Here is a 72,089-nt window from a genome sequence, read left to right as displayed (position 1 = left end):
TTTTCTGGGAATATCCAGCAATCAGAGAATACAATAGAATGAAAGTAATGGTTATTTAGGGTACATAGACTTACACAGCTAAGCTGAGGTAGTTGCAATAGATACAAAAAAGATTAGATGATTACATGCTTTCACAAATATGTAAAATTCTTCCCCTTAGGAGAATCATTTACAACAATTTCTCCTCACTCCTCTATTCCACAGCTCAAAGTACTATCAGTAATATAGTTAACCCTTCTCAGACACCTCTATGTCCCCTTCTTTTCAAAGGACCTCAAGCATCGCAATATTACTTCTCAGTTTACATCATCATTTCTTTCTCACTACACACAGCTTGTTACATATCTTATCTCATGTCCAGAATCATGAAACTGTATATTCCAGAATCTCTTTTTCCCATCTCCCATCCAGGCAATAGTCAGGAACTTCCCCGGTGTCCAGGATCTGCCCCTTCTGAAGTTCTTCTCCCACTATGGCCTTTTTAGCAGAAATCCTCTCTACCTCTGGACTCAGGTTGTGTCCCCTTGGTTGTTCTTCCTTGAGGAGATACACCACTCTTTGGCTGCTTCCCCGTAAGGTGAATTGCCTAATGCCATGGGCCTGCAGGGTCCTCGTACATGAGAAGCAGCCTTGGGATGAACTCACTTCCAGGATGGGTTCCAGCTAATTACTCTCCTCCAAAATCCTAAGCCATCTATTATTCCCCAACCTTCTTAAAAGGAAATCCCTCATGTAGGACAGAAACCTTTTCCTAATTACATTTACGCAGTCAACTGCATTGTGTAAATTTACCAGATTGCATGACACCTAGTGGTTATTCACCATACCAAACACATTTTGGTTAGTATGAAATGCATAAGAACATAAGAACATAAGAAATTGCCATGTTGGGTCAGACCAAGAGTCCATCAAGCCCAGCATCCTGTTTCTAACAGAGGCCAAACCAGGCCACAAGAACCTGGCAATTACCCAAACATTAAGAAGATCCCATGCTACTGATGCAATTAATAGCAGTGGCTATTCCCTAAGTAAACTTGATTAATAGCCATTAATGGACTTCTCCTCCAAGAACTTATCCAAACCTTTTTTGAACCTAGCTACACTAACTGCACTAACCACATCCTCTGGCAACAAATTCCAGAGCTTTATTGTGCGTTGAGTGAAAAAGAATTTTCTCCGATTAGTCTTAAATGTGCTTCTTGCTAACTTCATGGAATGCCCCCTAGTCCTTCTATTATTCGAAAGTGTAAATAACTGAGTCACATCTACTCGTTCAAGACCTCTCATGATCTTAAAGACCTCTATCATATCCCCCTCAGCCATCTCTTCTCCAAGTTGAACAGCCCTAACCTCTTCAGCTTTTCCTCATAGGGGAGCTGTTCCATCCCCTTTACCATTTTGATTGCCCTTCTCTGTACCTTCCCCATCACAATAATATATTTTTTTAAGATGTGGCGACCAGAATTGTACACAGTATTCAAGGTGCAGTCTCACCATGGAGCGATATAGAGGCATTATGACATTTTCCGTTTTATTAACCATTCCCTTCCTAATTATTCCTAACATTCTGTTTGCTTTTTTGACTGCTGCAGCACACTGAGCTGACAATTTTAAAGTATTATCCACTATGATGCCTAGATCTTTTTCTTGGGTGGTAGCTCCTAATATGGAACCTAACATCGTGAAACTACAGCAAGGGTTATTTTTCCCTATATGCAACACCTTACACTTGTCCACATTAAATTTCATCTGCCATTTGGATGACCAATCTTCCAGTCTTGCAAGGTCCTCCTGTAATGTATCACAGTTCGCTTGTGATTTAACTAATCTGAATAATTTTGTATCATCCGCAAATTTGATCATCCATCGTATTCCTTTCCAGATCATTTATATATATATTGAAAAGCACCGGTCCAAGTACAGATCCATGATGCACTCCACTGTTTACCCTTTTCCACTGAGAACATTGACCATTTAATCCTCCACTCTGTTTCCTATCATTTAACCAGTTTCTAATCCACGAAAGGACATCGCCTCCTATCCCATGACTTTTTAGTTTTCGTAGAAGTCTCTCATTAGGGACTTTGTCAAATGCCTTCTGAAAATTCAAATACACCACATCTACCAGTTCACCTTTATCCACATGTTTATTAACCCCTTCAAAAAATGAAGCAGATTTGTTAGGCAAGACTTCCCTTGGGTAAATCCATGATGACTGTGTTCCATTAAACCATGTCTTTCTATATGCTCTATGATTTTGATCTTGAGAATAGTTTCCACTATTTTTCCCAGCACTGAAGTCAGGCTCACTAGTCTAAAGTTACCTGGATTGTCCCTGGAGCCCTTTTTAAATATTGCGGTTACATTGTCCACCTTCCAGTCTTCAAGAACAATGGATGATTTTAATGATAGGTTACACATTTTAACTAATAGATCAGAAATTTCATTTTTGAGTTCCTTCAGTACCCTAGGATGCATACCATCTGGTCCATGTGATTTGCTACTCTTTAGTTTGTCAGTCTGGCCTACTACATCTTCCAGGTTCACAGTGATTTCGTTCAGTTCGTCTGACTCATCACCTCTGAAAAACATCTCCGGAACTGTATCTCCCCAACATCCTCATTAGTAAACGCGGAAGCAAAGAATTCATTTAGTAGGGATGTGCAGAGTGACGCCATACGTTGCATTCGGGATACGTATTCGTCGGGTGGCAGATACGTTGTATATGTCCGTATGGCGTCCCGATACGGTTATACATCTAATCCTATTCGTTACCCGGCTAAAATTAAATTTACTACAACCCCCCATCCTCCTGACCATCCCAAGACTTACCAAAACTCCCTGGTGGTCCAGCAGGGGTCTGGGAGCACTCTCACACCCTCTGTACCAGTTCAAAATGGTGCCGATAGCCCTACCATGTCACAGGGGCTACCGGTGCCATTGGTCAGCCCCTGTCACATGGCCATCGGCACCATCTTGTGCTCCTGCCATGTGACAGGGGCTGACCAATGGCATCGGTAGCCCCTGTAACATAGTAAGGGCAAGGCTATCGGCGCCATTTTGGTTCCTGGCACCCGATGGCACGAGTGCAGGAGATCGCTCCCGGACCCCCGCTGGACCCCCAGGGACTTTTGGCCAGCTTGGGGGGGCCTCCTGACCCCCACAAGACTTGCCAAATGTCCAGCAGGGGTCTGGGAGCGACCTCCTGCACTTGGGCCGTATTGCCAGTATTCAAAATGGTGCCGGCGCTACCTTTGCCCTCACTATGTCACAGGGGCCGACCCTCGGCCGAGGGTCGGCCCCTGTGACATAGTGAGGGCAAAGGTAGCGCCGGCACCATTTTGAATACTGGCAATACGGCCCAAGTGCAGGAGGTCGCTCCCGGACCCCTGCTGGACTTTTGGCAAGTCTTGGGGGGGCCTCCTGACCCCCACAAGACTTGCCAAAAGTCCCTGGGGGTCCAGCGGGGGTCTGGGAGCGATCTCCTGCACTCGTGCCATCGGGTGCCAGGAACCAAAATGGCACCGATAGCCTTGCCCTTACTATGTCACAGGGGCTACCGACGCCATTGGTCAGCCTCTGTCACATGGCAGGAGCACAAGATGGCACTGATGGCCATGTGACAGGGGCTGACCAATGGCACTGGTAGCCCCTGTGACATAGCAGGTCAAAGGCTATCGGCGCCATTTTGAACTGGTACCGAGGGTGTGAGAGTGCAGGGGATGGTTCCCGGACCCCCCGCTGGACCACCTGGGAGTTTTGGTAAGTCTTGGGGGGGATCAGGAGGGTGGGGGGGGGGGTGTTTAAATTGGCGGCCAAATAATTTGGCGAAAATTTGTTGTATCCGTGGGGAATCGTGATACGTTTCGCTTCCCCACGAATACAACAAATATTGGTGCATCCGTTGCGGATTGCCAATACGTAGGGACCGAATGCACACCCCTATCATTTAGTCTTTCTGCAATGGTCTTATCTTCCCTAAGAGCCCCTTTAACCCCTCGGTCATCTAATGGTTCAACCGACTCCCTCACAGTTTTCTGGCTTTGGATATATTTAAAAAGGTTTTTATTATGAGTTTTTGCCTCTATGGCCAACTTCATTTCAAATTCTCTCTTTGCCTGTCTTTTCAATGTTTTACACTTAACTTGACAATGCTTATGTTTTATCCTATTTTCTTCAGATGGATCCTTCTTCCAATTTTTGAAGGATTTTTTTTGGCTAAAATAGCCTCTTTCACTTCACCTTTTAACCATGACAGTAATCGTTTTGCCTTCTTTCTACCTTTCTTAATGTGTGGAATACATATGGACTGCGCCTCTAGGATTGTATTTTTAAAAAATGTTCAAGCCTGTTGAACACTTTTAACCTTTGCAGCTGCACCTTTCAGTTTTTTTCTAACTATTTTTCCTCATTTTATCAAAGTTTCCCTTTTGAAAGTTTAGTGTTAGAGCTGCAGATTTACTTATTGTCCCCCTTCCAGTTATTAGTTTAAATTTGATCATGTTATGATCACTGTTGCCAAGTGGCCCCACCACCGTTACATCTCTCACCAAATCCTGGTCTCCACTAAGAATTAAATCTAAAATAGCTCCCTCTCTTGTTGGTTCCTGAACCAATTGCTCCATGAAGCAGTCATTTATTACATCCAGGAACTTTATATCTCTAGCAATGTTTGCTTTTCCTGCAGTTTTGTTAGACTCTGTAGAAGCGTCCTGAGTTATCTTCCCCACCCAATACAGTTTCAGGGTTTCTTTAGTGATGGAGAAGGCTGTCTGATGGAAGACCTATCACAAACAGGAAATTAGATTCATTTCGGATCATTTTTATGGTTCTTTTTAATATAAAGTTTGGTTCAGTTCATTTGCAAAACTACAATAAACATAAAAAACTCAAAAACATAAAACAAACCAAAGCAGAACCTCACTGGGCATTCACCGCCACTTCCCAAAGCTTCCTGGAGCTTTTCTGGGGCCTCCCCAAGGCCCTATGACAACTCCCACCCCTGTCAAGATGGTGGGACTTGAGCTGGAATGAGCCAATCCCAGCCAGGGCCTTCCCAGACTCCTCTGCTCCCCTTCTCCTCTCCAGAATCAGCCAGAACCAGGTACCTTCCTGGTTCCCCCTTACCCCTTCTATTAGGTTGTTGCCTGAAGAACGTGGCAGGAGTGATCCCCACTCATTCCTGCCCCGCTGCATCTATTTAAAAATGGTATCTTGCCTGAGACTGGTACCAAAGTAACGACAAAATGGTACTGGTCTCAGGATCAGCCAGCACACTTTCCTTGTATGGCCGTTCAAAATAATAGAAATGCTACGAAAGGAAAGCATACTGCAGAACTTTGATGCTGGTGGATTAAAGGATTCTAGGTAATATGGTTTCACAGGGGAAGGATCTTGTCAAACAAACCTGAGTTTTTTGAAGAGGTGATCGGAGTAGTAGATCAGGGATGGTGCTGTAGATGCGACCTATCTGGATTTCAAGTAAGAACTTTAATATGGTTTCACATAGAAAACATGTAAGCAAGTTGGCCAGTCTGGCAATAGGAGCAAATATTATAAACTGACTCAGAAATTGGTAACTGGGATCCATCCCTGCAAAAGGAAAGTGACCACAGGGATCAGTGCTAGGTTCAGTACTATTTAATGTCTTCATAAGTGATATTGTAGAAGGGCAAAGAGAGGAAAGTGTGCCTATTGACATATTATGAACATCTGCAAAAAAGTAGACATGCTAGGATGAAAGATAAAATGAAAGATGACTTTAAAAAATTTGGAAGAATATTGGAATAAAGTGCACTGCACTTTAATTAATAAAAAAATAGAAAGAACATTTGGATTCCAGAAATACAAAGGCCAGGTAAAGAACTAGCAGTCACCAAACAAGTAAGACCCCTGGGGTCATCAAGGTAGTTAATCAGTGTGAAAAAGTAGTTGCACAAAGGGGCCATTGCAATATTGGGCACTCAGGCTAGCTGACAGGTTAACCCACTGTTGGAAGTGCATTTTGGACACTTGTCCATAACTCCTGATGCAATAAGGAGATCAGCGCGATCCCAAACATATGTCCAAACTAGCGCCTAGCTAATAGTGCTCATCACATGTAAATGTCATGTTGATGAGGCTATTAGCTAGTATCCCGATGTAAAAAATAACCATATGCCCGACATCCACATTTTAGCCTTCAAAAATTAATGCCAGCCCCAGAGCTTGAGGCATCCCAAAAATTGAACATGGAAAAAAATTAAAAAGTCTTAAGAGTGGTCAGGTTCAGAAAAGGGATGCTCAATTTACAAGTGTCCGTTTTCCTAACCTGACCACAACCACTTCTCCTGGGTGCCCGTTGCTGAGTAGGTGCTAGGGACACACAATTTCCCCTAGTGCCTCCTTTTTAAAGCAGCAGCTCATTAGCATACTGCATCACGTGCCCTCGGAGAGATGGATGGGTGTGCAATAGGAAAGCGGGCGCTGAATCATGAGTGCCCGTTTGTGCACCCATATTGCAATAGCCTGTAAGGGAGGTGTCGTCAGTAGGAAGAGTGAAGTAATATTACCTCTATACCGATCTCTGGAAACACACATCTAAAAAAAGATAAGACGCCAGTGATTCTGATTTGAGCATTAGTTAAAGTTCAGATTTAATCTTTTGTTTGTTTAAAGTCATCTCTTCTAGTTGCTGCTTCAGTGAGGTTAAATCACTCTGTCATCAGGCACTAAACAGTTGGTTAGTGCCTCATGATGTGATTTCCACTGATGCAAGGTTTGGAAGCAGTCACATGAGCTGTCCGACGATTCAGTCGCTTTATAAAATCATGAAGCACAATCATGTTGGTATGTGCACAGCTATATTTAGACAATTAGTTGGTATCGGGTAAATACTGACCTAGCCCCTGTTGAATCGGGTACAGAAAGAGCCTTAGGCTTTGTTGTTTCACTGTCCTGTGCAGTGTAGAGAGTGTGAAATGAGGAGGGTGGTATGCACAGGTATGAGCTGGAGGTCAGAGCAGCCATGCAAGGCCAGTTCAAGGGCACATCATAATTCAGTGCTGTGTCTTACCAGAGGGATGCCTGGACTCTGTATAAAACACAGAACTGTTGTCCCGGTCTTTTATCAGTGGTTTGGTAGAAACTGGGAGTAAGAGCCATCTAGGCTTACTCTCTTTTTTTTTTTTTTTTTTTTAAATGAAATGATGCATCTTATTTTAATTCTTACAAATCACTGCAGTTAAATGTTGACTCTGCTCTTTTTTTTGCCCTGCACAGTTGCGCCTCTATCTACGGTCTGAGGCACAAAGGAAGGAGTAGATGTGATGATTAATTAATGTAGGTTAAGGGCAATTATTAAAATACCAATAGAATCCAGAAACTGAATTGTAGCAGACACTGGATGTAAGAGGGTGGAGATGAGGCCCATTCTCTGCTTTTGTAGTGTCTTATTCCAGTACAGACTCCACATCCCAGAATGCGTTGAAGCAGGAGGAAATATCTATGTGCTGTAAATCTGGCATTAGGTTATGCTACCACATCCATACTAAACTGCCCCTGTGGGCCACAGTATAAACACATATGCACACCGGTGCTCTGTCCTTGTCTCTCTGTCCTGCCTTTTTTTTTTATAGCAGGATTGGGTTTCCTGCTATATCTTTTCCTGTGTGCATGCTGAGTTATCTGAAGGTGGAGGCAATTTGAAAGAGAGCCACCAAAACTGGTGCATACCCTGTACTATCAGCCTTACATGAAGAAACTTAAGAAGCTAAGCATGTATTCTAGAAGAAAGAAAGGAAACTGGGAGGGGGAATATGATACAAACATTCAAGGCTCCAATAAGATTCCAGAAGATAGCGTGATCCATAGAATGAAAAGATCAAGCAGAAGGGACCAGCAATAGAAGCTGAAAGAAATGAGGCTGAAAAGGAATAGGACTATGCACTTTATTTTACTGAGAGGGTTGTGAACACATAGAACAGACTTCCAGTGACGGCAGTAGAAACAATGCATCAAAAAATACTCAGGAGAAAATGTATTAAGAGCATACTGATATTTATAGGTGAACCGTAAAAATGGTTATATCTATATGCATTGAACTTGCATTGATTAACATGTAGGAAGAGACTTCAGATGCCAATTCTCAAGCATACAGCCTTATGAATTGGTTAACGGGCAAAATCATTAGTCACAAAAAGCCTCCGTATTTAATAGCAGCATAAACTTTAAAGCAAATCATTGATTTTTATGATTTACTTTTTCTTTTTTTTCTTTGACTGCTTGGCTGCTGCAAACATAGGTTAATGTAAATTTAAATGTTCATAATGAATTTGAATGTTCATGAAAATGGGCAAAAATTAAAATTTCTCTGAGCAATTGCTTCAGCTCCACAACAGTTCTTAAACAGGTACATTTAGCTTAATGAGTAAGTGCTGCAGTCTCAAAAAGATTGGTACTCTGACGCTGAGCGTTTCACCCAAACCGACTGCCTCCAAGAGTAATCTCATCACTAGTGTACATGACTGAAATAAATGAAATAGAGTTTAATATGAGCATAATTAAATTTCCCCTTAGCAAAGCTATAATGCAACTCACCCAACACATGCAAGTTCAAAATATCATATAATGTTTTGTGATGAGGCTGTCTTTCTAGCTTCAATACAAAACGGCTGAAAGAAGCTGCGAGGAGCCCTTTGCTCATTCTTAAATACATGAATGGTTCGATCATAGTCCAACATGTGTAGAAACTTCATTGATCTATTAGAGAGCACAATAAAATGCTATTTGATCTTGATAGTGAACCATCAGTTATGTTTACTAGTCTCAGTGTTTTGGACCCAAAAAGAATCATGAAAAATTGTGAAAATTATGAATTTTTTTTTTCAAGGATTCAGAGAGAAATTACAAAAAATGTCCTACTCTGTAACTGTGATCAAACCTTTCAGTTCTAAGCACTCTAATTTATTACTCCATCATTGCCCTGTTTGTACTAGAATCGCCACTCTGTGGATGTTTTCCAACCAAATCTATAACAGAGAATTTTATTTGTTGGAATGTATGATTCTCTGATAAACAATGTCCCACGAGTGGCACGTCAACCCTTTTATGTTTAAAGCCACTAAGGTTTTCTGAGATTCTCAATCTGAAACATCTTGAATTTTTGCCGACATAGATCTTATCACAAGGGCATAGGACCACATAGATGACATGTGTGGCTGAGCAATCAGTGCAGTGATGGAATGGATAGATTTTGCAAGTTACAAGATGTAGGAATTATTTTATGGATAAAGTAATTCCACATGCATGACATGTCCCACACTGAAATGTCCCTTTTTCTTCTTGATGCCACCTGTATCACATTCCAGATATGCCAGGTTGATCTTCTTTTTAAAATTCTGTTCCCTTGTAAAAGCAAAACAAAGCCCCTTTTGTTTAAATATGGGATTTATTTGTAAAATGTGACAATTCTTCCTGATGAATTTGCACAGTTGAAAAGATGAGTTTGTGTGACGAAAAACACAGGTAAAGTTCTCATCACAATCCCTGATATGTTGACAACCTGCCAAAAGTTCTTCTTGAGGATAATACAATGCTTTCCTATAGGCTTTACAGATAGCTGTGAATGGATAGCCTCTCTCAAAAAATCTTTTGCCATGATCTTAGATTGTTATTTAAAGGATACTGCAGTAGAGCATATTATTTCAATCCTCAAAAATTGTGAAAATGACAAATTATCATTAGGCTTCCTGGATGTGAACTGCTATAATGTAAGTACTTGTTTCACTCCATTGCCTTCTTATAAGCAGTAGTGATGAAATGTCTTGATTCATCCAGCACAACTGTCACATCTAAAATAGAAATCATTCTGTGATCATATTTTATTGAGCATTGGATATGATATTCACATAAATTCAACCATCCATGAAACAGTGAAAGCTCATGAACGGTTCCCTTTCATAACAGGACTACGTCATCTGTATATCTTTTCCAGATGATGAAGTTCTCTTGGAGTGGTGAATTTTCTACCCATTGTTTCTCAATTTCCCACATGAATACATTTGCCAACAATGGCATGAACCTGGCATCCATAGCCATCCCGCTAACTTGCATGTATAATTGCTGTTGGAAGATGAAATAATTTTCTTTAAGAGCTATTGATGCAAATTCTATAATAAAGGAGGACAGTACATTGTATGGTCGAACTCATTTTTCTAAATAGATCAACATAACTTCCAATGACTGATTCTGAGAGATTACTGCGTAAAGAGATTGAACGTTGAGTATGATCATAATAATATTCCCTTCATCAGATAATTCCAATCCCTCAAGGATGTTCAAGAAATGGGCAGTATCTTGTATATAGTTGGACATCTTTGACACAAACGGTTTAAAAAATAAATCAGTGTAGGTGGACAAAGGTTCCAGAAGCGAATAATTCACGAAAAACATCAGTCTCCTGAATGGATTTATGGATCTTGGGCAAAATGTGTATACTCTTGTGCTCATAAGTTTACACCAGGCAGAATTTGTAAGATGTGTAGCATTTTAAGAAAACATGAGTTATCAGACAAAACAAATGTCTGTTATTTTTAATATGTTTCAAATTAAACTATTATGCAACCAGAATAGCATGATCATTAAACAAACCATAGCAATAAAGGAAATAATAAAATTGTTTTGCGTTCCGGCCGCACTGGCGCTACGGCCGCCCCTGCTCACCTCAGGCTCCCCTCCGCAAGGCCTGGTCCATCCTCCTTTGCAGCCGCTGCCAGTCCCTGGCGTCCGCAGCATCCTGGGCCTTCAGGATCTTCAACCTCACGTTGGGGATTGGCGTCCTTGCTGGCGTCGGGTCCGCCCCCTAGGCGTGCGTGGAACACCCGGCCCTTTAAAGGGCCAAGTGCAGGAAACTCCTCTGCGGCGCACCATGATGACGTCACCTGAGCCCTGTATATAAGACAGGACTCAGGCTCCATTTCGTTGCCTTGGCAAATGGGTCATCTTATCCTTGAGAAGCTAGTTGCCGTCCTGTGTTCCTGCGATCCTGTGTTCCTTGTTTCTTCCAGTGTTCCTGCATTCCTGTTCCAGTACTTGTTCCTATGTCCTGCGTTCCTGTGTCTTCCAGTGCTCCTGCGTTCCTGTGTTCCCATGATCCTCCTTGTGCTCCAGCATCTGTTCCTGTTCCGCTACCCTGGTTGTACCTTCTCAGACTGACTTCACGGTACTGACCTCGGCTAGTCTCTGACTACGCTTGGACTGATTCAAGGTACTGGCCCTTTCTTGTTACTGACCATGTCTGAACCGCTGCCTGGAACTGACCTCTGCTTGCCACTGACCACGTTTGGACTGCAGCCTGGAACTGATCTCTGCCTGCTACTGACCACACTCTGACAGATATCTGGAACTGACCTCTGCTTGTTACTGACCATGCTTGAACTGATACCTGGAACTGATCCTTGCTTTGGCTGACCACCCTCGGATGGATACCCTGGCTTTGACCCTTGCGCTACACATGGACATTCTATTTGCTCCTCCTGCGACCACCAAGTCTGCTTACTCTGATGTTGCCCACGGCCTTCTACGAGCTAGACCACTAGGCACTGCCTACTCTGACCGGAGGTCCTTCAGCTCCTGTCTCGTTCCAGTGGACTCCAGTACTCTCTGTTCCGGTCTAGCCCATCCATTCTCCAATTTCAGCGCACTCTTGCTCTTCGTGGGCACACCTCTCCACTACCTCTCTGGGAGACCCTCAGAGGCCCACCTAAGCCCAGGTGGTCTGGGAATCCAAGGGCTCAACCCGCGGAGCCCCCGGAAAGTTATTGGGGAAGCTCCAGATAGCCTCTATCTCCTCATGTGCTCCGCCTCCTGGTGGCAGGTGCCCTCTGGGAACTCCCAGAGGGCTGAACCAATCCTGCGCCAGGCGAAAAGGTCCACCTCCAGTGCAAACAGATTGCCAAGGTCATGGACTCGGCGGATTCTCCCGCCTGTGGCATTCCAGGCCTGGTTACTCGTGTCCGGGAGCAACAGCAATTCCTCGAGGCACTGCCACCTCGGTAGAGAGTCTATGGTCACAACTTGAGGAGTCCACTCTGCCCAACCCAGGGGCTCTTGCCATCAATGCTCCCTCTGCCTTGACGCCCTCACGGGCACTGCTGGCCCTCCCAGCTCCTCCCCGTTTCAATGGAGATCCTCATCTCTGTTGGGGTTTCATCAACCAGTGTTACATGCAGTTTGCACTCCAGCCTTCTTTGTTCCCAGATGAAGTGACGAATATCACTTTTATCTTGTCTCGCTTGGAAGGGAAGGCCCTGGCATGGGTCTCCCGACTTTGGGAGCTTTCTGACTCTGTACTCCAGCAGCTCCCTCAATTCATCTCCACGTTCTGATGCACCTTCGATGAACCAGGCCGCCAGGCGGTCGCCACCCACCATCTTCTCCACCTTTGTCAGGGATCCTATTCCCTTTCAGAATACACCGTGGAGTTCCATACCCTGGCTATGGAATTGGGATGGCAGGAAGACTGCCTGCGGGTACTCTATCTCAAGGGCTTGTCATCCGCCCTGAAGGATGAATTGGCAGCCCAAGAGATCCCCACATTGTTGGAGGACCTCATTGCTTTAGTTGGGCGGATTGCCCACCACCTCCGGGAATGCCAATGGGAAGTAAAACCCAGCCGACGACCAACCCTGGAACCACTTCGGTCCGCTAGCCCCAGATCAAGGGCACCATCAGCGGCTTCCTCGCCAAAGGAAGAACCAATGCAAATCAACCGCAGTCATCTTACTCCCGAGGAATGCTTCCGAAGACGGAAGTCTGGTCTCTGTCTCTACTGTGGAGATCCTGGTCACCTTATCCAGACATGTCCGGTGCATCCAGGAAACTCCAAAGCCTAAGCCCAGCTGGGGTCCCGAGCTTGGGCACTACAGTCACTGGCCCTCAACTCCTACTACCTGTCTCCTTCCTCAGGGAGGCCTACTCCTTTGCCACCACCGCTCTCGTGGATACTGGGGCTGGTGCGAATTTCATTCTTGAAGAATTAGTGACACTACTTCAATTTCCGACTCTGCCCCTTGAAAGGACCTCTTTACACATTGCCTCCATCCATGGAGAACCATTACCTGATCGCATCACTCATTGTACTATTCCCATACAACAGACAGTAGGGACTCTCCACGAAGAAGAGATAACCCTCCTGATCCTCAAGCTGTCAGTCAACCCTATTGTCCTTGGCATACCGTGGCTACGATTGCATTCCCCACATTTCGACTGGGAGTCGCTTCAACTTACTCAGTGGGGGCCCCAGTGCCAAACCCACTGCCTAAGGCGAGTGTCCCCGTCCGTACCGGTACTAATTTCCACGCCCCTTCTGGGGTTACCTATACCCTACGCTGACTACCAAGACGTATTCTCCAAACAACAAGCCGACATCTTACCTCCTCTCCGGAAGTTCAACTGCCCAATCGAACTACTACCTGGCAGTACACCTCCTAAGGGCAGAATTAACCCACTCTCGCTTTCAGAGACCCAAGCTATGTTTGCATATATTAAGGAAAACCTTGCCAAAGGGTTTATCAGACCCTCGACATCCCAGGCGGGTGCTGGGTTCTTTTTTGTGAAGAAAAAGGACAGTACTTTAAGGCCATGTATTGACTACCGAGGCCTGAACGCTGTTACCTGCAAGGACCGGTACCCCCTCCCACTCATCAGCAAGCTGTTTGATTGGCTCCAGGGGCTCGAATCTTTACTAAGTTGGACCTACGTGGGGCCTATAACTTGGTCCGTATACAACCCGAAGATATTTGTAAAACCGCGTTTAATATGCGGGATGAGAGAGACTAAGATGGACGCTGCACAGAACACATGTTAGCATCTCGTCTCCTCGGAGGTCTTGGATTTAAGCCTGTTCTCTTAAATTTCCTCTTTTCTGCTTCTTGATTTAACATGCCACACACAAAGAGAAAGGCAAGAATAAGAAATAATATTACCTCAACTCCTATTTCTGATCTGCGACAACCAAGGATAGACTCAATGCTAATCGGACCTGTCTACACCCAGCTGGAGGGAGGAGCCACAGGAAGTTTCAGCATAGAGCAGGCACAGAACCTCATGGCAGAGGAGACATCCCTTAGCCACGGCGCACCAACGGTCCCTAAGCACCCGGGTGAGCCCTCGAGAAGATCGGAGGATAGAGCAAATGCCTCAGAGGACCTAGATACCCCGAGAAGAAGCGGAGAGGACCTGCAGTCTTCGGTGAGCTCAGTGTTCCAGAACTCCACGGGATCTAAGGTAGAGGAGCAGTTCAGTAACGGTGGAAGGAAGGGCCTGACAGAGTCAGGAGGAAAAAAGCCAGACATAAAGGTAATTTGTTATCAATCTTTAACCAGACCGCCTAAGATTACCTATGGATTGCTTTAACATCAATGGATAAATCTATTAATGCCCATGACTGAATATGTAAAAGAATGTATGGGGAAGATGCAGCCTCTGGACAATAAATAACTGTAGTGGAAACATCAGTAAAAGAATGGAATTAAAACTTGAAAAACCTAAAGGAAGTTCAAATAATCTATAAAATCAGAAAATATATGCAATAAAAAACTTGAGAATTTGGAAAATGAAATGAGGAGAAATAATTTAAGAATACTAAACTTTCCAAAATCAAAATGGCTACACTTCGGGACTTATTTAAAAGTTACTTGATAAATGTCCTTAAATTTCCTGAACAAGCTATTCCCGCTATATCAAGAATATTCTACATACCATCGAACAAGGAGGGAAAACTTGATTTGCAAAAGCAAACAAATGAGCCATTGATAAACTTAACAGCGATCCTAGAGATGTCACAGGAAATAATTATTGATTCCAGAGCCACACTATTGGTAACATTTACTTTCATTTCCCTGTGACACAGTAGGTCAAAGGCTATCGGCGCCATTTTGAAACCGGCAGCCAAGGGTGTGAGTGCAGGGGATGGCTCCCGGAGCCCCCGCTGGACCACCAGGGAGTTTTGGTAAGTCTTGGGGGGGGTCAGGAGGGTGGGGGGTTGTAGTTAATTTAATTTTAGCAGGGAAACGAATAGGAATTAACGTATATACGATCGAGGGGCCCCCTTGCCGAATACAACGTATCTGCCCCCCGACGAATACGAATCCCTCTGCACATCCCTACCCCCTCAGCCTTCGCCCCTCCTCCACTTTCCCCCCTCCACACAGAATTCCTTACCTATAGCCTTTGCCCCCTTCCCTTCTCCTTTCTGCTCCCCCAATCCCCTTTTTCACCTCCCCTCACAACCTGTAATTGTAAATATATTTCAATATTGCCTTTCGCCTAGGTATATATTTTTTGCACCTATAATTTAATCTACATTTCTGTATCCCATAGATAGCTCCCCCTCGATTTGTTGATTACTCCCACATGTATTATTATTCAATGTTCCATGTTTACTGTAAAGCCTGTTGCTGCATTACTTTTTCTGTAAACTGATAAGATGTTCAAAACGATTGTCGGTATATAAAAATGTTAAATAAATAAAATAAATAGTAGGGGTAAGGCTCCAGGGCAAATTAGCCAAAATGAACACCCCTGAGGAATGAAGAGCCTGGGACAGGAGTCTGTATCTCCTGCTATCTGGTGTGGGCCTCCTGGCATCTTTGCCGTGCAGGTCATTTTAGTTCCTGACCTGCCAGTGCTCTCCAGGAACAGGAAGTCATGTAGCTGGCATGACAGGGAGTGGCACCCTGGAATTTAATATGCATGAGATAGATTTACATGTACCGCCTCCATTGGCACCATCATATTTCTCTATTTCCAGAAGCAAATGGCTCTAGCAATAACCAGTTTCACTTGCAGAATTTTTCTTGACTTTTGGTATAAGTTCCTTATCTGAAGAAATATATTTTATCATCAACTCAAACAAGAAAATATGCAAATGTAGGTTTTGAAAATGTTTTAATTCATATAGCAACATTTCTCCATAATATTTGATGATACAGAAAATATTTTACAGTATATACAATTGCTAATTACATAGTTTATACTTTTATGTTTGAAAAACGAATCCCTATAATACAAAAAAAGATATACTTAAATCAATTTATAGGTTTGTTTTAGAACAAATATTGCAGCTTGATAGCCATGTGAGTTTTCTGTGAAATGCTTCTGTAATTTACCGTATGCAACCTTTAAAATGACTTTTGCCTCAGTTCTGTGAAATTCCGAGCCGTGCAAAATGTTATCTCAGTAGGAGAGAGAATTGAATATCCCTTGAGCTAATCTGCATGTCTATTTTTCACCACATGAAGAACGTGCCATGGGCTGAATATCTTCAGATATCCATGTATTTATATGGCTCAGAAATTTTGCAGAATTAAAGCCTGGAGTAAAGGAAAACAATTTCTGGGGCAACTTTTAAGTATCAGTAAATCCTGTTTTGGACATGGGGAATCTCCTTGCAAATTTTTCCTTTTGAGTCATTTAAACTGTGGCCCTCAATGCACAACCAACAAATTTATACTACAACCTTGTTTGATTAACATTACCCTAAACACTTAGTTGAACTTTTCAAAGATTGAGAGCTTAATGGTGTCTTTTTGTTTAAAACAGTAGGCTGAGAACAAGGGAAGTCAGAGTTCAAATCCCACTGACCTTAGGCAAATCACTTCACCTTCCATTGCCCCATTTTGGGTCTATAGGAGAAATGCTTAGTTAATAGGGTGCTTAGGCCTAGATTCATCAACTATAGTGGAAAGGGGGCATGGTTAGGCTTATTTCACTGTTCCTACATCAGTAATTTCCATAATGCATTGAGAGAGAGAGAGAGAGACAGAGAGAGAAAAGACCAATATGTAAGTTTACTATTTATACCACCGTAAGAGGGGGCACTTTTAACTCGGGGTGAGGTTTAGGGGAGTGGGGTAGGTTTGTGGAGGCAGTTTTACATACACAGTCAGAGGTACGAACAGCAAAGTTGATATCACTGAAGATTTTCTGTCATTTGGAGCAACGAAAGGTAAAAGAGGTGTTGATTTGCACAATGTACTCTCTACTTAGCTACACATACACTATCTACCTAGCTTCAATCTCTCTCTCTTTTTCTCTCTCCTGCCTGAACGTGCATGTGTGATAAAAATCTTTTTGGTTGCTAACACAGGCACAACGCACAGGAAAAAGGTGTAGTTATTTCCAGAGTTAAAACCCACTTTGCCCTGCGTTGCTCTATCGCATTTGATGTTAGGAGCCACTCATTATCATTAACTCTGCCCAAACTCCATCCACTTGCATAACTAATGAGACATTTGTATATCAGCACACATTGCTCTATTTAACACTAGTGTTAAGGCGCTAACGCGAATTGAAAAATGACCCAATTAGATTGTAAGCCCTCTGGAGACAGGGAAAATTTGCTGCACCTTGAGCTACCAATGAATAGGCATAAGCTAAATAAAAATACAAACTACTCATTTTTTAAAATAAACAAAAAGAGGTCAGATGGAGAAGGTACAGAGAAGGGAAACCAAAATGATAAAGGGGATGGAACAGCTCCCCTATGAGGAAAGGCTGAAGAGGTTAGGGCTGTTCAGCTTGGAGAAGAGACGGCTGAGGGGGGATATGATAGAGGTGTTTAAGATCATGAGAGGTCTTGAACGAGTAGATGTGACTCGGTTATTTACACTTTCGAATAATAGAAGGACTAGGGGGCATTCCATGAAGTTAGCAAGTAGCACATTAAGACTAATCGGAGAAAATTCTTTTTCACTCAACGCACAATAAAGCTCTGGAATTTGTTGCCAGAGGATGTGGTTAGTACAGTTAGTGTAGCTGGGTTCAAAAAAGGTTTGGATAAGTTCTTGGAGGAGAAGTCCATTAATGGCTATTAATCAAGTTTACTTAGGGAATAGCCACTGCTATTAATTGCATCAGTAGCATGGGATCTTCTTAGTGTTTGGGTAATTGCCAGGTTCTTGTGGCCTGGTTTTGGCCTCTGTTGGAAACAGGATGCTGGGCTTGATGGACTCTTGGTCTGACCCTGCATGGCAATTTCTTATGTTCTTATGTTCTTAAAGGATTTGTCCAGCCAACTTTTGGAGCTAGCTGGACAAAATCTGAGATCTGAATATTTCCCCCTGCTGCCTGACTAAATTTCGTCCGCACAACTTGCTACCCACACAGAATATACCCAGGTAAAAAGAGGTTGCGCTGGAAATGGTCCTAGGGCATAGTTTCTCTTTGGGAACTGATATTCAGCGCTGCTTGGACAATGTTAGCCGGGAGGTCTGGTCAGAAACAAATACCTGTTTTAAATTTACCTGGAAAACTTATCCAGGTATTTGCAGCAGGACACTTATCCAGGTATGTTATCTGAGTAACTTTCCCTGTATAAATGATCACTTCTCGACTTACTCAATATGGACCTCATTACTACACTATACCTGGAAATCCTGAACACTTATGCAAAACCACAACTACATGTGCAGCTAAGGAAAGCCAGACGTGCATGCATAGGAGTTTTTGATCTAGTTTCCTATAGAGAAACTGGCCTTATAAGATCATTTCGTCTGTTCCCCCCTATAATTGTGTCTTCCCTTAATAACTTTTGGACCATCCAATTTCATTAAAATTTTTACCATAGCTAGTAAAACACTTCTTGACCCCAGCTCACACTTTTTATGTTCTCACACCACTTAAAATCCTTGTTTCTTTTTCTTTTCTAGAAGGAAATAGGCCATTTCAGTTCAGATCAGTTGAAATCGAAGGGAGAACAGAGCACTTGGAAAGCAGAATTACCATTGGTTAGTAGGCATGACCATGTGCAAATTTGTATACCAAAGAAGGAAACTAAGCATCATGAAATGTTCACACATCTCCTTGATTTCATATCTATAATTAAACTGAAATAGAAAAATGACTCTGATGCACCTCTTAAATGGTGCTATCCAATGGTTATTCAGTATAACAGGAGATGCTTTCATTGTATTAGAATATAGATGAGCAACTACAGGGAGATTCACTCGAAAGAGGCCCCAAATATTCTGTTATAACTTCCATTAGGATGAAGTAATCTGAACCAAAAAAAATACACCACCTTGACGTATGTGTAATCTTTTGCATTACATGCAATGCTGGAAGTGATCGCAGCTTTCCGCCAGACACATTTCGACACGGCGCTCCATCCTGAACATGTGTGCAAGCATATTGGGAGGGGGGGGGGGGAAGTATAGCAGCGATTTCACGTTGGATGTTTTCATTCAAATCTTCCACAGTGCAAAGCTTTTTCCGATAGACTTTTCCCTTGAGCATACCCCAAAAGAAGAAGTCTGGTGGTGTCAGACCCAGCGACCATGGTGACCAAAGCCCCTTTGAAATTATCCTGTTGCCGAAAAAGGACTCCATTTCTGCTATGCTCTTTGTGAGATGGAGCAACAAGCCACACATCGGCAAACGGTGGTTAAACGTCACGACGGCTGTCTGGCACCTACCTCATCGCTCCGATTTGGGGGCATCCCGACTTTTTCGAAGCTCCATATGCTGAGGACCACATTGCACATTGTTTCATTCAGATTACTTCGTCCTAGTGAGAGTTATTACAGAATATTTGGGGCCTCTTTTGAATGGTATATCTCCCTTTATAAATGTACTTAAATACACAATTGTGCTGAAAAGTGCTGTGAAGGGGGAAGATGTTATTCTTACTATCCAATATGCAAGTCTTTAGGGTCAATATGCAAGTCTTTAGGATCATTAATAAAGACTTAACTATGCACTGTTTACAGAACAGTGCATAGTTAAGTCTTATTTTTCCTATGGGAAATTTAATTTAGAAGTCCATACATGCATGAGGTAAAAACAAAATTGGATCAACCTATTCTTAAAAACTGGAGTTAGACGGTAGCTCTTAAAGGGAAGGAAGGTGATGTTTTAGGTTGGTCAAAGTTACATGGATAAAAGGTTGCTTTTTTTTTTGGAAGATCTTGAAAAAGAAGATTGTGTTTCAGTTTGGCAGCCCCTTAGCAGGTACATGATTTCACATGGTGTGTCCCCTTTTATGGACATTCTGCCCACACTGTGTACCAAGTGAAGAATAGAGGGGCTTCCCTGAGTACTGCTATTACTACTGCCAATTTATCTGCTGCTATAAGATGTATGCAGTGCTATACAGACACATGGAAAAAGCAGCCCCAGCGCTGTGGAGCTTACAATTTGTTTGGCATACAAACAAGAACTTTGATTATTATAGAAACTCGATATAAACTAGACCATGAGCAGGGAGAACCAGTTTTCAGAGTTTAGAAGCTGCCTCAAAAAGGAAGGATTTTTAGGCAGGATTTAAGTCGGCCATTTTAACAAAGCCAAAGGTTGCTGCCTTCTAAGCCTCTAATTAGAAAACACTACTGCACTGGAGTACTCTGACAGGAAATAGAGCTTCAGGATACAGTATTCTAACGTATCAGAAGTCTTGTAGCCATATTGGCCCTAGAGAAAACTGAAATCATCATAGGTTGTAATAGCTTTTACAGAGCCAACAAGAAAGATGTGCAGGAGCTTTAAATACATGTGACAGCTAGGAAGGAGGGAATGTGTGATCTCAAAATCACATGAACTACAATATCTTTGCTGTTGGCCCTATAAAGGTTCCACATCCTACAAATATTTCAGTTCACTGTACCAAGAAATTCACTAGAACAAAGCTCATTTTAATTGAATTTCACTGAAAGACGTATACAAACCCCCTCCCCTAGAAAACACAATTATGTAAATTGTATATGAAGCGTTTATAAATTAAAGTGCTTTTGTTATCACCAACTCAAATACTTTATGTAAAATATGCAATATATACTATATCTATGCTATTCAGGGTTCTGGAAAACAATGGAGAAAGCCTACAATTCAACTTTTTGCAGTAGTCAGACAAATGCTACAATGCATTTGTTCTTCCCACAATGGTAAGAATGATTTCAGTGAGTACAGAAATAACGCATTCTTTGCAATAAATTGTGTGGCCAATGCACACTATATAATTTTACATTCAAAACTGCAAGAGTAATGATGGGTTAGAGCTGATAAAAAAAATAAATAAATAATAAAGTAGTCCATAAAAGAGACCGTGAATTCAAAATGCCCAGCCTTTTTAAAGGTTACCCAAATTGCGCCAATTTAGATTTTTAATCCATCAAACACTGGATCGAGCATTTGGTAGATGGCATTGTCCTGGGGACAGTTCCTGTGGCAGGCACAAGTGTTGATCAGCATCATTGACCTTTTCCTGATTTTGCCCTGGGGACACCGGAACTCCACCTGCACTGTTTTGGTGCTGTGGGGGGTGCAGCATCGTCCATCGGTGCAGACACCACAGAACCTGGGCTTGTACGCCTTGACACTGGTGCAGTTCTTGAACTCATAATGAATTGACTTAAGAGACTTCTTTATCTTCAGGCATCTTTTCCCTTTCTAAGAATGAAATAAATCTTTAGTTCTCTTTAGACTTTGACAATATCAGATTTTGAAAAAATTCAGTGAATAGAATCATCAAGTATATTTTTTTTAGAGAATACAGTAAGTATTCTGAAGGAACTGGAGACTCCTTGGCACGTCTTTCAGTACATTGTGCCTATATAAAGAATACCGCTGGTCCATTTTATCTAGCAGCTGGTAGGATAAAACTTTTGCATATTTTATGCAAGTTTTTCCTGAGCTTGTTTTAACATTCCTGAGAAGAAATAGCTGAAAAACATCCCCATAGTAATTGCTCATTTTTCTCAAAAAGAATAAAAAAAAAAAAGGCCCCCATTACAATATGTCACACTGTAATAACAGTGAACTCAACTTTCACAGAATTATACTTAACATTTCCCCATTCCACAAATCGGTTTAATGTTTAAAGTTCCTTGCCACATATTTGCCAATCTGATTGGGCAACTCCTGGCCTCCTGGAACCTACCTTTGCAGGACTGTGCCCTCCATCCTCCCTCTGGCAAGGCCGCACCATGCAGAGACGAGACTGTTTCACCATCTCGCAGCGGTGATTCTGGTTGCTGACCCGGGTAGACGAGCCCATGCCACAGCTCTTGGAGCAAGCACTCCATTCGGTTGTCTGTTCAATACAGTTCAAATACGAGTCAGAGGCATCAGTTCCAAGTGTGGCTTCTTGTCTGAAAGCTGGAATATAAAACACAAGTCAAAGTAATTGACTCACATTAGTTCTTGTGCATGTGATCTCACGTTCCTCTGTTTTTATTTTTTCTATTCCCCCTTAGCAATCGAGCCAAACAAGACCGCTGTTTCTAATATATATGTTGACCTATGTTCTGAAGGCATGTGCTTTTTTTTTTGTTTTCTTTTTTAAAGGTATGCCTACAATACGTTTAATACCAGGCAGAGTTGCATTACTTTCTCAAACCAGATTGGAAATCTAACTTCTGCTGTCCCACCCCCTATAAACTGCTGCCTAACATAGTAACATGGTAATGATGGCAGAAAAACACCCAAATAGTCCATCCTGCCATCTTTCCTTGAGCCATCCTTTCCTGCATTCCTTGCCATCTATTTCTACCTTTCAGTTCTTGGATCCTTCCTCCCCCCCCCCGCCATCCTCAGACTTGAACCTCTCTGTTCTCCCTCTCCTTTCTCTGCTGCCCTTTCATCCTAGCACAAGCCAGGGACTTGCTCTGGGCCACTGCAAGCGACCTGGCCCAGCAGGAAAGAAACTGTGGATTTCTCTGTCTTGTCTTCCCAGTGGTGATGGCCTGGGCCTAGGGAGATTAATATTCAAGGACTACCAACATGGTTCCTCTTGACAGTGGCAATCCAGCATGAGGGGAGAGCTCAGATAACCGTGGCAAGCAGGAAATGCATCTTACATTTTTAAAAAAAGTATTATTAATCTTCAGCCTTTCCTGACACTTCAAAATAGATTATATTCTGGTGCTGTAGGTTTTTCCCTATCCCCAGAGGGTTTACAACCTAAGGGGCCTAAAGGTTACTAAAGGTTTTCTCCAATGTTGTGTCTATGGGAAAAATGCTTAGTAAATAGTGCCCTGCATTTGGCCTAGAGGCAATGGAAAGTGAAGTGACTTGCCCAAGGACATAAAGGAGTGACAGCAGGATCTGAGCTCCAGATGCTCTGGTTTAGGGGTTGCTGCTCTAACAACTAGGCTACTCTCCCTTGCTGTTAGGCTTGCCTCATCCCTTGGTCTATCGGGGGTGATGCTTACTTTTGCTTCTCCAGGGCCTAGGGGGAGTCAGTAGAAGCAGCACCAGAGGCAGAGGCATTTTCTACCTGTCCTTTGCTTGCTGCTCGCCTTTGGCAGCCAAACTCCATGCTACACCAGTCTGCTGGGAAATTTCTTGATGACTCAGAGCAGTGGACCAAAACTGGTTCCAGGATGTTATGCATCAAAAGGCTAATAATGCCACATCATAGTTACTAATACCATCACTAAATGAGGGATTTTTCTCCATTTGATGTAAGCACAAATACTTTTAATATCATGTGGTCACCCACTTTTAAGCAATCTGTAGTACTACTGTGAAAATGTGCTCAGTAGTACAAATAAATGCACAGTGAAATTTGAAAAACCCGGGGATAGTGTAGAGAACCCTATGTGTTCCTACTAGGAGGAATGTTCCATTACCATAGGGGGAATAAGAGTAGTATTAGTGTGGGTTTTAGCTCCCCCATGTGGGAGACTATATGGTAGCGTCCCCAGAGTATATAAACCTATGCCAAAATTTTATGATATGGACTCTTTAGTTATTGCTGGTAAGGGCAGCATGTCATTGTTCTGGCTCCGGTTTTATTTGTTTTTTTAGGGAAGGGTACTTGGGCCTCTAAGAATGAAGTCTGGGTATGGAAGGAGGAAAGGGTACCTTTGCCTAATTTTGTGATATCTTTTTGGAACCTTTTGGTTTCAGAGAAGGAACTTATTCCATCCTATAAATAATAATAAATAATTAAAACTAACTCACATCTGGCCCAGAAAGCCTCGCGGTGAAGGAGCCGTGCCCCCAAAGAAGACACCAGGCCAATCAGAGGGCAGATACAGCCCTTTAAATTACAGGCAATTCTCGGCGGTGTCGCATGCCCAAAGGAGCGTGACCTAAGGGGCCTGCCCCTTAGTGCGCCCCTTTGTGAGCCCAAGGAATTAGGTCTAAGGCCCTTTCCCGATAGTCTGCCTCGCCTCAGCACTGATACATGCGAGTCACAGCCAACATACTTACTCCCCCTCCAACCTCCTCCAGCATTCATCCAGCTTCCTCCAGCATTCTTCCAGCCTCCTCCAGCATTCTTCCAGCATTCATCTCATCCTCTATCGCATAACTAGACCACTATGCTACCGGGATTCCCAATTCCTATTCTTCATCGCAGCTTCCACAACTCAGATAAAGCAACAATGCAATATCATTCACGCTCTTCCAAAACCCTCATCCCGATCCTGATCACCCCAATCATCCAACTCCTAGGTCTCGCTTTATTCTCCCTAACTCTCTTCAACGCACAATCCATCACTAAGAAAACTCTGATCCTCAATGACTATCTCCTGGACGCCAAACCAGACATCTGCGCCATAACGGAAACCTGGCTTAAACCAACAGATATAGCCCTAATAAATCAACTCCCCACTCAGATGTATGACTTCTTTTCCCTCCCTCGACTAAAGAAAAGGGGTGTGGGCCTACTTCTGGCAACGAAAAAAGAGCTGAGAGTCTCCCAACTCCCAATAAAATCGGATTCAAAACTGGAAATAGGCCTCTTCAAAACAACCCAACTCCAAATCCTCTTAGTTTACGCCCCTCCAGGACTCCTCAACTTGGACGCCTCCCTCATAATAGAATTAATTGCAAAACACATTAACCTGGACTCACCCGCCTTGATCCTGGGAGATTTCAACCTGCATGTCAATAACACCACACTCACAACCAACTGCGAAGCCTTACACTCTACACTTACAGCCATGGGCTTCCAACAGATTATAAACAAGCCCACCCACAAAGCAGGCCACACCCTGGACCTCATTTTCACGAACTCCAGCATCACGCACTCATCCCCTCTGGTTTGCACTCCAGTCCCCTGGTCGAATCACTCACTAATCGCCGCTACTTTTTCAATAACAGAAACCCGTAATCTTCTTCCCCCTCAATCCCCGTTCATCTACAGAAGATCTTGCTCTTCTGATGACCTCAACCTCCACCTGGCTAAAAAACTTACACACTTAAACCTTTCAGATCCCAACCCAGCCTTATCATCCTGGACCAATATCACAGAGGAAATAGCAAATAATATATGTCCACTTTCAACAAAAACACTCAACTCAAATTCCCCAAAGAGACAACCATGGTTCACCAAAGACTTATGGAAACTCAAACAAATCCTCAGAAGAAAGGAAAACTTATGGCGCAAAACCCTCTGCCCCAGCACACTTTCCACCTACAAATCTGCCCTCCACCAATACAGGAACTCTACCCTAAAGGCAAAAAGGGATTTCCACGCTCACAAGATTCACGACCTTACCTTTGACGCAAGAGCCCTCTTCTCCTACGTTTCAGAACTAACACATCCTAGCACCCCATCTATCCCCAATGAACAAGCACAATCCAAAGCCGATTAACTAGCTCTATTCTTCCAAAGTAAAATCACCAATCTCTTAACCCTCTTGCCACCTAGTCCCACCCCTCTGACTAGCTCCTACCAACTACTCAACAAAAGAATCTCACTGGATGCGTTCGAACCTACCACCGCCTTAGAGATCCAATCCCTGTTAAAGAAAATGAAACTGTCCTCCCATCCCTTTGACCTAATACCATCAAAACTACTTCTGCTAATACCCAAAACTATCTCCAAACCACTAACAGACATTGTAAATTGTTCCTTAACCAAGGAAATCTTCCCTGATGCCCTAAAAACTGCCTCTCTGAAACCACTACTAAAGAAGCCAGACTTGGATCCCAAGAATCCAAACAACTTCTGCCCAATCTCCAACCTGCCTTTTGTAGCAAAGATTTTGGAAAAACTGGTCAATTCACAACTCTCTAACTACCTCGAAGATCACGAAATACTACATCCCACACAATACGGGTTTCACAAGGCTTTAAGCACTGAAACCCTACTCCTATCACTAACAGACCACCTCATCATGCGCTTGGACAAAGGACAATCTTTCTTACTAATTCTACTGGACCTGTCGGCAGCTTTCGATACTGTCAACCATGCCACCCTCCTCAACCTCCTCTTGGACATCGGAATAACAGGCTCTGCTCACACATGGTTCAAAACATTCCTTAGTAACAGAGGTTACAAAGTTAAAATCAATAATAAAGAATTCCCCCGCTACAATTCCTCACAAGGAGTCCCTCAAGGCTCCTCACTATCCCCAACTCTATTCAACATATACCTTCTTCCTTTATGCCAACTGTTAACTAACCTGCAACTAAAACATTTCTTATACGCCGACGACATTCAAATTCTGATACCCATCAAAGAATCTATCACAAAAACTCTTAAATACTGGGAAAACTGCCTCCAAGAGATCAACGGACTCCTCGCAAACCTAAATCTGATTCTAAACTCGGCCAAAACGGAACTCCTCCTCATCACACCCGAAAACAGCAACTCCCCACAAACTGCTCCAATGAACACCATTGTTACACAAGCAAGAGACCTAGGGGTAGTAATAGACAAACACTTGAATCTAAAAACATTTATTAACAATACAACCAAGAACTGCTTCTACAAGCTGCAGGTAATCAAAAGAATGAAACCACTCCTACACTTTCATGACTTCAGAACAGTCCTACAATCCATAATATTCTCCAAGATAGATTATTGCAACTCTATCTTACTAGGCCTCCTGTCCTCTTCCATCAAACCACTTCAGATGCTTCAGAATGCAGCAGCCAGAATCCTGACAAATTCCAGAAGAAGAGACCACATCTCTCCTATTCTAATAAATCTACATTGACTGCCAATACACTACAGAATCCTACACAAGTCCTTCACCATCATCCATAAATCCATCCACTCCCTAGCCCCTCTCAACCTCCAAATCCCCCTCAGACTACACAATCATCCAGACCCATCAGAGAAGCCTACAAAGGATCACTGACTGTTCCCCCAATTAAATCTACACACCATATAACACTCAGAGACCGGGCCTTCTCTACAGCGGGCCCCGCTCTTTGGAATACCTTACCACCTGATCTCAGACTTGAACCTTGCCTATTAACATTCAGAAAAAGGCTTAAGACTTGGCTATTTAAACAAGCCTTTCCTGAGTCTAATATCCAAGGAGCGATCCTACGGCAATCAAGCTCTCCAGAGTCTAATATCCATTGAGAGACCTTACTGCACAATGTAAATAATATCCATAAAGAGACATTACTGCACAATGTAAATAATCTACCTCTGTAAAGGCATATTTATTCTTGACTATTCTTGTCTTCTTCCCCACAGTTTCAATAACCTTGTTATATTGTAACTTTTTGCTTCCTCTGCACTGGTTAAAAGTACAAAGTTATTGTACCCCCCTGTTATTTGTAAACCGACATGATATGATTGTATCATGAATGCCGGTATAGAAAAGCTTTAAATAAATAAATAAAATAAATCCTTCCTCTCTCTATTTTGGGTTACCCCTTTTATTTTTTTTTCAACATGCCTGAGTACCCTAGGGCCCAGGGCCTCAGTATGTTTCATTTAAAGGGAGTGGTGCCTCTCGTCCAGAGAGAGCCAATGGGTTTCCTGGTAGAGGAATGAATCTGGGATCATTCCTGGGGAGAAGCAGATTGTGAAGAAGATCTGAGGCACCCATTCGGTGACATTCACATCATCAGGATGTTGAAGGAAGGAGTGTGGAGGTACCCTCCAGGCAGGGCTGGCACGTCCATTAGGCCCCGCTTGCGGCACCACGTGGCTGCTCTTCGGTGCCCCCTATGGCTCGTGGCCCTGAGAAGCATATAGTTGATGCCGAAATGGGGGCGGCGGCAGCGCAAGGGTCGCCTAGGGCGTCCAATACCCTTGCACCGGCCCTGCCTCCAGCTCTAAACAGGGAGAAAGGAAAAGGAGTAAGAACTTTGTGCTGAACAACTGGACTAAAAGTATGAGATAAGGGACTTTACTGTAGTAATCTAAATTGGAAGTAATCAGCCTATCTACCAAACTCTGGGAGGAAGCTCCCAAACTATCCTCTTAACTGGAAAGGATCAGGAATGAGATTAATGGATTCCAGTAACAAGATCCATGGGAAGCCTAAAATCAAAGATTTATTACAAGATCTCAAGCTGTTAAATGGATTGTAAATACCAAGAACCTGTAATATAGTCATTTCATCAAAATTCCATTTTTAATCAGTAAAAGTTAAGTAGCACAGTCATAAATTTAAACAAAACAAAACAAAACAAAAACAGGCCTATGGCTAGAACCTCTCCCTTCAAAACCCTAATAAAGTGTCCTCAGTCCCCAAATACTGTGGTCTGAAGGTGCCCCCCCCCCTCCCCAGCGTCCCTTCCTCATTATCATTATTATCTTTTAAATCATTTTCTCTGGACCTGCTAACGCCCCTCCTGCTGTTATAAAAGGCTTGAGCATACCCCAGCCATACCGCCCAGCTCCCATCCCACCTGATACAAGAAAATATCTCTTCTAGCACTAGAAAGTAAGTCTCTTTACTCTCAGTTTCTATCACTCCTCCAGGGGATAGAACTGTCAGTGACCCGATGCAGAGGAGTTTCATTTATAAATGTTCTGGAAAGGAATACAACAAGTGAGGTTATCAAATTTGCAGAGGATACAAAATTATTCAGAGTAGTTAAATCACAAGCAGATTGTGATACATTACAGGAGGACCTTGCAAGACTGGAAGATTGGGCATCCAAATGGCAGATGAAATTTAATGTGGATAAGTGCAAGGTGATACATATAGGGAAAAGTAATCCTTTCTGTTGTTACATGATGTTAGGTTCCCTATTAGGAGCTACCACCCAGGAAAAAGATCTAGGCATCATAGTGGATAATGCTTTGAAATTGTCGGTTCAGTGTGCTGCGACAGTTAAAAAAGCAAACAGAATGTTAGGAATTATTAGGAAGGGAATGGTTAATAAAACGGAAAATGTCATAATGCCTCCATATCGCTCCACGGTGAGACCGCATCTTGAATACTGTGTACAATTCTGGTCACCGCATCTCAAAAAAGATATAGATACAATGGAGAAGGTACAGAGAAGGGTGACCAAAATGATAAAGGGGATGGAACAGCTCTCCTATGAGAAAAGACTAAAGAGGTTAGTACTTTTCAGCTTGGAGAAGAGACGGTTGAGGGGGGATATGACACAGGTCTTTACAATCATGAGAGGTCTTGAACGAGTAGATGTGAATTGGTTATTTACACTTTCGGATAATAGAAGCACTAGGGGGCACTCCATGAAGTTAGCAAGTAGCACATTTAAGACTAATCGGAGAAAATTCTTTTTCACTCAATGCACAAATAAGCTCTGGAATTTGTTGCCAGAGGATGTGGTTAGTGAAGTTAGTGTAGCTGGGTTTAAAAACGTCTTGGATAAGTTCTTGGAGAAGTCCATTAACTGATAGAAATCAAGTTGACTTAAGGAATGGCCTCTGCTCTTACTAGCATCAGTAGCATGGGATCTGATATAATTCATAATTCTGGTTCAGAATTATGGCTCATTCAGCCATTCCCAGAGGGCTGATTCATACTGACACTGCGGAAATATAGTGAATTTCTAACTATCAGATTCAAAGGATGTGGAAGATTTAGGAAACTTGTAAGCTCTGCAAAGCATATAATTAAAGGCCAGGAAGGCATCAATGACAATGTTTGCACCACAATACAGGGAAGCTGGGTCCAGGATGCAGGCTTTTGTCTTGCAGATGCATATCTCAACGGACAGGAGCCAGGTGAAAAGAGTCTTCTTTTAAGGTTACAGCTTTAATTAAGTCCTGGCGTCAGCAAACGGAATCCAGGCCTATCTCCTATATAGGACACAGACTTGCTATCTGTTTACACAACAAAGAAGATCAACAGGATATCAGAAGGAACAAAGTGCATCAAAGCCATGTTGATAAAGGAACTTTTTATGGTGGGAGGGTGTTGTCAGGGAAGATAAGTAACAAGTATGATTTTTACAAATGAATGAAGGATGTCCTCACAAGCATTTTCTATGCATAATAGGTTATCATGACAACAGCATCATGTGTTTTTTTAAATGAGTTTTTGGGCAGTTACGTGATTCTAGAAACTTCGGCAAATGATGTATCTTTGACTATAAAGGAGAGCCACTTCTGTTATTCTGGGAGATGCTAGTTATTTTGAAAGATAGAGGGCATTTAGCATACAGCATCTCCCAGGAACACTTGGTAAAGCCAAATAAATTTTACTTTGTACCATTGTACTGAGTCTGAGTGTTCTTGTTGCCCTGGCCCTGTCCAGAAATTATGGACAGATCTTCTTAGTGTTTAGGTACTTGCCAGGTTCTGGTGGACTGGTTTGGCCTCTGTTGGAAATAGGATGCTGGGCTTGATGGACCCTTGGTCTGATCCAGCATGGCAATTTCTTATGTAATCTTGAGTTGTCTTTCTTTAATTATGATACTATCTCCTCATTTTTGAAGCAAGGAAGTTTTCCACCCTTCCTACCTCTTGTGTGTTTCCCCCTGCTGCATCTGAGTCAAAGATTTTTATGTTCCACCTGGAACTGAGTGCCCTTGAAAGCAGGGTACTATTTCTATTGGGAAAGAGGTGTATTTTGCCTAGGAAGAGCCTGAAGAGTGAATGTTTAATCAGAAGATAAATGGATTCCTGTGAATTGTCGCAGGGAAGGATCTGAAGGTATTGTGTAAGAATTGTGTCGCCGCTGATTCAAGTATGCTGCCCCTGAGAGGAGATTGCCCACAGGTACTTTCAGTAGGAGATCAAAGATATTTAAGACAACTTCAGGAAAGGTATGAGAATTGGGGCTGGCTATGTTCTGATAATTATTTGAAACTCTATGCTAACCATTCTACAGTGGGAAGAAGATTTGTGATAAATTTGGGAGCTGAAAGAAGGATGAAGCTTTCATTAGAATGAGTAACTAGAAAGAAACAGAGAGCAATTGTTAAGGAATTGGCTTCCATAAATTCAAAGACTGTGCTAGAAGAGTGAGGTCACAAGTTTATTAATCTTTCTTCTTCATTATTTTTCAGTAACTTTATTTAAAATAAAAGCAGTAAATATTCATCAGTCAATTTATCAACTATCACATTTCTTCTTGGTGTGATCATTGCTGCTATAGACTGTGGAAATTATCAGTGCTGTTTACTGAGACTAGGAAAAGGACTGTGTACTTTGGAGAATGCAAAAGGGCCTTTATGCTACATTTTCCCCTAAAGGGAGCCCTGGACCTCATAAGTAGAAGCTATCGATGGAGAACTGGGTGCAGATAGGGTCCATCTATTTTGCTCTGTGCCCTTGGTTCCAGTCTAAGTGTTCTGACCTGCTCAGGTGTTAAAGGTATAAATAATGCACAAGAAGCAAACATTTTCAATTGAAAAGGAAGTTCTAGAACAAAAGGTTACTATATGAAATTCAAAGGGTGGAAACACAGGTGTATACTGTATATAAGGGCATATTTCTTCACAGAAAGAGTGGTACATGCATAGAATTATTCCCAGTGGTGGCAGGAAAGGCCAAAATAGTAGCAGAATTCAGGAAAGCCGGGGATTAGCACAGGAGATACTTAGTTGAAAGGAAATGAAGGTAAAGCCAGAAATCAAGTAGACTATGGTACTGCAATAGGAATGGGCAGACTTGATGGGCCTGAAGTCTTTATCTGACATCCAATTTCATGAAGAGATCCTGTTGAATCCCTATCAGAAACCATACAAAATATTGCGTTTGGGGGGAGGAAACATAATAACAATGTGGGTAAGGAGCTCCCCCATGTGGGAGAGTATACATGGGGGGAGAGTATACCTGGGGGAGCTCCTTACATTGCATGCCACCCCTATAGCAGGGGTGGCATGCAATGGCTGTCTCCTGGTCTCATCTGTTTGCTTAAGCCTTACTGGCTCCATGGAGCCTATCTTGGTTATGGAAGTTTCTTTCCACCCTCCTATCATTTTTATAATGTTATGTTGATTTATTTCAGTTCTGAGTACCTATTAGCTAGGGACTCAATTATTTTCATTGCGGCTCTAACATCAAAGGTAGAGGTCCATTCTCTGTGAAAGAACCTTAGGATTGTCTGTATCCAGAGGAAGAATGATTTACAGCCATCTAGAGGAGAAGGAGAGAGGAGAGAAAGGAGTTTGGATGGACCCCCATTAGGGCCCATTGACATGGAGATTTTGGGAGAAGAGGAGTAACAGGAGTATCACTCTGTTACTAGAGGGGAGAAGAGAATATGGTGAGGAAACTAAGGCATGTGAAAAGACAATGTGGCGAGGCAGAAGATAAATGACTGTGTATTCAACTGAATTTCATCTTTGATATTTCATCTAAATTGGGAGGGAAGTAATAAACTTGTCCCATACCAATGGGATGGGAGAAACATCACATTAAAGACTGAATGAATTGGCTTTACCATCTTTAGTTTAAAATAAGACCTTGAGAAGCCACAAATTCATTAAGACATATTTTAATGTCTTTAAGTGAATTAAACAGCTGTAAATAATATTTTCATTTTTTCACATCTCATTAAAAGTTATGTTGGAAACTAAGTCATCTTCCAGTGTGTTTCTTAGTGTCTAGCAATTAATAAACTCATCAGTGCTGTTATCGTTAGTGCTGTGTACAAGAACTGTGAACTGGGTCTTAACTTTCAAGGTCCTTGCATTGAAAATACTTATCTTTTTTCCCGTTCAGGGAATCCTGGTAAATAACATATTAGACTTAAAAGGGAAGTTTACTATCAGTTACTGTATTTGAGATATGGCCTCTGGATTCACTATGCGGGATAACATTTTTGTTTCATTCTGAGCCTCCCTGTTCTCAAGAATGCTTCATATTTCCCTTTACATTATAGAGCTTGATCTAAACAATGAGGATGATGACCAATGGTAGATTTATAAACCCGACTGCCCGTAGGCATTTGGACAGCTGGCTGCCCGCCACACCCCCTACCCAAAGTGATGGTCAGCCTGGGTGGAGGGCGAAGCTGCCTCTGTTGACTTGGTGTATTGGCCCTGCTGAAAACCGCAGCATCTCATTGGTGCCCCCACGGCCCACCCCTGCCAATGGTTCTACTTGCAAGCAGAACTACTGCTCCTAGGCAATTTCCTATTCTGCCTGGTAAATCCACCCCTAGCGATGATGGCAGAGCATAGGACTCTATTGTTATAGTAGAACTTTAAAGGGACTGAGGGCAAACAGCTAACCCAGTGTTTGCGTAAAAGTAATATAAATACAAAAAATATAAGAAAATATGGCAGAAGAAACTACCAGACCCATTTAATGTAGCCATTTTTCCTACCTACTCCATTACTACTTGATCACTGGCTTTATCCTTGCTTTTCCACCACTAAGTATCTTCTGTTACTTTCCTATATGCCCCCTACAGCTATGAAACTGCTTGGCAATTATAATAATTAAATAGTTTATTACTTTTTGACATAAAGTCTAATTTACAGCTTATTATATTGTATTCCTACTGTGCAAATACAGTAATTAAAAGCCGGTCTCTGTTACTAACCTCTTTTCTACCAATAGCTTTAAACCTTGCAACCATGAGCTATTTCAAATATCCCGTAACAATACCTCTCCGACGGGCCGATACAGTAAAGCGCGGCCGCAGTTACCCCGTTTCTAATCCGCTGTTTACTCACAATTTGGCTGCGTAAGTCCAACCCGCGATTCACTATCCCCTTTAACCCATCCTTACCGCTTCTTTAAATCAACGAGTAACCCTTTCCGCCCGCGGCATGTATATGAGACGTAAATGATCGGATTAGCTATTCCCTCCCATTCAGTAACGTGCGCCCCGACTATCGCCTTTTTAACCTGCAGTTTAGCCGCGTCTTTAACCTGCTAAATTACCGCCTACCCTTACCCCTGCGTTAGAGGCAGGGGTAAGGGTAAGCGGCAAACTTTCCCCCAGCCCCCGCTCACCTGCCCTGGCCGCCGGTCTCCAGGGCAGCCCCAGTACTCTCTCCCCTCCTCGCGAAGCAAGGCGCAGGGTGAAAAGCGACTCGACATGCTATTCAAGTATTGTAAATAAAGTGTAACAAAAGTTAACTTTCTTTTTCTTACAGTCCTCTCTGCCCTCCTCCGGAGGCGCGCACCGCGGCTCCCCTGCCTCCCGAGGGCAGCCGGCGGTGAAAGTGGCTTCCAGCAGCCCCCACCGGCGAATATGGATGAACGCATGCCCGTAGTGCACGGGCGCTCGTCAGCAAAGGCGCATGAATGGGCGTGCGTGACGTCATGGCTTACGTTCATATGCTTTCGCTGACTTGGGCGCCCGTCAATTTGGGTGCTCACAAGATGTCTATAACTGAGATTTATGTCTGCCACAAAGAAAATAATCAACACATAAGCAGTGGAAAGGGGGGAAGCCATAGGGGTCACCGCTGGCAATGACTGCTCTCCCCTGCCCTTCTAAATTTCTATTGGGCTCCCTGCTTACCGAGCATATCTAGAAGCTTGTAAGGTTTGATGAGGAATGTTTCTGTTTTCACAATATTATGATGTCTAAATCAAGGGAAACCTATAACCACTTTAAATAACTCTAGGTATATATAAACATTGGAGCACAGTTACTTTCAAAACTCCGTTTCAGAAAATAATTAGAATAATTATAACTCATTCTTATGACATCATAGAAATATAGAAGCATAGTCACTCTAATGCCTTCCCACACACTCCTCTCAGTCAAGCTCCCTCCTTTAAATTCCCTTCTCAGTCACTCTCCCTCCTTTCCACTCACTCCCTTCCTTCAGTCTCTCATTCCTTCCCACACACTCCCTTCCCTCTCAATCAGGCTCCCTCCTTTTCACTCCCTCCTTCCCACTCACTGCCTTCCTTCTCAGTCATCAACTCTCTCCCCAGTCACTGCCTTCCTTCTTAATCACACACTCACTCACTCATTCCCTTTCTTCTCAGTCAGACTGCCTTCCTTCCCAGTCACACATACTCCCTTCGCTCTCAGGCCCACTCCTTCTCCCTCTCCTCCCCTCATTCTCTCCCTTTCCTTCTCTCTCAGTTACATACCCTCAGCCTCCCCTCTGTTACTCACCACCCTCGCCCCCGTGACGTCACACACGCCTGTTCATACACTTTCGCTGGCTTGAGCACCCAAATTGGGTGCTCAAGCCAGCAGTTATAGGTTTCGCCTATACAGTAAAATGGATTGCGCTTCATGGACGCGTGTTGGACGCGGCTTGCATTTGCATGCCATTTAAATACAGTATCAAGTGGTAGGTGATCCGAACTGTGCGTGCGGCAAACACGGGTGCACCGGGCACTAACGCACCTCTTTCTACCGCCCCTTACTGTATTGGCCCGCAAGTCAGGGACAGTGGCCATGCTGTGCAGCCCATGCCCTAAAACTGGCAAGGCTGCCTTAAAAGCTTATCCTTTTTAAGTCATCAATACATTCAGAGGGAAGTATAACTTTTTTAATTTGTTTTTGGAACTCATCAGAATTCAGGACAGTATCTCTTTAAAGAGTTTAATAGTTTCCTTCTTGCTCATCTAAAAATCATGACAACTGTTAGCTGTGATACCTTTTGAGACTACACAAACCCTTCTTCTGAAGGCTGGTAGAACTGCACCAGAGAATGAAAAATTCATAGCAGCAAAGAACTGGGGACTAACATAACAACATAAATTAAATAATTTGTCTGAACACCTCTCACAATGCCATCCTATGCACGCCTCTGTAAGACAATTCATAGCTTCAGCTGTCTGAAATGTGGAGGTGAACAAAAAAATTGCACACAGGAGAAAGGCTATACAGGGAAGAGTCAAATATACCTCAAGCTAATTGAAGTATCTTTCTGTAGTAGAAGATAAAAAAACAACATTCATCCATTGAGGCAGCTCAAGAACCTTGCAGAGTTTAGGCTACTCAGTTGAAGAACCAGATGCTCTCCAAGGGGCTGATGCAATAAAGTGCGCATAGCCTAGCGCACAGGTTTACAGATGCTTGGATGCGCTAGACTAGCGCCAGATGCAGTAAGGAGATTAACGCATTCAAAACGTACCCGAACCCAATAGCGCCCGTCAGATATTAATTGCATCAGATGAGGACATAAGCTATTTCCTCCGATGCAGTAAAGCACCGGGCGCCCAACGCATACTTTTTAATGCGATAAATTTAACTCCTCAGAGGTAGGGTAAAGTCAGCTTGCAATCAAGGGCTCATGAAAAACATTAAAAAATACTAAAGGTTCTCTGTGTGTCCTCCTGCCTAGTATCATTGTGATACTTAAATTAACTGCTTGCGGTGTTGAAAAATAAATGTACATTGGCTTGATTAAAGAAAAGAAATTCTTATGGCTGCACAATTTAGATGACCATAGCAAGGGGCACTTTGCTTTGGGTGACTTCAGCAATCTCAGCAAAATAACACAGAAACTGGCCTGCGAAAGCGGGCTAAAAACGGATGCTCATACTGATGCATTTGAGTGCTATGGACGCACAAATCTTCCCTGTTTTGCACAGCCCTTCATTTAAATACTGCATCAGGCACCTAGGGGATGTAGCTGTTTGCGCATTAGGAAAACAGGCGCTCAATACGAGTGCCCGTTTCAGCATGCTTCCTATTGCATATGCCCCCAAGTGATGTAAGGGGGCCAAAACTAGACATGGCTGTTTTGGGAAAGAAAAGATCAAAAGGACATGCCAGAAGGAAAGAAACTAGTGCTTTCACTAGACAAGTAGCACCAACAAAACATTTACTGTAGAAACCAAATACGTTGCACGCTGTATTATTCAAAAACTGCGGGATGAGGTGTTCATGCTGCATTTGGTTTGGAAACTACAGTCCCAAACTTGGGAGCATAGTGAGAGATTTTAAGGGTTTCCCCATTTTTAAATGATGTCAGAGAATAACAAGTCTGCTGAGTTTCTTACCAGCCAGAGCAAAGCCTGCTGCTTCCCCCTGGGAATCACAGACCCACTTTTCACAGCATTCTCCCGGAATCGGAACTTTCCTGGGGAAGAGGCAGTCAGGACCAGGAAGCAGCAGGTCCATGTTGCAGCGGGGCACACAGCCGACCTGCCCATCAGAGCAAGCGCAGTGGTATTTACAGCTGGGCTGGAATGTTTCACCGTTGCGATAAATGACCCCATCGTACACACAGTGGTCGCCTTCAAGAGCTAGAGTAGGACCAAAGGAAAATCAACATTTCTGTAGCACTCAGCCAGCGTGAAATACATTTGTAAGCCACAGCTGCTTCTTTATAATTATCGCTTTTAAACTCACATATATTAAGCTATTAAGTGCCAGCCTTCCGCCCATCCCTCGTCCTACACCAGGAAAATCAGTTTTCCTGCATCCTACTAATCTAAGTCAGTGGTTGCAGAATATAGCGGATAAGCTCCAACTCAGAATAATTAGAGCTTCCTTTGTTTATTGCTTTGCATAAAAATCACAGAGGGCTTAAATCTGGTTACCTCTCTCTTTGTAATTGATACCTTCATTACGTTGTGCCTCTCTGAGTGCTGGAAAAGCAGGGAGAAACAAGGAACAACTGCTAGGACTTAAAGTATTTCCCCTTTTTTTAACCAACAAACCTTGGTCTATGTTTCAGTGGAGCGGTTATAAATACATTTATTTTATTAAAAATGTTTTTCATTCTACTCTACCTGGGCAAGTAGTTCAGAGTAGATTACACTTCTTAACATCAGACAACTATCAAGCACATAACAAACAAACACTGAATGAAAAACAAAACGCAGAATTTGATCGACTACATGGGCTCGATTGCTGGATAAGTAGGACTTGTCCGGCTATCTAGCGGTCTGCTGAAAATGACTTATCCGGGAATCTTTTAGCCAGTCAATTTGTGGGTGGGCAGTGGGCGAATCTGGTCAGCAATACTTATCCAGTACACTTAACTGGATAAGTGGCAATATTCGTTCTTATCCGGTTAAGTTAATTGGATAAGTTAGTACAGCCATAGAGCTGGTCTAACTTAGTCAGATGTAACTTATCCAGCTAAGTAGTGCTTTGACTGCAGATATCCCTAAACGGACAGCCATAGGTATGGGCAACACAGACGGCTTTGCATTGCTTTCTAAATAACGGACAGCCAGAAATCTCATGAATGGCCAGAGGGACAGCATTCCATATGATAGGACCTGAGACTGTGAGCACATGCTGGCGAGTTGCTTGCAAGTGGACCTCCCTGAAAGATGGACCCGTCAACAGATTTTTGTCTGCGGGCTGTAGACCACAGATAGGACAATACAGTTTCTGAGAACTTTCCCCATCAATTCTTTATAAAATGCATTTACGCCATTGCAGTTAGGAATGATTGCTAACACTGTAGCACAGAGACAGGATGGTGCCTTGGTTAATCTGCTTTCAGATCCCTAACTCTTACCCATACAGATGCCCTCTCCAGCCCTGGGTTCCGCACTGTAGTTACAGTAGAGTCCACTGTTCTCCTGGCAGGGGTGCAGTTCAGAGCAGCTCTCCCCTCCCTGGCGGGCACACACCGGGCAGCAGGCACAGCCATCCAGCATTATGGGCACCCCAGGTGCACAGCGAGGCGCCTCCTCTGGGCACTTGCTGCACTCCAGCGGGCAGTGCTGAGCAATTACCTGTGGGAGGAGCGACAGCCGTAAGCTGAGCAGTGATCACATCTCTCTGTTCACTGTAGTTACAGTAGAGTTGCACTGCTTGCAAAAGGTTTACTTGCTAGTAGGCATGAGAGAGGCAGATGCACATTGCCAGTTCTCCGGCTCATACACAGATATGCCAGGTATCCCAGCAGTGCCTGCACACTTCAGCTTGCTTGATTTCAAAAGTGCTTTTTGTTTTACTTCTCTGTCCTTCTAGTCTCATCTACCTCTAGGCATTTCAAGTCATGCACACCCTTCTTCCCCACACTAACGCTCCGCAGATTATATCAACCATAGTTACTGCGTAACTAATGTAACAAAAACACATTCGAGCTCGGAAATGTGCTTGCCTTGTTCAAGAGAAGAAGTAGCAGCAACGTTGAGGACAGGCACCACATCCTTACACAATTCTTTATCTCCTCGAGCAGCTGACGAACTCTTTCTTCTCTGTACTTGCACTGGCATCCAGTCCGCTCTTCCCTCCAGATGTCAGGGAGAACGGAGGAGGTTTATATAGAGCCTGTCTGCCAGGGAGAGAGCAGGGCGTGTCCAGCCCTACAGCTGTGGCAAGTCGAAGCTGCGTAGCCCTTCACATAACTTTCTTATGTATGTTTGATGCAGGGCTTCCTGCTATCCGGCAATTATACTTCCTCTAAACCGTTTGTACTAAAGAGGAAGGTTAATTTTATGACCTTTTCAGATGACCCGAGCGGTCTCTGCAGGAAAGGGTCAAATGCAATGGGCTCTAGAGTAGCCAGGCAGGGACAGCATGCGATGGAACTGCAAAGAAGGATAGATTAATATAATTAAATAGTAATATTAAAATAATAACAGTGTGAAAACAATCAAAGAGCCTAGGAACCAGAAGAAAGTGAATTAAAATAGAATTTTACAGGACTTTTCTTTTGCTGTTTACCTAGACAAAAGGGGCCCAATATTCAAAGATATCCAGATATAACTTATTCGATAACTTAGAAGGGATATTCAGTAGCACGGCTTTCTCTACATACTTATTAGGTTAACTTAATTGGATAAGGCTGAATATAGCCACTTATCCAGTTAAGATAACCGGAAACATTGCCCCATCTCAATCCACTCATTGCCTGCCCCAAAATATCCAGCTATCTACTTAGATGAATAAATACTTATTCGGCTAAGTGGTGGCCGCTGAACTTTGCTAAGCAGCGCTAAAAATCGGCCTCCCTGTTATTTCAAAACTGCGTGGGCAGCTACAAAATCCACAGGCACGTTTAGCTGCAGACTTTGTATCAGTTCTGAAAGGAAAAGTCCATGCATGCTGTTTATTTGAAACTTGCCCAAGGTGAAAAGTACCTACAGGAATTTGCACCTAGGTTGTCTGCTGATATTTTGGGGGCAAAAACATCAATCGGAGTTTTGAAAATGCAAACATATATGCGTTGTTGCCTCTTCTGGCCAAAAGCTGCCGTGGGAATGGCTCCACAGGAACAACATGTAGCAAGACCTACTTTTATCCGCACACAGGCTGGGCAGTTTTCAAATAGCCCTTTAACTCATGAAAGTAGCTATTTACACAGGCAAATGGTTTTTGAAAATTGCCCTCATGTTGTATAATTTCCCATCAATATTTTATAAAGTTTAATGAAAGTATATTTGTGTAACCCTTAATGGGGTGTGTTAAGACCCAAGGGCACACAATCTTATTTATATCTTCTGGGGCTGCTCCAGCTAGCCATTCACTCCCATGCTGATCCGTAATCCCTGGGGGGGGGGGGGGGGGGGGGGGTTTACGCTTGCCGTCTGAGGCAGCCCGTGGTGCAGCCCTCTCACCTCTTTACACAAGCTTCAGGCTCCAGCTCCTCGTCACTGGCGGCGGTGAGCCACCAGTCCCGATCTCAGACTTCCACCAGCACTTCCAACCCTGCTCCGCTGCCCGGGACCTCCGGCCAGGATGCCTCCATTCGTCGGGCCTCTCCACAGAGTTCGTGGAGAGACGTTGCCGGCAGCGCCGTGCCCCTCCCTAGGCGCGCGCGCACCAGTGAAACTTTTGAAGGGCCGCAGTAGGAACCTGGCCACAGACCCAGATGTTGACATCAGTTCCATCAACATATAAAAGCTCAGGCAGCGCTCCTCAGCGTTGCCTTTGCAACAGGTCTCTGTTTCCTGATTCAGGTCATGAGTGCTCGTTGCTTCTTCATGTCTCCTGATCGTGTTCTTGTGTCTTCGGTTCCTGTGTTCGTCTACTGGAATGACTACCTGGTTCTGACCTCTGCTACGCCTGACCTAGCCTGCCTTCTCCAAGCCTGATCTCTGCTACACCTGACCTTGCCTGCCTTCTCCGTGCCTTGACCATTGCTACGTCTGACCACGCCTGCCTTCTCCGTGCCTTGACCATTGCTATGTCTAATCACGCCTGCTTTCTCCGTGCCTTGACCATTGCTACATCTGACCACGCCTGCCTTCTCCATGCCTTGACCATTGCTACGAATGACTTCATCTCAGACTTTCTTGAGTCCAGAGTTCCACATTGCTTGCTACACCTTCCAAATGCCACCAGCTTCCATTCAAGCTCGACAGTGACGCCTCTGTCCCTATCCTCTGGACACGGACTATTAAGACTTCAGCCTTCCTTTGCTCAGGCACCTTTGGTTCCTTCTTGTCCCTTGGTGCTTGAGTTTCTGTTCCACGTCCTGTCTGGGATAGGACCATGCCACCTGCTGGCTGCTGTCTCTGGGCTGAACCATCTCCTACCTGTACTTAACATTGAGGCCCGCCGAAGTCCTGCCGGCCCCAGCACCCAAAGGCTCAACCCAAGGGGAACATGGGCTAGTATAGGTGAAACTCCAGTGGCCTCTAGCTTCAGCCCACTCTTCCTGCTGACGGTGGGGACCCATAGGCCCTTGCCTATGGGTTGCGTCAACCCCACCTCAGCCTAAGGATCCACCTCCTACACAACAGGGGGAAGCTCTCGCTTATGGCCCAGATGCTGAAAAGAGGTCGCCAGTTTGTGTGCTGTACTTTAAGTGCTTCTCATGGGGTGAGAGGTTGTAAGAACTGAGACAGGAACAGGACTGGGTGTTAAAATAAAGTTTACTGATTCTTAAAATCAAATTAAAGTCCATTGTCTGAAATGAGAGTGTATTTATTTTATTTTATTTAATTTAATAATTTTTATATACTGGTTTTTCATGCAAACATATCAAATCGGTTTACAGTAGCTAACAAATATTCATTTAAAAATATTTGCATTTCCAAAAGAAAAAGGAAGTAAATACATAGTTTCATAATATAAATAAAATTAAATAGTAATCTAAATAAAATGGTAAACTAAATAATTATAAAATCTAAACAGGTAGAGAGGTAGTGTAGTAAGAGCAGAGATTAATAAAATAAAAAATATACATTACCTTGGTATATAATCAGTAGTCTGATATCATTAGGATAACATCTCTTGTAGGCTTGTTTAAATAGCCATGTTTTAATGCCCTTTTTAAATAATTTAATGTCTGCTTACAATCGTAATTCTTGTGGTATAGAGTTCCATAGTATGGGTCCAGCAATAGAGATAGTTCTTTCTCTTACATTATTTAGATGCGCAATCTTAGGGGAAGGAATTGACAACATCCCTGTACCTGTTGATCTAGTGATTCTTGAAGGAATATGGAAATGAAGTGATGAAGTTAACCATTCAATTTTTTCATTGTAGAGCATTTTATGAATAAGGGACAGGATTTTATGCTGGGCCCTGTATTTAACAGGCAACCAGTGGAGGTCCTTTAATATTGGGGTAATATGGTCAGATCTTTTAGTTCCTGTCAAAAGTCTAGCTGCTGAGTTCTGCACAAGTTGCAATGGTCTTGTAACATTTGCTGGTAGGCCTAAAAATAATGAATTGCAGTAGTCTAATCTCGACAAAACAAGTGCCTGTAAAACTGTTCTAAAATCTTTTGGGACTAGAAGAGGTTTTAATCTTTTAATGACATTTAATTTAAAATAACCATCGTTGATGATTTTTTTAACGCAAGTTTTCATTGTGAATTCACAATCTAGGAAGATCCCTAGATCTCGTACTTCCAGGGAGATGGGGTAATTTTTAGTTGCTTCTTGAATTTCAAGTTCTTTGGTCTTGCTTAGTTTAGGTGATATGTATAGAATTTCTCTTTTTTTATTTAGGGAAAGATTCATTTGGGTCAATACTTTTTCAATGGCTATAGTTACAGGGTTTCTTTCTGTATAGGTAGGTGTCCTTATTACAGACATCTGGGTAGAGCCCATGGTGATTTTAAACGCGCTTACTCTCCCAGCAGTTGTATGAGAATCCTAGTGGGGGGGTCCCCTTTGCTTTAGAAAGATCCTACCTTTAGAAATCTTCTCTCCCGGGGACACCCAGCTGGCCTGTTTCCTTGGGAGGGAATCCAGATGGGATCTCCTTCTCTTGTTCTTCCTTGGGTTCAGTTGTTCATTCTCATTATCTGTTACTTTAGGGGATTTCTCTGGTGGAAAAATCTGGGGACCAGGCCACAGTACTGCAATCCCAGTGGGGAAGGGGGATCCAAAAACCTTTCCACTACTCTTTAGTCTAAAAAATACTTTAACTCCTAATCTTGATATCTTCTCAGCCCTCACTGTCTCTCATAGCAAGATGCATCACGAGTGCTTGCCTACCTATGGGCAAATTTTAAAACGCGCGTGACTGGGCCTTTTGCGCACCACGCATCTTCAAAGGGGCCTGGCCACGCGCGTAACCCCTGCTACATGACGAAATGCTGGGCCCAGTTAAAGGAGCAGTCCGGGGGGCGAGAAGGGATGGTCCGGGGGGGGGGGGGGGGCGGGAAGGGGCAGGGCAAGAGGTGGCTGGTACTGCGGCCATTTGCCGCTGTACCGGGGAAGGGTCGGAAGTTGCGCGCAAGTTGCTACTGCTCCGTTGGAGCAGTAAGCAACAAAATAAAAAAATCAAGAGGTAGGAGAAAGGGTTTAGAGGGTGGGGAGGAGCGGGGAAGGGAAAGGGAGGTTAGGGTAGGTGGTAGGGAAGTTCCCTCCCAATCCACACCTTAATTAGAGCAGACTGGGAGGGAACTGGGGAAGTCTGGGATCCGTTGCCTTGTGACATTTGCGAAACTGTACCACCCCTTTGCGCGCGGCCTGCTGATTTTATAACATGCGCGCGCCGGCATGTTTGGTTGGAAAAGAATTACCCTGTATTTAGGAAGAAGATCAAAACTTGTTTTTCTTTTAAATCTGATCTATAATAAAAATAATATTTTTTTATTTATATTCTGCCTTTTGAGACACTTCAGAGCAGATTACATTCAGATAATGTAGATATTTCTCTATCCCAAGAAGGCTTACAATCTAATAGATAGATTTACTAAGCCACGATAAAGGTATAACATGCTTAAAAGAGCATTTATCATGCGATAAATGCTCTTTATCATGTGATATCCCCATATTGTAGAAATATCCCCATATCATGGCGATATTGCATGATATTTGTGATATCACATATTTTTCCTCCCCAAATCTGCCTCCTATTGAAATTAGCTGCTTTGCATACATTTACATGCATAAAATTAACTAATGCTTACAAAGCAGCTAATACATAGGTAATCTAATGCAAATAAAATAACGTGGCCAGCCTTAAAAAAACCCAGCCATGTAATGTTAACGCATTTCAAGGAGTTGCAGTTATCCAAACCTAGGGCTATCAGGATGTTAACAAACATCCTGATGTCCCCGGGATTCTTCTTAAAGGCCGACACCCCTTCAATGAGCCAACCCCCTCCCCGGGGTCTTGTGAGACCCTTGCCCAATCCCTCCGGCACCTCTAGAGGTGGCGCAGCCTAAAAACAGTTTAAAAATAGAAAGTGTGCTTGCGGCGATTCCCTGCCCCTTCCCAAATCTCTCCCCTTTGTTCAAAAGTACCCCACCCCAGTCACAGAGCCCTCAGTAGTAGGACCCCCAGTCACCACCCCCCAACATACATCGTAATCCTGGGTGTCCGGCGGGGCCCCACCCCCTCCTCTCCCTTCCCTTACATGGACCAAAGACCCTGGTGGTCTAGGAGGGCTCCCAGACCCCTCCCCATTTCCCGGACCTCACCCTTATCTAAAGAAGACTCCCTGGTATTCTAGTGATGGCCCGGAGAGCCCTCGTAGCCCTCGGCCAGTCATTGTCATTTTCCAAAATGGCATCAACCAGTCCTTGCCCCATTCACATTTTTCTTTGGGTTTTGCCATGCTATTTATATTATTGCAGAGTTTTTCCGCAATAAAAAATAATGTGGCGATACTGCTGCAATATTTTCCCGGGGAGGGGTGAAATATCGTGCGATGCCTCCCCACGCTATATTTCACCCCTTCCACAATAAATTATTGTGGTACATTAAATCTGTTCCTAAGTTTGTAGTTTTAAAATCTTATTGCTTTTTTTTAACTGTATTTGTTACAATTAATTTACATCCTGCCTTGCGTGTGCTATTGGAAAGTGTGACATATCAAGCATGATAAAATAAATCAATGAAGGTGGGCCCCTATCGCTAATTTAAGCAAAGTGCACCTAACTGATGTGCCTAAACGCAGGTGAATAAATAGCAGACCTAAATTTTGGTCCCTTAAAGTCAGGTGAATTTTCAAACCAAAACCTAGGTGCCTAGGTCAGGTGCCCAGCTTTCTTTCACTATTGGCCATCATGTTTCTTCCACTCACTCCCTATCTGGTGCTACAGAGGTAGAGAATCTGGATCCAGTTCATTATGAATAAAGATCCCTATGCTATAGAAGAAGTATAGACTATGTTTACTTCTGCTACAATTGTTGTCCCTGTTATATATGGAAGACCATGTGATGTGGGGGACCTGAGGGAGGATTATGGATGGTGCCAGTCTTCCACATTTTTCCTTTTTCTATATCCTGGATAGTGGAATGCAGTGGAGAGAAGGCAAAGAGTAAAGAGATTTGCCTCAGGATTCGGCCTGAGACTGTAATGGCCCACAGTTATCACTTCCGGTCAGGGATGTTGTTTGGTACTTAAAAGATCACGGGCCCATAGGTCCTTAAACCAACCCCCCCCAAGACTTTGATAAATACAATGAAGAATCACAATTATTTCTTCCTTCCATGTGCACTGAATGGGTTTAAAAAGCTGACTGAAACAAGCAGGAGCAAGGCAGACCTCAGTGGCAGGAGGAGTGGGTTAGAAGCACAAGGCTGCTGGTGCTACTCTTAAACCAGATGGGGCACACAATTAAAAACTATTAATGTATAACAACAGGTTTTATATAAAAAAAGACAAAATATATTCTTCCAAGGTTAAAATATCACTTACCATGTGTCTATTATATTTACATGCACTGCTGCAGTGCCAACCAGAAAAATCCTGCAAAAAAGATATTCTGAACAGAAATGGTTGCAGGCCTGTTGCAAAGCATGTTGGATATGGGTTTGGTCTTCAGAAAGCTATAAGTAAACTGAATTACAATATAGAAAATCTCCCATACCAAAACAGCACTAATTGCCGGCACTGAAACAGTAACAACCCTATCTATGAAAAGGCCACACTGCACATATTCCAGCAGGCCCTAAAACACCAATATACCTATCAGGAAAAAAGAACAAGCCAGGCTGCTTTAGATCCCTACACAGAAACTAGATGCCAGCAGAAATCCTCACCTCAGTCACACATGCAGAGCACAGACACCCTCACCAAGCACAGAATAAAATGACCAAAAAGTTTAAACAGAAACATGCAGATAAAACCTGAACTGGAAAACACAATAAACCAGACTTTGTAAGCAGTGCAACAATGGAAAAACAGAAACATCCCATGTAGCAATGGTATAGTGCTAAGGGTTTTAGGAGGTGATCAAATCGACCAGTCATTGAAGATATTTTTCAAGTATTTCCAACTTTTATTCACAGTGTACAGGAAAGTTTCGGTTCCCCAACACAGACCATATTTCGCCACATGGGCTGCGTCAGGAAAGGCCAAGAATTCAACTGCGTCCCAGTGGTTTTCAAGAACGTCAGCTCCATGCACACGCGGAGGAAATGTTAGTAGTCTCTGGAGATTAAAAAACGGCTCTTGTGGTGGTATCTCAGGATGATGGTCAAGGAATCTCACTGGGTTTAATTAAGTGGCATTCTGCGGTCTAATAGAAAGTATTGAGTAGATAGAATCCAATGGTAATGGCGGGTGCCCGGACAGGCAAGGTGAGGACCGCACAAGAAACTAATAGTGCAGCGACATCAAAAGATTTATATCTGCGGGTCGCCATCACATCAGACATTGGAAATGCTTGAAAAATATCTTCAATGACTGGTTGATTTGATTACCTTTACAAGGATCCTAGAACCCTTAGCGCTATACCATTGCTACATGGTTTGTTACCATCCAGAATAATGCTCATCCACTCCACTCCATCATTTGCTGAAAACAGAAACTTCACGATTTCTCATTAAACAATCAAGAAATATAAAACAATCATAATAAAACAAGTCTAATAAAAAGAATATTTCAACATAATTGGCAAATAGAATATCCAGTAATTAAAAACTGATAAAAATGTTAAAAAATTTCCCAAAATTCAATGAAATAGTTCAAAACAGCAGACACATCAAACAATACTCAATAATTAAAACTAATAAGGAATTTTTGATTTCCTGTCACCCAGAGATCTTTAGGGATAATTGGGTAGGAAAGACACAGAAACTGTCTCCTCCCTCTCTCTCCCCCATACATACACACACACACACACACACACACACACACACACTCTCCTACACACACATAACACACTGCCCTCTCTCATATACATACACACATGCTGCCCTCTCTCTCTTGCACATACAAATACACAGATGCTTCCCTCGCTCTCATACACACAAGCACACACAAACATACAGATGTTTCCTTCTCTCTCATACGCAAAAATATACACCTACACAGATTATTCCCTCTTTCTCATACACATGCACACACATACATGCAGATGCTGCCTTCTTTCTCATACACACAGATGCTGCCCACTCTCTCAGGCACACACGTGCTGGCTCCATACACACATTGGCTTTCTCTCTCTCAAGCACACACACTGGCTCTACTCCCTCTCCTCCACACAAACATACAGGCTGGTTCTACTCCCTCTCCTCCATATACAGATACTCAGACTCTGACTCCATTCTCTCTCCTTCACACACACACAGGCTGATTCCACTTCCATCCCCCCCACACACACACACAGACACACACACAGACACACATACTTGCTCCTGTCTCTCTCGTTTAGTTGGGCTGCTGGACGGGATGGGATCCTCCAGCGGCTGCATGTCTTCTCCACCTCTGCCACCAGGCGGCTGGGATTCCCTGGTGACAGCGGGGCCTTTTCTTGGCTGAGCAGGGTACGATCCCCTGCATTTAGCCCGTACAGGTACACCACTGCCATGCGCCGCCCCTGCTGCTCTCAGCTTTCCTATTGGCGCGGAGGTGGTGTGGAACCAAGAAGGAAAAAAAAAGGAAATGTGTGGATCCGTGTTCTCTCCGCTTGTTGGGAATGACTTACGTTTTGCTGCCTCTAACTCGTTTGCTAATTCCGTTGCTGCCCTCAGGTGTGTGGCTGAAACTCAGGACACTTCTGCTTGTACTCGGGGCATGGGCCTCTTGTGCCTGGTGCTAATGATGTCCTTGGGTCTGGTGTAATTAGTCCTGCATATTTTGCAGGAAAATAACATTTGCATTCACCACTGGATGAAAGACTGGTAAGATTCAGGCTAGTACTTTGTTGGAAAATAAAGCATTCTGTCTGTTTGTAACCTGTCATGACAGGTTTACATCCAAGTTTCCTTTTCCCTTACAAAAAAGAAAAGTTCCTGATTTTGGCTGCTATTCTTTTGTATACCCCTGCCTATGGAGTTAACTGAGCAGGCTGGAAGGTGCATACAGTCTTGTGACTCTGCTTACGGTGAGTTAACTGGATGGTTCAGCCTGCTCTCCTGATTTCATAGAGTAAGAAATCTTCGATGTATAAATTTCCCCAAGTTGCCATATAGTACCCCAAAAGAGAGCTGGAGGAGATATATGATGGAGATTTTAAAAATTCCAGAAGAAACATTACCTATTTTATCAAAAGCTTATTATATACCACCGAAGAAGAGAATACAGACTGGTATGGATGATTTTCAAACTTTAACCCCAAGGGAAACATCAGTATTGGACATATCTGCAGTCCTTGAACAATCAGATGAAACTATAGAGGTTTCAGCAACTTTAATTGCAGTATTTTTGTTAGAATCTGATCGGGAGTTAATTCTTAAAAAGTATTTCTCCCATAGAACAGAAACTTTCATTGGCCACAAGGTTCAGATTTTTCCTGATCTCTCGAGGGCAACCCAGAAGCATAGGCAACAATTTCTTATCTTGAAACCTCAAGTTTTGCACCTGGGTTGTTTATTCCTACTACAATTTCCCTGCAAGTGCTTAATCAAGCACCAAGGTAATTCATTCCTATTTTTTCAACCATTACAACTAATTTCGTTTATTTCAAGTAGGAAGAACATTTCTGTTCCTGTTTCTCCTCCCTAGTGACTAAATGTTAACTTCAATAGATGTAGTCTATCATAAAGTATATTGTATCCTCAAATACCATGAATTTGTAATATTTCCTTTAAGGTTGATTTAATTTTGGACCCATTTAGTGGGCTTGAGATGTGCTTAGAAGCTTGTGGAATGGTTTATTTACTTATTACAGAAATGTGTTGGTGATTAAGAATTTTTAATATTCTAGAGGAGAATTAAATTGTCATATTTGTGATATTCTATTACTAAGCATGTATTTCCATTCAAGTTTATAATACTTGAAATTATTGTAAAAAATTGATAAAAAAAAAAAAAAGGAGATAGAGCATCTTTTAAAGTAGAACAAAGGGGAAAGCCGACAGTCGTTCAGCAGTGCATGGTTTGGAAAGAGGTATCTTCAAAGGATACTAATGATGCATTAGAATTAGGGCATCCTGACAGTGAGGTTCCAATTATAAGAAAAGTAGTCCAAGTGCCTGTAACTAAAAACTCGACTGAGCTAAAAAATTCTAACTTATCCCTATCAATTAAAAAGCAGAATGAAAATACAAACAAAAAACAAACTTTGAAATGTTTGTATGCTAATGCCAGAAGTCTAAGAAGTAAAATGGGAGAATTAGAATGTATAGCAGTGAATGATGATATAGAATTAATTGGCATCTCAGAGACATGGTGGAAGGAGGGACAGTGCTATACCAGGATACAAATTATATCGCAATGACAGAATGGAGCACCCGGGAGGTGGTGTGGCGCTTTATGTCCGGGATGGCATAGAGTCCAACAGGATAAACATCCTGCATGAGACTAAATGCACAATTGAATCTTTATGGGTAGAAATCCCTTGTGTGTCGGGGAAGACTATAGTGATAGGAGTATACTACCGTCCACCTGGTCAAGATGGTGAGACTGATAGTGAAATGCCAAGAGAAATTAGGGAAGCTAACCAAATTGATAGTGCGGTAACAATGGGAGACTTCAATTACCCCAATATTGACTGGGTAAATGAATCATCGGTACATGCTAAAGATATAAAGTTCCTGGATGGAATAAATGACATTTTTATGGAGCAGTTGGTCCAGGAACCGACAAGAGAGGGAGCAATTTTAGATCTGATTCTCAGTGGAGGACAGGATTTGGTGAGAGAGGTAATGGTGGTGGGGCCGCTTGGCAATAGTGATCATAATATGATCAAATTTGAATTAATGACTGCAAGGGGGACAGTAAGCAAATCCATGGCTCTCGTGCTAAACTTTCAAAAGGGAAACTTTGCTAAAATGAGAAAAATTGTAAGAAAAAAACTGGAAGGAGCAGCTACAAAGGTAAAAAGTGTGCAAGAGGCATGGTCATTGTTAAAAAATACCATCCTAGAAGCACAATACAGATGTATTCCACACATTAAAAAAGGTGGAAAGAAGGCAAAATGATTACCGGCATGGTTAAAAGGGGAGGTGAAAGAAGCTATTTTAGCCAAAAGATCTTCATTCAAAAATTGGAAGAAGGATCCAACAGAAGAAAATAGAATAATGCATAAGTGTTGGCAAGTTAAATGTAAGACATTGATAAGACAGGCTAAGAGAGAATTTGAAAAGAAGTTGGCCGTAGAGGCAAAAACTCACAATAAAAACTTTTTAAAATATATCTGAAGCAGAAAGCCTGTGAGGGAGTCAGTTGGACTGCTAGATGATCGAAGGGTTAAAGGGGCACTTAGAGAAGATAAGGCCATCGTGGAAAGATTAAATGATTTCTTTGCTTCGTGTTTACTAAAGAGTTTGTTGAGGAGATATCCGTTACGGAGAAGGTTTTCATGGGTAATGATTCAGATGGACTGAAACAAATCACGGTGAACCTAGAAGATGTGGTAGGCCTGATTGATAAACTGAAGAGTAGTAAATCACCTGGACCGGATGGTATACACCCCAGGGTTCTAAAGGAACTAAAAAATGAAATTTCAGACCTTTTAGTAAAAATTTGTAATCTATCATTAAAATCATCCATTGTACCTGAAGACTGGAGAATAGCTAATATAACCCCAATATTTAAAAAGGGCTCCAGGGGCGATCTGGGAAACTACAGACCGGTTAGCCTGACTTCAGTGCCAGGAAAAATAGTGGAAAGTGTTCTAAGCATCAAAATCACAGAACATATAGAAAGACATGGTTTAATGGAACAAAGTCAGCATGGCTTTACCCAAGGCAAGTCTTGCCTTACAAATCTGCTTCACTTTTTTGAAGGAGTTAATAAACATGTGGATAAAGGTGAACTGGTAGATGTAGTGTACTTGGATTTTCAGAAGGTGTTTGATAAAGTTCCTTACGAGAGGCTTCTAGGAAAAGTAAAAAGTCATGGTATAGGTGGCGATGTCCTTTTGTGGATTACAAACTGGCTAAAAGACAGGAAACAGAGAGTAGGATTAAATGGACAATTTTCTCAGTGGAAAGAAGTGGGCAGTGGAGTGCCTCAGGGATCTGAATTGGGACCCTTACTTTTCAATATATTTATAAATTCTCTGGGTGAGGTAATCAAATTTGCAGATGATACAAAATTGTTCAGAGTAGTTAAATCACAAGCAGATTGTGATAAATTGCAGGACGACCTTGTGAGACTGGAAAATTGGGCATCGAAATGGCAGATGAAAATTAATGTGGATAAGTGCAAGGTGATGCATATAGGGAAAAGTAACCCATCCTATAGTTACACAATGTTAGGTTCCATATTAGGTGCTACCACCCAAGAAAGAGATCTAGGCGTCTTAGTGGATAACACATTGAAATCGCTGGTTCAGTGTGCTCCGGCTGTCAAAAAAGGGAAGGGAATGGTGAATAAAATGGAAAATGTCATAATGCCTCTATATCGCTCCATGGTGAGACCCCACCTTGAATACTGTGTACAATTCTGGTCGCCGCATGTTTAAAATCATGAGAGGTCTAGAACGGGTAGATGTGAATCGGTTATTTAGTCTTTCAGATAATAGAAAGACTAGGGGGCACTCCATGAAGTTAGCATGTGGCACATTTAAAACTAATCGGAGAAAGTTCTTCTTCACTCAACGCACAATTAAACTCTGGAATTTGTTGCCAGAGAATGTGGTTAGTTCATTTAGTATAGCTGTGTTTAAAAAAGGATTGGATAAGTTCTTGGAGAAGTCCATTACCTGCTATTAATTAAGTTGACTTAGAAAATAGCCACTGCTATTACTAGCAATGGAACATGAAATAGACTTAGTTTTTGGGTGCTTGCCAGGTTCTTATGGCCTGGATTGGCCACTGTCGGAAACAAGATGCTGGGCTTGATGGACCCTTGGTCCGACCCAGTATGTCATGTTCTTATGTACTTATGTTCTTTCAGACCCAGACAAGATTAACTACATCTTATCATTGTTGGGCAGTTCCACCCTAGCCTGGGCTTCACCCTTCTGGGAAAGAGATGACCCACTCATAGGGGATCTGAACAACTTCCTGAGAGAATTTGACACGATATTTGATGATCTTGGTCGTGTGCATCCATGACCACAGACTTCCCCCAGATCAGACAAAGTACTCGCTCTATCAGAGTATGTGGTTCATTTTTGTACTTTGGCATCTGAACTGAAATGAGGCCATCTTCAGGCAAGGACTGTTGGAGCACATCAAGGATGAGCTGGCTGGCCAAGATCTGCTGGATACATTGGAAGGACTAATCAGCTTGGCCATACACTTGGACCTTAGATTTCAGGAATGGGCCCGAGAGAGGGTCTAGCTCAATGCCCAATTCATTTTGCTCCCAGTTTCCAGTGCCCAGTGGTGTCCAGGTTGCCTCCTAAATCTATGTCAGTCCAAGAGGAACCCATGCAAATAGATCACCTCAAGTTGTCCAGAGAGCAGAAACAGAGACGGTGGCACCTCAATCCATGCCTAGTAGCTGGGCCACATCTGGGCACTTCACTAGTCATTGCCCAGTCAAACCGGGAAGCTCCTGGTCCTAGACCTGGTGGGAGAGGCTGCCCTAGATTGACTGTGCATCTCTCCACAAATTCTAGTACTAGTATGTCTCTCATTTAAAAACACCCTTGTTGATACTTGAGTCTGTCTTAACACTGGGGCCGGAGGCAGCTTCATTCATGAGCCTCTGATCCAGCACTAAGGGATCCCAACTGTTCCCTTGTACACCTTGCTCACAATCTTGTCTGTTCATGGTGAACCCTTGCCAGGATGTATTACTAGAGCCACCATTCTGCTTTCTATGCAGTCTGGTATCTTGCATGGTGAATGGATCAGTTTATATGTCTTCTCCAAGGCGATCATCTTAGGCCTACCCTGCATGCTGTATCAACCCCACATTGATTCGGGTTTCCTTCAGCTCGTGAAGTGGAACTCCCACTGCCATGATTAATGTCTTGCTAAGGTCTCACCTGTTGTGCACCTTGTCCAAACTGTTACCCCGGAACTTCCAGATTTGCCATCGTAGATTATGTGGATGTCTTTTATCAGACAGCAGGTAGAGGTCCTGCTATCACATCGCTCCTATGACTGACCCATTGACTTGATCCCAGGGAAGGTATCACCCAGGCTCTCAGTCCCTGAAATAGATGCCATGATCAAATATATTAAAGAAAATCTGGACAGAGGGTTCATCTGCCGCTCTTCATCACCCACCAGAGCTGGCTTCATTTTCGTGGGGAAAAAAGATGGTTCACTACATCCTTGTATCGATTACTGGAGGCTCAACGCTATTACCAAGAAAAACCGATATCCTCTCCCACTGATCACCTAACTCTTTGCCTGCACCCTGACTGAACCCGCGGCAAGCCTGCTGGTCACGTTCCTTTAACCAGTTTAACTTTAACCTATGATATCGACCAGCAGAAAAGAACCGACAGGCAGACACCTTCTCACATTCCTTTGACCCTGAAGGTTCCTTAGTGTCTCCACAGCATATCATCAACCCCACAAGAATCATGGTTGCAGCCAGAGTAACAGCACCACCTGGGAACACCGTTGTGCCTCAGCGGTTACACAAGAAAGTTCTTCATTGGGCTCACAACTCTCATTTGGTGAGTCATTCAAGCATGACTCAAAACCTGGAGTTAATTTTCCATCACTGCTAGTGGCCTCAGATGAATACCAGCGTGAAACAATAGGTAGAGTCCTGCCCTACATGTGCCATGAATAAGAGTTCTCGATGCTGATTTAGAAATCATCTTGGACTGCCTTCCACCTTTCCTCCACCCCCCCCCCCCCCCACCCTTCTGATACCATTTATGTTAGCCAGGAGCAAGGAATCCTCTGCCCCACTCCTGGTGCCTCTAGAACTGCACTAACAGAGGCAAAGCTGGAAGTATAGGCCTATGCCTCTGTCAGTGTAGCACTAAAGGCTCTGGGAGTGGGGCAGAGGGTCCTTCACTCCCGGCTTGCCTAAAAAGGTATCAGGGAAGATGGGGAGAGTCAGGGGGATGCAGGATATCTTTTAAAGATAACCAGTTAAGTAGCATGTTATCTGACCACACAAGGCCAGATAACTTTAGTTCTGCTTCTGATCAGATCAAAGTTATCTGGCTAACCTAGCCAGATATATCCGATATATGGATTAGCCAGATGACTTTGCCTCCCTGGAACACCCCCAAAATGCCCCTTTTTTATCCAGCTAAATTAGAACTGTATAACTACTTATCCAGCTGGATAAGTGCCTAAATATGACCCATTTGCCATTTAGATGGGTAACTTTTGAGTTATTCATCAAAAAGGCTTTTGAATATTGACTTCCATATCTCTATCCTGTTCCAAAGCAAAGGTAACTATTAAGGTAGATCTAGCAGTAATATCAAGAATTTCAAGAATATCAGAGATTGATGGACTCACTTTGAAACAGAGTCCATCTATCTTTCAATAGCAGTTACCCTTCCAGATTTAGGAAAATAGTACATTTTTGAGAAAAGGGGCACTTGCTATCAGGTATGGAAAGTATCTCAACTATATATTTTTAAATAGTTCACTAGCAGACAGCAATCTAGTATAAGGAAAATTAAGGAAAAGTAAGTTTCTACCCCAAAGCTGATTTTCCACAACTTCTTGTAACCCTGTCTTGAAAGTGGTATGTTTTTTCAGGACACACTGTTGCATAGGAGGTGGATCCTTGGGCTGAGCTGAAGTTGACGCATCCCGTAGGCAAGGGCCTAAGGGTCCCCACTGTCAGCAGGAAGAGTGGGCTGAAGCTAGAGGCCACTGGAGCTTCACCTATACCAGCCCATGCTCCCTTTGGGTTGAGCCTTTGGGTACCGGGGCCGGCAGAACTTAGGCGGGCCTCAAGTTTGAGTACAGGTGGTAGTAGGTTCAGCCCAGAGACAGCAGCCAGCAGGTAGCATAGTCCTACCTCAGACAGGATGCGGATCAGGAACTCAAGTACCACGGAACATGTGGGAACCGAAGGTGCTTGAGCAAAGAGAGGCCGAAGCCTTAATAGTCCGTGTCCAGAGGATAGGGACAGAGGCGTCACTGACAAACTTGGATGGAAGCTGGCGGTACTTGGAAGGTGTAGCAAGCAACGTGGAACTCTGAACTCAAGGAGTCTGAAGCGAGGTTGTTCGTAGCATTGATCACGGCATGGAGAAGGCAGGCATGGTCAGACTTAGCAATAGTCAAAGCACAGACAAGGCAAGTGTGGTCAGACGTAGCAATGGTCAGGGCATGGAGAAGGCAGGCATGGTCAGGCATAGCAGTGGTCAGACTTGGAGAAGGCAGGCGAGGTCAGGAATAGCAGTGGTCAGGCTTGGAGAAGGCAGGCAAGGTCAGGTGTAGCAATGGTCAGGCTTGGAGAAGGCAGTAGCGTTCAGATGTAGCAGAGGTCAGGCTTGGAGAAAGCAGGCAAGGTCAGGCGTAGCAGTGGTCAGGCTTGGAGAAGGCACGTAAAGTCAGGCATAGCAGAGGTCAAGCTTGGAGAATGCAGGCGAGGTCAGGTATAGCAGTGGTCAGAACTGGGAAGTCAATCAGCATGAAGATGAGACAAACACGGAACAGGAACCAGGAACTTGGAATCACAGGAAGACAAGCAACGAGCTTGGAAACACGGAGAAGCAACGAGCACAAGGAAACCTGGAACAGGAGACCAAGGAGACCTGTTGCAAAGGCAATGCTTAGGAGCGCTGCCTGAGCTTTTATACACTGAAGAATCTGATGTCAGCATCTGGGTCCGTGGCCAGGTTCCCGCCGCGGGTCCTTTAAAGGTTTTACTGATGTGTGCCCTTAGGGAGGGGCATGGCACTTCTGGCGGCGTCTTTCCGCGAACCCCGTGGAGAGGCCTGACCGATGGAGGTATCCTAGCTGGAAATCCCAGCAAGCAGAACAGGGCTGGAGGTGCTGGCGGAAGTCCGAGGTTGGGACCGGCAGCCCACCACTGCCAGTGACGAGGAGCTGGAGCCTGAAGCTTGTGAAGAAAGATGAGAGGGTCGCACCGAGGGGGTTCCACGAGTGGCAAGTGTAACACACACAAACAAGACTTTATAAATTGGGGTTATCTCTCTTGCCACTTATCCCCTCTGGATGCAGGTTCCTCAGGGATGAGTCCTTTCTGTGGGGGGAAAGCTATTGCTTGTGGCCCAGGAAGTAAGGTGAATCCCTTATCTGTGTGCAGCTGTTTAGTGTAGTGCTGATTCTTGGCTGGGACAAAGGAAGCAGGACACAGGTTTGTGTGTTCAAATAATACAAAAATAATCACTGTCCATGTAAAATAAATAACTTTACAGATGAGTGTCCGTTTCTTTCTGTGTATGTGCTGGTGACTCAGGTTCCTAACTCTCCTGAAGTGGGGAGATCCTTTGTGGTGAGGGAAATCCTCTTAGAAGTTTACACAGTCCTACCTGAGTTCCAGTAGCCTTCAGACAACTACCCAGCCTATGCCTGTGTCCCAAGGGGAAGATTCTGTGGAGGTTCTTCAATTCTGCTCTTCTTTCTCCTTTCTTGCTTTATTGGACCTCTCTGAAGGAAAGACCTTGACTGACAAAGATCAGACCTTCTGCCCTATCTCCAAATGATAGGAGGGGGTGACAAAAATACCTCCTCTCAGCAAAAAGGGAATGCGTTTTATTAAAATACCCAAAAGCTTCTGGGATGTACATTTACCTGGTCTCTGTATCCAGGGAATAGCCTTTACCAGGAGTAGTAGGCTACAAATCTAGCAAAACAATTTGCAAAGAAGTAAAAAATCCTGAAAAAAGTCTCCTTCTCTAAATTGAGATGTGTCCAGCTTGGCATGGAGTGTACAGAAAGGAGTAGCCTCAAAAAATATACTGTGAGGAATTCAATTGGATCACTGAGAGGAGAGGATCATCTTGCTGGTGACTGAAGAGGATTGATAAGTATTGCTTTGGGAAATTTTAGAACTTAAAATGTTTTTGGGAAAGGTAAACTATTGGGGAATATTCTTTTGTGTGTGTGTGTGTGTGTTAATAAAGCATTTCAAAAGGTAGGTAAAGGTATAGAGATTGTGTGTTTGTTATAGAAAGCAAGCCAAAAGGGTAGGTAAAGGCTTAGAGTTTGTGTGTTTGTTATAAAAAAAAAACCTGGCCAACAGGTAAGAAAAAGCTTAGAATTTGTATCTGTTTGTCTTTCCCTCCCACCCACCCCTAGCTCATCCTTTGATTTATAGGCAGGAAACACTTTCACATTAAAAATCAATCAGTCTTTTATCTAAACCACACCCTGGATTGTCCCTGCCTTATCAAGAGTTTATCCCAATGCAGGTCACTAGCAAATTAATATACCAATGAATATATCAATACATTTAAAGGACTCTTATTTACACATTCCTACTCCCTTAGCAACCTAAATTTAAGTAAGAATGCAACAAAATAAAAATGAAGGCAGCAATCCAGCAGACTTCCAGTCTTCTGCATCGAATGTCACATGTATGATTTTTTACCCACTGGTGAGAGGTTGTATCTGTGTACCCGGTGCAAAGAACCCCTGACTATCAGAGAATGAGTATAATGTCTGGAGGCTAGAGTAGCAGACCTGGAGGAGCTGAGGCAGACAGAGAGGTTTATAGATGAGACTTTCAGAGACATAGTAGCCAAGTCCCAACTCCAGTCTGGCAACCCTGGTGCTGCTTTGGAGGAGGAAGATCTCCTAGTTGGAAAGTATCCTGTAGCAAGGACCTGCTAGTAGCAACCAAAGAGTAGTGAATCGGTAAAAACATCTATATTTTTAAATATTATTGATTGGTGCAATTGTTGACACTTTGTTTTTTATTTGCTGATATATTAATGAATATGACTAAGTGATTTCTACAGTTCACCATAAGGAATCCACCTATTTGACTACACTATAATTATAGGTAAATTTTGCCACATTGTCCTTCATTGTTTTTCATTGAGTTCTGTATGTCATATTTTATATGTGTATCATTTTTTCTGGCATATATTTATGTTTTGATTTATGCATTGATTTATGTTTTGGTCTGTTGGTCTGTTGTCAATCATTTTTATTTATTTTATTCATTTTTATATTAATGTCTGCATATTTTGATGTTTTATGTGTTACTTTTATTTGTTTATATTTACAATAGCCCCTGAAGCATCTCACGCAGGAGCGAAACTCGGCCTGAGTCGGGTAGTTTGTAAAAATTGTGATGATAAAGAATCCCTGGTGTTTTTATTGATCCACTACTCTTTGGTCGCTACTTGCAATATTGGAGCAGTTTCTGATCTGTTGCAAGGACCTACTATCCAGGTGATGGATTGTCTTCTCACACTGAGGATGTGTCTCTCAGGGTCACTATCCAGGAGGGAAGGGTTAGGTCGACTGTCATAGTTATTGATTTGATTATTAGGAATGTAGATAGATGGGTGGCTGATGCACATGAGGTTTGCCTGGTAACATGCCTGCCCGGTGCAAAGGTGGCCAACTTCATGCATCATCTAGATAAGCTTTTAGACAGTGCTGGGGAGGAGCCAGCTGTCATGGTACATGTGGACACCAACATAGGAAAATGTGGGAAGGAGGTTCTGGAAACCAAATTTAGGCTCTTAGGTAGAAAGCTGAAACTCAAAACCTCATGGGTGGGTAGTATTCTCTGAAATGCTCCCTGTTCCATGCGCAGGTCCCCAGAGGCAGGCAGAGCTCCAGAGTCTCAATGTGTGGATGAAACAATGGTGCAAGGAAGAAGGATTACATTTTGAAAGGAACTGGGGAACCTTTTGGGGAAGGGGGAGTTTTTCCTGAAGGGATGGGCTCCACCTTAACCAGGGTGCAACTAAGCTGCTGGTGCTAACCTTTAAAAAGGAGATAGAGCAGCTCTTACTAAGTTAAATCAAAGAGGAAAGCAGACAGTTTCTTAGCAACAAATAGTTAGGATGAAGGTATCTTCAAAGGAAACTAAAGAAGCTGATGAGTTAGGGCATCCCAAACACAAGGTTCCAATAAAAGCAAAAGTAGTTCATGTCCCTATCAGTAAAGAATCACCTGAGCTAAAGATTCCATATTATCCCTGCCAACTGAAAAACAGGCTGTTAATACAAACAAAACACACACTTTGAAATGTCTGTTTGCCAATGCTAGAAGTCTAAGAATTAAGATGGGAGAGTTAGAGTTTATAGAAGTGAATGATGTGATAAACTTAATTGGCATTTTAGAAATATGGTAGAAGGAGGATAACCAATGGGATAGTACCATACCAGGGTACAAATTATATTGCAAAGATAAGGAGGAGCAACTTGGTGAGGGGTGGGGTGGGTGTGTGGCGCTTTATGTCCGGAATGGCATAGAATCCAACAGGATAGGGATCCTGCAAGAGACTAAATGCACAATAGAACCTTTATGGGTAGAAATTCCATGTGTGTTGGGGAACAGTATAGCGATAGGAGTATACTACAGTCCACCTGGCCAAAACGATGAGGTGGACGATGAAATACTAAGAGAAATTAGGGGAGCTAACCAAATTGATAATTAATAATGGGAGATTCCAATTACCCTAATATTGACTGGTTAAATATAACATCAGGACATGCTACAGAGATAAAGTTCCCAGATGGAATAAATGACAGCTTTATGGAGAAATTGGTTTAGTAATCAACAAAAGAGGGAGCTTTTTTAGATCTGTTTCTTAGTGAAGTGCAGGATTTGGTGAGAGAGGGAGCAGTGGTGGGACTGTGTTGCAGGTGTGGAACCTTGTACCAAGAAGAAGCAAGGATGAAGAACCCACTTAGGGGAATACTGACTAAGGACTGCCCCTACTCCTGGAGTGGAAGCATTCACCTCAACTATGAAGGGGCATGTAGGATCTAGGTAATGGAGTAATGGTTTTTGCAGGAAGACATCCTTCAATTCTTGGAATGTAGTTACGGCTTTGGGGGGCCAGTGCCCCTTACGGGTGAGAGCAGTGAGAGAAGCGGCAATCTTGGAATAGTTATAAATGAAGTGCCAGTAATAGTTGGTAAAGCCCAAGAATCTTTGCAGGGATCATAGGCCGGCTGGCTGTGGCCAATCCTGGGTATTTTTAACTTTGTCAGAGTCCATATGGAAACCTCTGCTGGAGACAATGTACCCCAGGAAAGGAAGTTTCTCCTTTTTAAACAGGCATTTCTCTAATTTTACATATAACTTGTTATCTTGCAGTCATTGCAATACCTGGCGCACATTTTGGCGATGGGAGCTCAGGTCTCTAGAGAAGATAAGGATATCATCCAGGTACACAACAACACAGATGTAAAGGAGGTCCCTGAAGATCTCAGTCATCATCTTTTAGAAGACAGCCAGTGCATTGCATAGTCCAAAGGGCATCACCAGGTACTCATAGTGCCCTCCCAAGGCTTGAAGGCTGTCTTCTATTCATCTCTAGAGCGAATCTGTATTAGGTTGTAAGCCCCATGGAGGTCTAGTTTTGTGAAGATCTTCGTTCCTTGGAGGTGGTCGAATAACTCTGCAATCAATGGCAATGGGTACCTGCCCTTTTCAGTAATAGCGTTTAGCCTGAGGTAGTTGATGCAAGGTAAGAGCAAGCCATCCTTTTTAGAAATGAAGAAGAAACTGGCTCTGGCAGAAAACATGAAGTGCTGAATGAAGCAAGGTTCTCCCGGATGTATTTGGCCATCTTCTTGGTTTCTGGGAGAGAGAGGGGTATACCCGGCCTTGTGGTGGCTTGGAACCCAGTAGCAGCTCAATGGCACAATCGTACTCCCTATGGGAAGGCAGGGTTTTGGCTTTCTTTTTTGAGAAGATGTCGACGTAGTCACTATACTGTGAGGGATACCCAGCAACAAGGTGGCTAAGTGTAGGAGGAGTGGGGATTTAACTTGTTCCAAACATGAGGCATTACAATTAGGCCCCTACTGAGAGAGTTGCAATGTGGTCCAGTTAAACTGGGGTGAGTGCAATTGGAGCCAGGGTAGTCCCAGTACCATCGCATGGACAGCTTTGTCGATGACATGGAAGGTGATTTGTTCCACATGGAACATCCCAGTGCACAATTTAAAAGGAGCCATAGGGAAAAAAAGCCTGCCAGGCAAACGATCTTCATGAATTTATAAGATGATAGTGAGTTCTCTCTGGGATAGGTGGGCAGATGGAAGTGGCCCACCAAAGCCTTCATCAAGATGTTCCTACAGGTCCGAAGTCTACCAAGGCCAAGGTGGAGAAGTCCTGATCCCCCATGGAGATAGTTATTGGAAGGGTCAGTAGGGGAGCTGGAGTTGTGAAGCCAAGGATTAGCTCCCCACTGGATTCTAGGCTCTGACGTTTTTTGGCCTGATCAGACACTGGGCAAGGTGGTGTTCTGTGCTGGCACAGTAGAGGTTCAGGCCTAATTGGTGGTGTTGTAGTCTTTCCTTGGGAGCAAGATGTCCCTGTCTCAGCGCATGGGCTCCTTAGACCATACTGAGGGTGGAGAGGCTGCGGCAGGCAGAGATAATGACAGCTGAAAGCAGAACACCCGTGTGGTGGCCCTACGTGGTGGGCAGAGCTCCCTGGCCCATTGCTGGAGGTGATGGTAGACTCGGCCAGCCAGGTCTATGAGACTCTCTAAGGTATCCAGGAGCTCACAGGCAGCCAGTTCATCCTTTATCCTAGAGGACAGGTCCTCTAGGAATATGGTACATAGACAAGCTTCCCTCCAACTGAGCTCAATAGCTAGGATCCAAAATTCTATGGCATAATGCATTAGTGTTCAAGTACCCTGGCACAGGTGGAGGAAATCACAGCCTGTTGTGGCTAGTCAGTCGTGTTCATCAAAGATGATTTTGAAGGCTGTGATAAATTGCTGGAGATCCTGGAGGATTGGATTGGCACATTCCCACAGTGGTGAGGCCCAGGCCAGGGCCTTGCTATCTAGGAGGCAGAGGATGAACATAATCTTGAGTGAGTCCACTGGGAATAGTACTAGTTGAAGGGAAAAGTGTATGTAGCACTGACTGATGAAACCCTGGAATACAGGGCCGGTGCTAGGTTTTTTGCTGCGCTGTTTGAAAAATTACTGTGCTGCACCCCCCCCCCCCTCCCCCCGATTCATTCAGTGCCTGACCCAGACTATCAAAAGTAACAAGCGCCCCCACCTGGTACCCTAGGCAACCTTAAAGCCTTGCACACATGCCACCCTCTCCTCCCCCCCTCCCCACTCACTCCTATACCCTTTATAGACACACACACTTAAAGTATACATTTATAACACATTTTACATAAAAAAGAACATTCAAAAGTACAGTCTTTTGCAGCAAAAATATCACTTACAACATGCATAATATATTTGCATGTAGTCCAGTGGTGCGAACCACAAAACTCTGCAAAAAAGACACTTGGAACTCCTATGGAATTAGAATTTTTGTAATGTGTGCTGGTGTGGGCTTGGCCCTCAGAAAGCCATGTATTAACGGAATTATCATTACAATATAGTAAACCTCCCATCCCAAAACAACCCTAACAACCTTAGGTATGAAAATGCAACACTGCACATATTACACCAGGCCCTAGAACACCAATAAAACTCTTATTAGGAAACCAAGCTGTTATAGATCCCTTCACAGAAATTACATGCTAGCAAAATATCTCACTTTGGTCACGTAGGCAAAACACAGAGAGACCCTGACCAAATACAGAATAAAGAGATCAGAAAGATTAAACAGAAATGTACTGAGAAGAACTGAACTGGAACCCACAACAAGCCAACCTCTATATGCAGAGCAACAATGGAAAATAGAACCATTACCATTCCTCATAAAACACCTTTGTGAACTAGCGATTCTCACATGGAATGACGGTATATAAAACACGCAAATAAATAAATTTTATTAAATTTATTAAATAATAAAATCAAGCAATATAAAACATTAATCATAATAGTAAATTCATATTCATAAAAATAATATTTCAAAACAGTTAATGAAGAATATTGAAAATTTCCCACACACCAATAAAATATTTCAAAAATCTAAGTAATAAAAAAATCCAATTTTAAAATTTCTATTCTACCAAAAAAAATGTATCAAAAGTGTAGAAACATTAAATTACACCCAATAATTAAAGCTAATAAGGATTTAAAAATCTGCTCTCCATACCTGGGATCTGATTTTCAGTCACCCTGAGATTGTCTTGGATTGGGGGAGGTAGGGCCGCACAAATTTTATCTTCTCTCTCACACACATGCACAATAACACATTCATGCTCTCACAAACTCCCTCTCTCTAACATACACAGATGGGTCTCCTGCTATGTTTGGGCCTACGGCCCACTGATCTTCCTGCTCGGGGGGGAGGGAGCGGAAGCTGTGTGCGGGCGTGTGAGCACGCATGTCCATACACGGAAGATGGGCCTCTCCTTTGGTCTCCGGTGCTATCTCCTTCTTCAGCTACCGGCTGGTTAGGCTCTGCTGGTGGCCCACAGCTTCTCCTGCTGCTGCTGGACCGCTGCCTCCCCGGGTGTACTGCCCTATGCAAATGCATGGTATGCACACCCGGTTGTGCTGGCCTGCCGGAATAGTTTTGGGTCCCAGGCGTACCAAGGAGGAGCCAGTCAAGGGGTAGTCAGTGATGTCCTTTTTGGATTGCAAACTGGTTTAAGACAGAATACAGAGAGCAGGATTAAATTGGTCTGTTTTCTCAGTGAAAAAAAGGTATACAGTAGAGTGCTTGAGGGATCTGTATTCGGACCGGTGCTTTTTAATATATTTATAAATGATCTGGAAAGAGGTATGATGAGTGAGGTGATCAAGTTTGCAGATGACACAATATTATTTAGAGTTGTTAAATCACAAGCAGATTGTGATAAATTGCAGGAGGACCTTGTGAGGCTGGAAGATTGGGCATCCAAATGGCAGATGAAATTTAATGTGGAGAAGTGAAAAGTGATGCATATAGAAAAAATAAATCCATGCTATAGCTACACGATGTTAGGTTCCATTTTATGAGTTACCACCCAAGAAAGAGATCTAGGTGTCATAGTTAATATTACATTTATATTACAGCTCAGTGTGCTACAGCAAACAGAATGTTAGGAATTAATAGAAAAGGAATGGCGAATAAAACAGTGGATGTCATAATGTCTCTGTATCGCTCAGTGGTTAGACTACACTTTGAGTACTGTGTGCAATTCCGATCGCTGCATCTCAAAAAAGATGTAGTTGCACTAAAGAAAGTATAGAAAAGGGCAACCAAAATGATAAAGGGCTTGAGACGCCTCCCCTATGAGGGAATGCTAAAGAATTAGGGCTGCTCAGCTTGGAGAAGAGACGTCTGAGGGGGGAGATGATAGAAGTGTACAAAATCATGAAAAGACTTGAACGGGTAAATGTGAAACCATTATTTACCCTTTTGGATAATACAAGGACAAGAGGGCACTCCATGAAATTAGCAAGTAGCACATTTAAAACAAAGCAGAGAAAATTCTTTTTCACTCAACACATAATTAAGATCTAGAATTCATTGTCAGAGGATGTGGTTGAGGCAGATAAGATAGCTAGGTTTAAAAAAATGGTTGTATAAGTTCCTGTCGAAGTCCATAAACTGCTATTAATCAATAGGGAATAGCCACTGATTGTTGCTGGCATTAGTAGCATGGGATTTATCTAATTTTTGGGTACTTGCCAGTTACTTGTGACTTGAATTGGCTACTGTTGGAGACAGGATAGTGAGCTGACCCAATATGACATATCATGTTCTTATGTTTACTTGTTAACATCTTATCCCACATCTTATCTTAATGAATCTAGGGCCTGATTCATTAAGGTTTTTCTCCCATTTTGTGTCTATGGGAAAAAAAGTAATTGAATCAGGCTCTAGAGGATCAGATGTGAAGGGTTGGATTAGGAAGCAGAATAGCTCTTTGCTCTATACTCTGTCTATTAAGGCTCCAGTCTATCCCCTTCTATTTCTTGCAGGTTGCCAGGGAGGAGAGGGACTGTAGCAGGAAGCAGAGAGCTGTTCTCTCCTGAACAAGATTGGGCACTGGCCAATAGGGATGTGAATCGTTTTTTAACGATTTAAATTATCGACCGATAATTTTAAATTCGTCATTAATCGGTAAGGGACTCGATACAATAGGAATTCCCTCGATTTATCGTGAAAAATCGTTAAATCGAGTACGGGAATTATTTGGGGGGAGGGCGGGAAAACCGGCACACCAAAACAACCCCTAAACTCACCCCGACCCTTTAAAACCAATCCTTTACCCTCCCCCACCCTCCCGAACCCCCCCAAAATGTTAAATTACCTGGTGGTCCAGTTGGGGGGGGGGGGGTCCTGGCACGATCTCCCACTCTTGGGCCATCGGCGCCATTTTTGCTACCACTGATAAAAATGGCGCCGATGACCCAATAAAAAAAAAACCACCCCGACCCTTTACAAATTACCCCTTTGCTTCTCCCACCCTCCCGACCCCCCCGAAAACCTTTTACATGTACCTGGTGGTCTAGCGGGGGGTCCGGGAGCCATCCCTTCAATCATACCCTCGGTGCCGGTGCCAGTGCCGGACTGGTATCAAAATGGCGCCGATCGTCTTTGCCCTCACTATGTCACAGGGAGCGACGGTCGCTCCCTGTGACAAAGTGAGGGCAAAGGCGATCAACTGCCAGTATGGCGCCGATCGCCTTTGCCCTCACTTTGTCACAGGGAGTGATGGTCGCTCCCTGTGACAAAGTGAGGGCAAAGGAGATCAGCACCATTTTGATACCAGTCCAGCACCGGCACCGAGGGTATGATTGAAGGGATGGCTCCCGGACCACCGGCTAGACCACCAGGTACATGTAAAAGGTTTTCGGGGGGGTCGGGAGGGTGGGAGAAGCAAAGGGGTAATTTGTAAAGGGTCGGGGTGGGTTATTTTTTATCGGGCCATCGGCGCCATTTTTATTAGTGGTAGCCAAAATGGCGCCAATGGCCCGAGAGCAGGAGGTCGCGCCGGGCCCCCCCCCCTCCACTGGACCACCAGGTAATTTAACATTTTTTGGGGGGGGGGGTCGGGAGGGTGGGAGAGCAAAGCGGTCATTTGTAAAGGGTCGGGGTGGGGTTTGTTTTATCTGCTCAGGCCTCACTAAAAAATTAACGATGTGAATTGGAATCGGAACCGATTCCAATTCACATCTCTAACGATCCGATTTTTTTCTCCCTCCATCCGAACCTGATCATTAAAACAATCGGGCACACGATTCACATCTCTACTGGCCAATAGGGTCTCCATGCCTTCAGTCGCCCCTGGATTTCTATGCTTGACTGGAGGAGATTACAGTGTCTGGTTATCCTTGCAAGCCAGACTGTTCAGTTCAAAACCTTAATGCAGTTCTGTGCCGATGGCTCTGGAGAATTAGTTCTAAGGTCCAGTCAGCCAGCCCTGTGCCACATGCTCCTTGTGAGTGGGACTGGGAAGGAAGGTGCTAGCTCAAGAGTGCTGGCTGTCAGTGTAAACCATGATGTGATTCTGAATATAATAGGCTTGCTTCTACATGCTCTGAGATATCCAGTGACCTTCACCATGAATCATAGAGGCTCTTATGATGCATTTTGTTTTCATTCTACCAGCAATAAAGACTTTACTATTTTTTTTATCGGTTCTTATCTCGCAGACTAGTACATAAAACATTCAGTGCAGTGATGTAACTTTTCCATTTTCGCAGTTTCTTATCTGCCTCTTCCCCAACTCACTGATGAGCTAAAGGGTGCTCCCAAAAGTTCTTTGTTAAATTATTTAATGAAAACAAAGATTCGCCACAGAGTGGAGCAGAATTGGCGAGAGTCCACCGATAAGAAATTGGCAGTGCATCACAGCCCCTGCACACCTGTTCCCTGCCCTTTTTGAAATGTTGTTGTGGTTCATCTTTTCTGGTGATTCACAGATGTCAAGGTCACCACCCCAACTGATCCTGTCAAACACTCCAAGCTGCTACATTCCTACTATTCAGAGTCTTCATGTGCACAAGCAAAAGTTGAATCAGATAAGCTGATTGGCCAGCTTGATGGTTTGGGCTGTCCCGTTCCAGCTTCCTTCTTCTCCTGCAGCTCCTCCAGCTACTTTAGACAGTCTTGCAGTCTCTCTTTCACTGCTCCAGCATTCTCTTTTCCACTTCTGGCATCACCTTCACTTCTTCTTTAACCTTCCGTCCTGAGATCTCATCTTTGGTTAAGAAGACACCTGAAACCTACCATTTATCCAATATTCACACATGCATGCTTTCTTCCTCCTTCTGCGACCCAGCTTATCATTCCAGAGAAATTCTAGGAAGAGTAAATTATACTTTCTCTCCATCGTTTCTCTTTGCTTAAGTCTCTCCAGCTGATTCAAAATGCAGCAGTCAAACTGCTTTCCAGGCTTATAGGCTTATCCCACTTTTCCCTTTTATTTCCTTGCACTCAGTAACTCTCTCTATCCTGGCCCTTCTGTTTAGGAGTTTGGACACCATCTCATACTGTGCCATTAACCACTCTGCTCCTAGATTTCTGCCTTTCTGCCTTTGTGTACTCCTGGGCTGTTCTTATTGCTTTCTTTGCTTTGCCTTAGATATAAAACAGCTTATTTTTACCATGCTCCTCCTGCTTTCCATTTGATAGCCATTTCCAAGGGGCATTTAAGGAACCACAGTCTGCTTTGGAACATCTTCTGTTCTGGTACGAACACTTGTGCAAAAGGAGGAGGGGCCATAATCTCCTGCAGATGCAGGGGCAGATAGGCCTATCAGGGGATCAGGCTTCTCTTGTGGGCCGGTTGCTCCCATCACGTTGTTTCTTTTCAGCTTCTCGGCGAAAGAAAAGAAGAGGGGCTGCTGTGTCCCAATGAGAAAACTGTGGGGGCCACGGCAGAGCCCATCCTGACACGGCCAGAAGACAGTTATGCAGGGCTGTTGCAGAGCCCATCCTATCGTGGCCCAAAGAGAGGCCTGCAAGGTCGCGTAGCCCTCCCTCCACCTTGCAGGAGCAGTGCAGAAGCAGTGGCCTCCTTCCACCTCCCTTCCGGCAGTGAAAAGCAGTGCTCCATCCAACACCAGTCAAAGGCAAGGCCCAGAAGAAAGGGGGAGGTCTGAAAGCTGTATGAGTGTATGCTTATGTGTGAGAGATAGATTGAGTGTGTATGTGAGAGGGTGCCTCAGTGTGCATGTGAGAGAGAGAGAGCCTGCGTGTGTGTGTGTGTGTGTGTGTGAAATCCTGTCTGTATACAAGAGTGTGAGAGAGCCTGCATGTGTGCATGTGAGAGTGAGGCAGCCTGCATGTGTGTGTCAGAACCTACATGTGTATGAGAGTGACAGAGCCTACATGTGTGTGTGAGTACCTGCGTGTGTATGGGAGCGACAGAGCCTGGGTATGTGTGAGAGACTGCGTATGTTTGAGAGAGCGAGAGATCCTGCATGTGTCTGGGAGAGCCTGTGTGTATGTGAGAATGAGAGAAACTGCGTGTATGTGAATGCAAGAGAGTGTGTATATATGACAGTATATATGTGAGTGAAAGAGAGCCTGTGTGTGTGATAGCATGTGTGTGTGAGGGGTGAGAGAAAGGATAAAGCTTGTGAGGTCCTCCTCCCCCCAATCCACAACAATCTGTGGGTGACTGGAAATCAAAAAACCCCAGGTATGGAAAGCTGGAGATTTTTAATCGTATTATTTTAAATTTTGGGGTGTTATTTCATGGGTCTGCTGTTTGGAATATTAGGTGTTTGTGAAATAATAGAAAACATTTATGAATCATTTTTTTTCAAAGTTATTTTTATTAATGAGACAAGGAAAAGAACAGCCATCTCAAAACAATCGTCTCAGTGAACATCAAATCATAACAATATCAATTGTTAACAATAACAATAACAGGATAAATGCCCTATACTTCCCATCTCATATTTTATAGCATCAATATCCCTTCTTGTCTCAGCAAAAAGAAAATCACTTCCCCCTTACATCCCCAACACACACTCCAAACTCAACATTCCCGCCAATCTCAGTTTACCTCAGTCTTTCTTTCTATCCATTATTATGTCCAGTCTGGCTCTTAACATTTTTTACGATTCTCCAAGATGTAGAATACTCCAGTTCTTTTAGACTCAATTTCTCTTTATATGGCAACAGATCATAGAAACAGTGCCAAGTAAACACATAATACTCAGGCCCTTTCTATTTGCAACTGAATAATAATTGACATCTGCTCATGCCAATTTATGAGAGAAGGAGATTTTATGAGACATTTTAATTACTGGATATTCATTGGCTGTTGTCTGCTTGACATAATTATTCTTTTTATTTGTATGGTTTTAATATTATGAATAATATTTTATATCTCTTGATTTTATTGTTTGATGTTTAATGAGGAATGATGATTCTGTTTTTCCATTGTTGCACTGCATACAGATTTTGTCTTGTTATGTCTTCCAATTCAGTTTTTGTCTGCATGTTTCAAGTTATATTTTGTCTCTTTTTTCTGTATTAGATGAGGGTTTGTCTGTGTTCTGCATGTGTGACTGAGGTGAGGTATTCTGCTAGCAAGTAGTTTCTGTGTAGGGATCTATAACTGCTTGGCTTCTTCTGTTTTCCTAATATCATGTGTATTGGTGTTTTAGACCCTGATGTAATATTTACAATGTTGCCCTTTTATAGGTAGGGTTGTTAACTGTTTGAATGCTGGCAGTTAATGTTGTTTTCGCATGGGAGGTTTACTATATTTATTTATTTAAAGCTTACTGAGGGCTGACATGCTTTACAATAGTCTTAAAACCATATGACTGCAGGTGTCTTTTTTGCGAAGTTTTCTGGTTGGTACCACAGCAGTGCATGTAAATAATGCATATGTTGTAAGTGATATTTTTACCTTAGAACACTGAATGTTCTTTTTCATGTAAAATCTGTTACTATAAAAGCAAAATTTTTAAATTATTTGCGGGAAGGGTGGGGCCAGGAGTTTGTGCAAGGCTATAAGGTTTGCCTATGACACCTAATATCCTTGCAGCAGTCCTGGCTTCACTGACTCCACAAGAGAAAGCAGGATTCCATCTGGAGCTGTGGCTCTCCTCTGTCTCAGTCAGGGCTTAATTTTCTCTGTTTATCAGCCCAGGGAACAGTATGGTCACTTCTATTCCCCTCTCCCCTGGAATCGGTAGGCAGGGCTGAGCCTGGGGAACCATAAAAGCAGCAGACTGTGTAGCCTGCAGTCAATGGGAATGCACTAGAGTGGTGGGAGGTTTGCAGAGGAGGCAAGCTACAGACACAGGAAGGAAGGGGGCAAGCCAGGAGGAAGTGCCTATGCTGTGTTGGGGATGCTTCTGTCTGAAGTGACTGTACTGAGCTCTGAGAGAAGCAGCTGGCCCTGGAACCAGTGAGTCTTCTAGAGCATGAGATTGGGAAAGAGAGGGGGCTGCTGCAGAATGGAAAAAGGGTTAGCATCAAGCAAGAACTTTACACCATGATGCAGCAGTGCTGGACTGGGGGCACTCACTGTGTGAGTACATAAGCAGCAGCACAACAGAAGCATGTGTGAGAGAGTGTTTGTGTGTCTGTGTCAGAGAGAAAAATGCAGGGAAAATGGGCATTAAAAATGGCGCTAATTTTAAAAATGCTGCAGAGTTTCTTATCGGCTAGTAAAAGTGGCATGGGCCAAACTGTGGTGTGATTGGTGGTGCATAGATGTCCATCAAACATTCTTGGATAATCCTCCTTGCAGAGGGATAAAAGACAGCTCCTTCCAGGGCCATGTGCCTGGTGTTGTTAGGAGTTGGTGGTTGTTCTGTTGCCACTGCTGAGTGGTGTCTTTTATGCTGCTTGTTTTCCCTTGCTGTACCTGTTTCCTTTTGTCTTTTGTCTGTGTTCTTTTAGTGCATCTGGTTGTCGGTCTGTGTTTTTCAGTCTGCTTGTTTAGGTTCCTGACAGAGCAGAGTGGGTGTTCATGGCTGTGGTGAGAATAGAGCGTGACAAAGGGGATGCGAGTGGGAGAGAGGATTGTGGTGTGTAAGTCGGTTCAGCATAGCCAAGTAGGGGAAAGGAGAGAGTGCATGAGGTAGATGGTGCAGTTAGAGGGGGGGAGGAGAAAAGAAGGCTGGAGGAAATGCTAGAATTGGGGGGGGGGGGGGGGGGGAGCTGGGAATGGGAGTAGTGCCCGGGAAAGTAGGGACCCACACCACTCATCTGAGAGTGATGAACTGGCAGGAACCAGCTGCTAACAGTTGGAGGACAAGCAGAGTCAGTGTGATGTGCACTTCAGAAGAAAAGGCCTTCTGGTGCGGTGGGTCTATGAAAAGCACACTGCACTCTCTGGTCAAAAGACATCCACCAAATTGAAGGAGAAGATCTGGGAGAGCATCGCGCAGGATATCAGCAACCTGTTGGTGACCACCAGGAGATTATACCATTGCTCAAGAACTGGTGACAGTATATCAGGGCAACT

General features: G+C 43.3%; 1 protein-coding gene across 3 annotated transcripts; it reads right to left on the bottom strand.

Moving 5' to 3' along the window:
• Positions 1 to 19,905: 19,905 nt before the first annotated feature.
• CCN3 (cellular communication network factor 3) lies at positions 19,906 to 39,257 on the bottom strand. 3 transcript variants are annotated; one of them, XM_029591944.1, is made up of 5 exons: positions 39,100 to 39,250; positions 38,509 to 38,728; positions 37,034 to 37,279; positions 21,914 to 22,131; positions 19,906 to 21,423 (listed from the first exon to the last, which is right to left on the bottom strand). In XM_029591944.1, exons 1-5 carry the CDS (start codon positions 39,145 to 39,147, stop codon positions 21,130 to 21,132), a joined length of 1,026 nt encoding a protein of 341 aa, XP_029447804.1. In that variant the 5' UTR covers positions 39,148 to 39,250; the 3' UTR covers positions 19,906 to 21,129. The 3 variants fall into 3 exon arrangements, with proteins under 3 accessions (XP_029447804.1, XP_029447807.1, XP_029447805.1); XM_029591947.1 differs by having other exon boundaries at positions 21,914 to 22,066; positions 39,100 to 39,229; XM_029591945.1 differs by lacking the exon at positions 38,509 to 38,728 and having other exon boundaries at positions 39,100 to 39,257.
• Positions 39,258 to 72,089: the final 32,832 nt, after the last annotated feature.

This window comes from Rhinatrema bivittatum, chromosome 2 (assembly GCF_901001135.1).
Source record: "Rhinatrema bivittatum chromosome 2, aRhiBiv1.1, whole genome shotgun sequence".
In the NCBI taxonomy this organism is placed as follows: domain Eukaryota; kingdom Metazoa; phylum Chordata; class Amphibia; order Gymnophiona; family Rhinatrematidae; genus Rhinatrema; species Rhinatrema bivittatum.
The sequence above is the reverse complement of the archived record's forward strand: the minus strand, read 5'-3'. Positions and strand labels throughout refer to the sequence as shown.

Excerpts from the sequence above, each read along its gene's own strand:
- CCN3 (XM_029591944.1), bottom strand. The coding sequence starts at position 39,147 with ATGTGGTGCCTGTCCTCAACGTTGCTGCTACTTCTTCTCTTGAACAAG. Across the intron at positions 22,132-37,033 it reads AGCAGGCTTTGCTCTGGCTG|CTTTCAGACAAGAAGCCACA; the intron begins GTAAGAAACTCA and ends TTTATATTCCAG. Across the intron at positions 21,424-21,913 it reads GAGGGCACAGTCCTGCAAAG|AAAGGGAAAAGATGCCTGAA; the intron begins GTAGGTTCCAGG and ends TTTCATTCTTAG.